The sequence below is a fragment of the Salarias fasciatus genome, chromosome 19, assembly GCF_902148845.1.
Source record: "Salarias fasciatus chromosome 19, fSalaFa1.1, whole genome shotgun sequence".
NCBI classification, from domain to species: Eukaryota; Metazoa; Chordata; class Actinopteri; order Blenniiformes; family Blenniidae; genus Salarias; species Salarias fasciatus.
Window position 1 is genome coordinate 2,904,358 of NC_043763.1, and position 70,639 is coordinate 2,974,996.

A 70,639-nucleotide genomic window follows, 5' to 3' on the forward strand; every position below is an offset into this window, starting at 1 on the left:
TTTAATCATTGAGAGTTTGAGTTCATCTGGTCAGTGAACGCACCAGTCTTTTCCGACTGACGTGAACGCAGCACTTCCCAAAACATTGAGGGAAAAACAGGACGGAACAGAAAATATCATAAATTGCTTTTTAAAATGTATTTATTCACTGTTCAAATGAATGCATTAACCTCCTACAGTACGTACTTTGATGATGCATGTAAAAAAAAAAAAATCAACTGGACTCCCCTCCAAAATGCTTGTTGTTTTCTAAAGATATCTGCAGAATCCAGAAAAGATAATCCAGGTAATGAAGTTAGACTCTACTGAGAAGGTTCTAGTCCAGCCTGGGAGTTTGGATGTTCTCGTTGTGCATCTCTTGCTCCTCTAATTTCATCCGAAACATGAATTTGAGGTCAGCTATGGGGCATTTCTAATGATCTGATTTAAATTCTAGGTTTTTCCATTCAGGTCTCCGCTTCTATCTGTATCTGCTTCCAGCACCTACTCAGCTGGACTTTCAAGTAAGCTCAGGAGAACCAAACCTGTTTCTGGAAGGTGACTCTAATTTGTCCAGAAGCCTGATTGTGTGTTTGCTCTGTGATGTACTGGAGGCTCAGACTCAGGCTGTAACCTCCCTTCACCCAATATTACCTTAAATTATGAACCACGAGGATCAATGGAATTTATGGAAACCAGGATAGCAAGGGGGACGAATTGTTTATTTGAATTGACACATTTTAGAATATTGGAAAATTAGTTTCTTGTCTGATCTGTGTACCACTGCCGGTCAATTCTGTAAGCGGCCACACGAGGGCGCCACGCAGTAAGATAAACAGTATGACCTCCTCCAAAACCCTGAAATATCAACGCAGTTTGTCCATTTTCTCACATGTAAGAGTGCACACGCAGTTTCCACTACTTCGCAAAAGCCTCATACTAACATTTCTTTCTCAATTCGAGAAAATTGCGCATCTTCATTGCGCACTTGTGCGAGGCCTCTGGAACCATTGCGCATCGTGTTCCGCCTGTTTGGAGGGAATAAACTAAGTATCGCTTAAATGTGGAGAAAAATTAAACATCTCGACGTGTTTGAGGCTGAAATAAAACCTCCCTGATCTGCTCCTCCATCCGTCCACCCAGCCCAGACAGGAGCCGCACTGTTGAGTGTGTGTATGTGTGTGCGTGTGTGTGTGTGTGTGTCAAGAGAGAGAGAGAGAGATCGTGTGTGCGCGTCTGTGTCACACATCCTCTCGCGCGCACGGTGCTCATTTCCAGCGCTGCGCCGGCACAGAAGAGGAGGAGGAGGAGGAAGAGGAAGCAGGAGAAGAAGCAGAAGAAGAGCCCCCCGGTAGCTTTTTGGTCCATCTTCTGTCCGACCGACATCAGCACGCACAGCATGTCCGCGCAGCCCGGTGACGAGCTCGGCTCGGAGGCGGGGAAGTGGTTCGGGGACGACTACGAGAGGAACGGCCTGTTTGGAAGTACTCCGACCCGCTTCGACGAGCTGAAGCCGAGAGGCGGCGACGCATCGGGCGACCTGGATCAACACATCCATCCTTTCCAGGACGACGGGAAAAGGCCCCCGGTTGCTATGGAAACTGCTTCTACAGGTAAAAGTCACACTCGTCTAATCCCGATGTGCACTTTGCAACAACATTTGGTTTGATTCCCCTGATTAATGAGCGCGTAAAACATTGTATTTGAGGTGTAAGTCCGGCGCGCGACTGCCCGCTCTGTTTATCAGATTTATGGTTACGACAGACGGCCTGTCTGTGTGTGCGTGTGTGTGTGTGCGTGCGTGTGTCTGTCTGCACAGTGCAAACTTATCTGCTTCAAAACACAAAAACAAAGCTGCCAAACATAAAGTTCCTCAGGAGGATGGTTCAAACTGAATCAGTCCATATATTAACTGAACAAACTACATGTTAAATGAAGTCATGATTATAATAATAATAATGAAGTGACTCAGAAGAAACGATTTCCCCCAAGTCAGGATGTGCATCAGACATTTAAATCAGATACTGACAAAATTGCATACTGCAAAGTTATTATGGTCACATCAATATGTTGGTAAAGACTGGCGGTCTGTCCATGCACGGTGCATTAATGTCAGTGTATGGGGTCAGTCAGATGAAGCCCTAATGCAGCAGGCTGTGCTGACAGTGGCTCCTGTTACACTTGATTATTTCAACATTACATCATACCGGATGGCAACAGGCCAGAAGTCAGAGGAGACAGCACAAAAGCACAAAACACGGGGAGAAATGACGGAAAACATCAACGTTAACAATGTGCTCCACTCCTGAAACACTGTGAACCAAAAAGAAAAACAGAAAGGCTCCAGTTGTGTCTGGGTAAAACTGCTTCCAACAAGAGAAAAAGCACTGCTACTATTTATTGAATAAGTCATGTAATACTGGACAAAATAAGCTCGATTGTTTATGCTGCACAACATACAGCAGCAACAGCTTACAGAGGGCAGAGCAGCGGCAGCTCGTCCCAGGTGGAGGCAGCGGTGACGGAGCGTCCAGGAACACAGCGTTAACGTGGATCTGGAAGGCGGAGCACTCCAGGAGTCCATACACAGAACGCTAACAGTACACAGATGGAGCTGCACAAGCCCATCAATGGAGCCTCTGAGAGCTTTAATAGTCATCTATTAATGGACCGGCTGAGAAATGTTTGTGTTTATCGCGCAGAATAACAATGACTGGGAATTTCCTGGAGCCCAGTAAACATTCAGCCTCTAGTTATGAAGCGTCCAGCTGCTTTCCTCGTCCAGTTGTTTGCTGATGAGAATTCAATTTACAGGAAGGCTTCAGATATAATATATGCTGCATTAATAAATAGCCCGTTGAACTTTATACGACCCGCGAACGTCCTCTGATTTAAAGGCTTTACCAGCTCCCACACGTCGGACCATAAGTGGAGTAAAAACCTGCCTCATGCCACAGTGGGAGTGGCGGGATGACAAACAGATTAGAGGCTGAAGCACTCCCGGCTATGTGTTTTTTTGGTTTGTTGTTTTGAGGGGGGATAATTCAGACCTTACAGTCCTGAGCCCGTCACTTTCTTCAGCACGGCTCTGCTCACGCTGCTATTTTTAATCCGCAAGAAACAGGACTCACTATTCGCTTGGTGAGCAAAACTAGAGCCCTGCACTTTATTCACCAACTCACTGAAAAATTCATGAGATTAAGCTTTAGAAAAAAAAAATCTGCCCGGTTGCCTCTCTGTGCTGCTCGGGCCTCTCATGTCGGCGGCTCCTTCACATCAACAGCACCCGATTTTAAACTTTTACATTTCAGAACCGATCCTCACGCAGAAAGTCTTCATGCGCCCTGGAGCCGTGAGCAGGAAGTCAGAGCTGAGCGTCGCAGTAAACAGAGCACATGCTCTCCTCTCGCAGTGCCAGACACGCTCGGATGTGTGTGTAGGTGCACGCAGACAAACACACTTTGTCTGCTTCCTTAAAAAAAAAAAAAAAAAAAAAGAATAGCTGTCTGTTACGGCCGCGCCGGAGAAATAATCCGCTCTGTCACTCCTGTTCTTGGTGGGAACAGTGCGGATCTCATCACTCGGAGCAGGGCCGAGCGGACGCTTCCCTCCCAACCACACATGATACAGTCCCTTCTGATCTTTGTCAAGCGCGCTCGGGCCGCCAGCGCCTGCTTCCGCAACACTTCACTCACACTTTCCTCCACTGTTTGGTATCGCAAAGTTAACATCGTCACCATGTCAACATTTTACAATTAATATATCAGAAGACTGAGCTGCAATAAATGTTTCTAAGCACTGTGGCCAATCAGGAGTCCCACTGCACTGATTAAAATTGGCTCCAAAAAGAGAAAGAGCACTGTTATTTTTGAGTACGAAATCCTAAAACTGAAATAAATTGACAACATAGCCAATCAGGAAACACCCTGAACAGATCTGCAGCCCATCACTGGACAAACACACACCGAGGGCCACTTTAGAGTCAGTTTGGACCCCGTTTGCATGTTTTTGGGCTGTGGGAGGAAACTGCAGTACCCAGAGGAACCCAGGCTGCATGTAGAGAAGTTAATTCTGTTTGACTGAGGCCTGAAAAGCGTTTGGTGTTGGTCGGACTGAAGTGTGAAACTGTATCTCCTCAAGATGTCTGGAGTTGCCTCTGTTGGTAATCGATCCACGCCTGTTCTAAATCTTGTTCTCTCCACCGATCTGCCCTCAGGGCCCCAATAACGCTGATCTCAGCCCTATTAAGTTACCACCGGCCTGAACTTTATCTGGATATCGCAGTACAGTATCGCTTCTCAGAAGTTTCCCGTCCTGTGAAAGTGGCTGTGGAGGGAGAGAGGGAGAGCGGTGGAGATCCAGTGGAGAGTCTGTCTTCAGCAGATGGCGTGTGATCGCTCTCCTCCTGCTCTCGCTCTGCCAAAGACGAAAACAACTCGGTGCATATTGTACACAATCAGAGAGGCCGCGTCTTCGGCATCCCAGCTTCCTTTTTATAGCTCCCGCCGGTGAATCACGCCGCGCACTCCGACAACCTGCATCATCATGAGAAACCTTCTCGCACAATCTACTGGCTGATAGCTGGATTAGAGCGCAGGCCCGCTCTCCCTCCGTTTATCATCCGTGACGGGGATGAGACAGCATATGTCTGGCTGGGCCGCTTCCATATCCTTCAGATAGAGAAGGCACTTAGCGGGCTGCACCGGACGACGTCAGGCGGCACAGTGCATTTCTGCCTTTGGCAGGGCAGCGCTGTGTTCCTGCCCCCCCACCCCCCACCCCCTACCCAGCGGCCCCCGGGGGGATGCAAACAGTGCGAGGTCCTTTCAGACTGGATGATAAAGATGTGAGATAATTCAGGGGGTGGGAGGAGGAGGAGGAGGAGGAGAGGAGCTTAATGGCGAGCCAGGCGAGGCTGTGATGAGAGGGCCGACAGTTCAAATGGCCAAACTGTCAGGGAAAAAACCTGCAGCGCCAACAAATCGCACTTTCTGTCAGAGATATAATTTAGTATTTTCCTCTGACTGAAGCACTCGGCGGTCGGCAGCTTCCCGCTGTGTGTCGGCGTCTGCATGTCAAACAGGCGAGCTGGTCTGTGACAGGTTTATCATCTCATCCATCTTCATCACCAATTATCTAATGCTCCGGCGTGGAGCTCAGACAGACGCGACGGGCCCAGACCAGAGAGCTCCGCACCGTGGGACAGTATCCAAACATCACCGCCACTCTCTTATCGACAAATCCTCCTTTCTGAATGCGTTTTGATCCCATGTACGCAGGAAGCAGTCAGAAGCCGGCAGGAGAAACATGATGCCACGTTGGCCGCCGCACCGCCTGCACTTTGCATGCACACACTAATCTCTGCACTTCAAACTACCCGAGGGATCAGGGCGGTGGTGCCAAACATACGGCCTGTGGGCTTCAACTGGCCCACGAGAGACAAGGTCCAGGACCGCGGCCTGCAGGAGAAATGCAAAGTGGAAAAATCACACAAATGAAACATTAACTTAATGAAGCGACTTAGCTCCAATGATTTAATAATACCTGATACAGAAGCATAATAATCTGCTCCACTCCTGCAAAAACTTTTCATTCTGTGTGTGTGTGTGTGTGTGTATGTGTGTGTGTGTGTGTGTGTGTGTGTGTGTGTGTGTGTTATCCTTCCTGCACCCTTTGATGCCACGTTTGCTCGTCACAGCATATCGGCGAACTGGCAGTTCAAAGTCACATTAAAGCGACAGCTCTGGCCCGGCGCGGTCAGCTCGCAGACACTCAGTCTGCATCCTCCCACATCCCCTCCATTCATCCATAAAGCTTTCCCGAGGCGGGGGAAAATACAATCAATACAGTCGCAGTCAGGTACTGTACGCAGCTCTGCTGCCGTCAGTGAATGGGGACAGGCCGGCTTCCATTCAAACTGGGTTTGTGTTTCCAGCACTCCTGGAACAATAACATTTGTCCTGTGTGGCCTTCACTCGCTCTTTTATTTCTTTTTTAAAGAATTGGGAGATTCTCCAGTATTTGGAGCGGTAATTGCGCGTCCTCGTTGTCCCGGATCAATGCAGCAGAGCACTTGAATCCTCCAGCTGTTGTGCTATCGACCCCTTCCCTCACTTCCTGATGCGGCCCGTCTCGCTGTAGCACCTGTCTTTGTGGCTTTCTTTCCATTGTCCTCTCCTTTACCGACATTCAATAGTAAGTGACTGGCATCGATGCATTTGTTCACGATGATCAATATGCTAAAAGCACAGATGTCATAACCCAAGCCTTTAAAGGCCGGAACGCCGAAGCATCAGACGAGTTCAGACCTGTCGTCCACATCTGATAGAACTGAACATTCCCTGTTAAAATGTAATTATTTAGGGATTTGGGTGTCAGTTTGCGTTTTCGCTCATCACAATGAGAGAAGTCTGTGGTTCCCGTAAAAAGAGCGATCTGATGTATATTCTTTGACTGTAGATGTGCAGATGGCTCTGAAAGAAGAGCTTTGCGGGGTCACGTAGCGAGAAAGGAAACACCGCCGGTGAGGGGTCACGGTCAGACTAATGGATTGGTCTCAGATGCTCCGAGGAGAAGCCTAATGAGGGTGTGTGACGGACGTACAGCGCTCCTGAGACGTGAACTCATGGTTGGTGAGGAGAAGGATGACTTTCTCCCTGCGTCTCCTCAGCCAGCCTTTAGTCTCTCTGTATTATTCATGGCTTCCTGACTTTATTCCACATCGAGTCCCAGCAGCGGGACAGTCTCCTCAAGGAGAAGAGCCCTGCCGAGCCAGCTGCTCAGGAAACCTTCCCCCCCCCCCACCCCAGACCTAATGTATTCATTTTGCAACTGCGGCCGTTCTGATATGATCTGTGCGCGCATGTTTTCGTCCGTTGCCCGATAATTAGGAGCCCATGCCTCGGCGTGGCACAGACCGTCAGGCCGCATTAGGCTCAGAGCTGCACCGGCTGCACAGAGGACAACAAAAGGACTGCCCCTTCACAACACATGCACCAGGACGGCACCACCCTTTCACTGACACGATCGCGTTCTGTGAGAATTTCTTCCATTTGTCACGTCCAATCCCGTCGGACTGCGGCGCGGCGCTCGTTTCCGCCTCGTGGGGCTTTAGTTTCTCCCGGCGTCTGGGCGCTGAGCGTCTATCAGCAGACTCACAAATTGCCCTCAATCTCCACCACGTTGGCCAAGCAGCTGCTCAGAGCGCTCGCCCCTCCACCACCCTCCACGGGCATCCAGCCTTCCTGACGGCTGCAGATGCCTTATGCAACCGCTGGTGTGCTCCTGCGAGCCGGGAGGAGGAGGAGGAGGGTCGACAGGATTACTGGCGGCTCGCAGCGCCACACATCACCTCTCCTCACGGTCCGTGGCGGCCCTGAGTGCTTCCCACGGCACAGTATTTATGTGTCCGGTGAATCAGTGAGCGTTAGATTACCACGGCGTTGCCGGGGCGATGGCGGCCGACGGGACCTACACCACGGTAGAGCACTAAGAGGATTACACATTCACTTTAGCAGCACATCAAGGGCATTCATGTCAGAGAGCGGCGGCTCAGCGGCCGTCGCTCGCACAGATCCGGGTCAGTCCAGATATCGATCGACCTGCGGAGGCGCCACACTTTGACTTTCAAAAACAACTCTACGACATGTTTATTCAAAGTATTCCTCTTCTGCATGGACAGAAAAATCAGTTATATAGCAAAATGTTATCTCTTAATCACTAAAGACACAAATTCAGATCAGCTTCTCACAAGTTCCCCAACATCCTGAAATAAACTGTTCTACAAAAATTAGAAAAAGCCTACAATGAAATATTTTACACTACTTATACTTATGTTAAGTATAACTCAAATTCAACTTCAATGTAAAACCGGAGCTTCACAAAGAGAAAATATCTAGACTTTAATCAGTAGATGACTAAAAACCAGCTCTCACACTCCAGGTTGTTGTGGGTGGAAAAGACGCGATGCTGTTCTGACGTTTATATTTATTTTATATGATCCCAGAATATCTGAGTGTAATAAAGCTGCCAGCAAAGACAGAGATTAAAGATGACTTCAAATGCAACCAAATACCACAGTATTATCTAAAAAACATCCGTTACTTTAATGATGAAATGAATGAAAACATAACAGCCTTCTGCTTAGGTCTGATCGAACAAATGTGTGAAGAAGTTTACCGTAACGGCTGTTTCTCAGCAGGTCCGACCCTTCTGAGCTGCTTTAAGGTGGTATGGCCAAAGATGAGGATTAAAATGACCACAGAGCTCCTTACACATCTGTATTTTAAGCTCCTTTTGAGGAATTCATTGATTACTCTAAGTTCTCATGAAGAAATACTTGATAGATTGTTCAATAGACTTCCATTTACCACATTTGAAATGTTCTAAAAATTGAGCTTCAACTACCGGCATTTCTTACACTTGTTTTGTTTTTCTATTATTTTTTTCATTTCATTGACAAAAGAAAAGAAACATAAATCACTTCGAAACAACATGAAAAAACAAATTCCCAAAGTTATGAATGAAAAGGAGCAGAGGGAAGTATATTTATATAATCTGACACTTTTATCCCACAATTCACATACATCAGACAAACAATGATATATTCTTGTATTCCTACCATGACCACACGATGCACCGATTGCTTTATTTTTCTTTTATTTGACCAACATGCTCTCATGTGAATTTGCTTGTTTTGACGCCTAAATTGTTCCATAATGTGACCCTGTTTGAGAACAATACTGATAACCCAGCAGCCTCGCATTGTCTAAAGAGATGAGAGATGAGTGTTTTACAGGCCGTCACACGGCAGCGGTCACTCAGGTCATTCTCTACAGTAATAGAGTATTCTGGGCTCTCTGGGACATTCCAGGTTCTGCATGATAAACGGGGCAGTGTCTCCTGAACGTCTCGGTCTGCGTTGCCGTTCTTCTGTCGGGTCACCGACCACGCCCCTTCTCACATGGGCGTGGAGCCTCCATGTCACCGTACTGCGGTATGATGTATTGTTAATGACCGAGGAAGGCGGACAGGAGGGAGGGAAGGGCGGCCAGGCTTTTGGGAGGAAGCGGAGGGCGGGACGGGACGGGACGGGACGGGACGCCGCGTCCTGACCTGCAGGGTCTCCCGTCCGTCCGTCGGCCCGCATCCTCCAGAGCCGGCCCTCGGGCTGCTGTTTGAAACCGGCTCCGTCCCCTTCATCCAGCCCAGCAGCTGGACTCTATTTATAGCCGCACCGCTGCCCTGAGAGCAGCGGGAGGAGGAGCTCGTGTCGTACACAGCACAACAGGAAGCAGCACTAATCCCAGCCAGTGTTTGTGTTCCAACGCGGTGATAATCTCTCTTTATTTGTGTTCATTTATGAACACAACGCAGAAGCCGAAAATACCGTCAACAAACATAAATACTTAACGTGACCTTGACTACTATCTGGATGTGTATCCAGCTATCATCACACTCTGTGGTTTGAATGAAAGATGTGCATTTTAAACATTTTTCCTCAGCACAGTGACAAATAATTCAGTGGGATGTTGTGTGAAATCTCACAGCCTGTGTGAACCCGAATCTGACGGCTGCAGGTATTAAACCTGTCCGGTGTGAGCGACGTGTGGGTTTTATGTGGATTAGTGATGCAGGGATGGAACTGCAGGCGGCTCCCTGCTCGCAGGATTCAGAACAGACCCTGGTTGTGGCTCTGCATTTTCTGTGGGTCTGAACAATCCCCCTTTGTCCCCCGGCGGATACAAGTACCCTCTGTTGCTGCATCCCCGCTGATCGGCACAGCCTCGGCCCCTCTCTGGCAGCGCTGACTCGCTGGATGTTTCCATTCATCACAGACGGGCAGGTTGGACGGCGCCGTGTGACTGGCACGCAGCGCCGCCATGTTTTCTTCTCCACCGTCTGACGTCCCTCTTCTTTTTCTGTAGATGATGCCATATCGGGCATGTTCAGGAAGCCGATGAACGACGACGGCGACGTCTACACGTCCCTGCTGTCCAATCAGAGCTTCGCCTCGGGCCGGGAAGCCTCGTACCTGTCAGACGACCTGAAGCCCTCAAACTACTCCTCCGGCTCCTCCGGCCTGGATCACTTCTCCAGCGACTCGTACAGCTTCAGCTCCAGCGCCAAGATGACTTCTAACTTCGCCGACGACATGCCCAAGTCTCTGCTGGGCTCCGATAAGACAGAATCCTATAACTACATGGATATCAGCCACGGGGATGAGAAGCAGGGGCCTCTCCACAGCCTGCTGGACAAAGGCTCGGCGCTGGGCAGCTACATCGACAAGACCCCAGGAAGACACGATGAAGAGGAGGAGGAGGAGGAGGAGGAGGAGGAGGAGAACCTGGGCCCGGCGCTCGGGTCCCACTCCTTCCCGTACGTGGAGGAGCCGTCTGACGAGGAGCTGACGGACTACCGGTCCTACCGGAACCTGGGCGGCACCCCGCAGACCGCCAGCCCGGTGAAGATCACCCTGACCGAGTCCAAGCCCGCCGCCGCCCCGGCCGGACCGCCGCCGCCGCCGCAGCAGCAGCAGATGTCTCCGGGCTCCGGTTCGGAGCGCGAGAACGTCCTGAGCGTGGGCCTGCAGGGCGTCCCCACGGTGACGCTGTCGGAGCCGGAGGACGAGAGCCCAGCGTCCACGCCCAACGCTTCGCCAACACGTAAGAAACTCACACACTCTCAGACAGCACACACACATCCGCCCCTCCCTCCCTCCCTCCACAGATAAACAGTACAGTGTCATCATATTGTGATCTAGAAACATTTTAATCCCTCAGATAAAGAGTGTTTTTTATCTAAAACTGGAACTCTTCATGTCTCCCTGCGCAGGAAAAGATTTCTCTTCACACGACATATTCAAGGCTGAGCCGGTTCAGACCACGGCTTCCAAAAGCAAGGCGGGCGCCAAGGCCGGCGGCAGGGAGCACGACGGCAGCAGCGCAGAGTCCGGAGACTCTGAGATCGAGCTGGTGTCAGAGGAGCCCAGCAAGGCCGGCAGCAACCCGTTCGCCCCGCCGCCGAAAAGCAAGGGCACCGTCAGCCAGCCCAACAACCCCTTTGACAATCCCCCGGCGGCGAAGGGCGGTTTTGGCCTCGCCGGCGGCCACGCCCCCCCCACAGCCTACAGCATCCTGAGAGAGGAGAGGGAGGCCGAGCTCGACAGCGACCTCTTCATCGAGTCTGCGTCTGAAGAAAGCCCCAAGAGAGAGCAGGGCTTCGGCGGCCCCAAGCAGGGAGTCAGCCCGCCGTCCCCCCTGCTTCCCAGCACCGCCCCTCCCCGAGCCGCCCCCGCAGTGGCGCCGGTCCAGCCGCTGATCCCAGAGAAGGTCAAGGAGCCGGTGAAAACGGAGGAGGATCGGCCCAGCAAGCCCAAGCCCCCGACCGCCGCCGTCCCTCCCGAGGTGCGGGCGGAGAAAAGCCCACAGGACGACGTGCTCAAGTTCAGCAGCGACGGCAAGCGAGACCCGGGGAAACCCCCGGCGTCCATGTTCCTGGAGGGCTTCGATAAGCAAAAAGGTTGGTCTGAGTGTTAGTTACAAGATTGTTATGGGTGCTGAAGGATTTACAAAACAGAGAAAATGATTAACAAAAAAAAGTAAAAGGTTCATTGCAATAAAATCTGTCTAAATTGTACCTATTCATACTTTATATATTCAGGCTCAGTTTTTGTACGAGTAGCTGTTTTGCATGTCTTCATTTAACTTAATCTCAGATAATTAACATGTTTTGCGGTTCCAGACAAACTCTATGAAGTGGTAAATCCTGGAAACGAGTCTTTTGGTCATAAAGGTTGCAGTCAGATCCCGGTGACTGATGAGCTGTTAGAGTTCACTTTCTGGTTGGTCAGAGCTTCCTCTCCGGTGTTGCACAGGTTTTACAGCCACAGCTTTAACACATGAAAAGACAAACTGTGGTGAATCTGTGCTAATTGATCATCAGCAGCGTGGAACTAATCTGCAGCTCGTTTGCTTGTTTGTGATGAGTGTTTACCTCCCGTCAGCCGGCTGCACGCTGCGCCTCAGCGAGGCTTTGTTGACAAGGCCGGGAACCAAGAAAAGCATTGCTGAGAAAGAAGGGATGTTCCTGTGCTGGGGGAGTGGGTGGGACGAGTTGGTTGCTGTGCTAGCCTCAGATCTACTTCCCCCTGGTGGTTTGTTTGAGGAAAGAAAACAGAGCGGAGACGAACCCATTCACGTTCACAGCATGTCTGTCAGCTCTGGAGTCTCACCTGCTAACATGAGAATGTGGAAGCAAAGGGCTGTAAACACTGAGAGTCTTTATCCTGCGTCATTCTCCACATTCAGACATCACATCGATCAGACCATCACAGTTAATACTGTCTAAGCTGCTGTACTTATTTTCACCGTTCGCTCTGTTTACATAATCCTATGCTGCCAAAAGTGGGACAAGCTGCTATTTCAGAGCTTTTCAGCCTTTTGTTATGAAGGACATCCCTCCTAAATGTATACGTGTTTGTGTTTGCTCCTCTGTGGTTCTCGCTCACATTTCTCAAAGCCAGTTGTGTAACCGTGACGCTCAGGCGGAACCGGGCGTGTAGGTACACACTGAAATGTAAATCGACATGACCGTATGCCTTGTTCTGTTTACTCAGACTGGGAGAAGGTTCTGGAAATGCTGTGAGAGAGAAAAAAAAACAAAAAAAAAAACAGGTCACATGCAGTTTTCTCTCCACCACTAGAGGTCGCAGTGCACCTGCTGTGCTGAGGAGGAGCTCATATTGTTTTCATGATGCACTTCTACAGCAGTTGCCATAGCAACAGTGATGGGGGAGCATATTCAGCCCGGTTCAGAGGGAGCGTTTTCCTCCCCTCTTCAGCGGGGATGGCATGGGAGGGAGGGGCGCAGCAGAAGGTGTCTGCAGGGGGGAGGACAGGAAAATGTCCTGAGCTCAGACCGTCGGGGGGGGTGACTGTGCTTCCCCCCCCCACCGCTCCATCTGCATCATCAATGTGTTGAGAGGAGGGAATCATAAGGAACAAGCAGGGGGCGAGTGTACCGTCTCCCTCCCCATCAATTATTGACGACAGGCACTTTGCCTCTTCGATCAGCGGCGAGTCGCAGCGGAAGCCGCCGCTTCGGTCTCGGGGGGGGGGCGACGACGCGAAGCGGCTTTACCTGCAGAGCACAAACCACAGAGCCCAGCGCCGCATTAACGTGTGGACGGCGTGCAGCATGACATCAGACTATAAATCAAACCGCTTGTGGCTGCGCTCAATATTTATAGCACATATCACAACACTGTATATAAAAAAAACAACAGCAGCCAATGAGAGAAGTGAGTGTGACTTGCTGGAAACCACATGACGGTGCATCCATCTTCAGCCGATGAGGGCTCGCCCTGCCTTCACTCGGACCCCGACTCTGAAAACAACCCTCCTCCGTCAGTGCAGACGGCCACCTAGCCCCGAACCCCCCCCCCCCCCCCCCAGGGCTCTGAGTGGCTGCACGGTCGGTTTGTTGCAGCACAAACTGCGATGTGGTGTTTACAACGCGCCCCCCCGCCCTGCGCTGCCCCCTCCCCCAGCACGCACACACATACGCACTTTCCCCGCTCGCTGCTTCTATTCCAGCCAGCCTCGCTCCGCGGCATCAGTCTTTGTGCTCCGCGCGCCGGCAGCACCTTGGAAACCTTCTCCTCCCTCCCTCTCCTCCTTCTCCTCCCTCTCCGTCATCTCAGCCTCTCTCCCGCATCCTCTCTCTTTTTTTTTTTCCTTCTTCTTCTTCCTCCTGACCATTCATGCCTTTCTGGGATGAGTGAGTGAGTCGGTGCTCACCGAAGAGGCAGACAAAAGAAGAAAACGGAGCGTGCACAGAAGGAGAAAGAGAGAGAGAGCAAGAACAGGGACGATCACTGATCACCAGCATGCAGGCCACGGCAGACGTGAGCAAGAAGGAGAGCTCCTGGAGCAGCTGGAAGGGCCAGGGTACCGACGCCTTTACTCGCACGTCCTCATCCATCCTCCGTGTGTGTGTGTGTATGTGTGTGTGTGTGTGTGTGTGTTTGGTGGCTGTGAGCGATGTTATTCCTGCTGCATGTAGCTCAAATATTCATGACAGCGTCGGCGTTCGGTCCGGAGCGGGTGAATGTGCACGCTTTGTTTTCGGAAAACATTTCTGTTCATGTGTGTGCTTTCATTTGGACACACCCTTACCGCCGAGGCTCTGTGCTTCGTGTGTGTGTGTGTGTGTGTGTGTGTGTGTGTGTGTGTATGAGGTAGGAGGAAAAAGAAGAAAAAAAAAAAAAGATGGAGAGGAGGGATGAGAGGCTGGTGGGTGTTCTGGAAAATAAGTCTGTCCACAGCAGCATGCTGGGAGCCATCTGTTTGGGTGCATGATAATATAGACAGCAGCGTTACGGACCGAGGCGTGTCACTGTTATCACATCCCCACCCCAACCTGCCCGCCCACACACACACACACACACACACACACACACACACACACACACACATTTAGGTGCTTTTAGATGTCGTATGTGTTTTTTTTTGGTGTGTGTAACGAGGCAGTCGGTCATCAAACGGACGGCACCGACGGACCGTCTCCATGGTAACCAGGGCACACCCATCCCCATTACATCAGCTCCATCTCCTCGGCTGCCATGGCACCTTGCGGAGGCCGGGCCAGAGAGCAGCGCCCTCCGGCACTCTGCTTCTCGGGGACGGGGGGCCGGCGGAGAAAATGGCGCCGCTTCCTCCTCCACTTCCGCGGGTCTACCGTCACGCGAGGATCAGGCCGAGAAGAACCGTCTGTTCTCGGTATCACAACAGACAGCAGGGCTGCAGCTGAAGCTCGCCGCGCACGCCGAGGACCCAGCATCCTGTTCGCCGGGATTCTGCTGAGTCACTGCCGATCGAATTCGACCCGTAACGACGTTTGAGACGCTGCAATGCGATCGGCCGGCGCGGGAACACGTGGAACGAAGCGGACGCAGTCAGAAACTGAGCTGCTGAGCTCCTGAAACTGGAGGCAGATTTGTTTAGTCATTGTCATTATTGCATTTCTGACTCACTGTCACTAAACTACCCTGAAAACGTGACGCACACTTCAGTCACGATTGCATAATTTACTTAAAAGAAACTTACAGGATGACACACGAGTGAGTTAGTTTTTTCTTCTTTAAACTCCAAAAGTAGAAATGTTTCTTTCCTCCCGAGGACACATCAAAATCTATTATTCAGGCCGTCATTGGAGCCGATGGCAGCAAGGCTCTACCCAACGACACACAGAGGAAAATGTTGGCGTCGCCATCAGAAAAGTAGCTGCTTTTTGCAAACTGAAGTCCAGATGAGCAGCACATCTGCGTGCAATGCCCCGTGGTGAAGCCGCTCCACCTCAGGGGAGCTCCGGGTCCATTTGGGAGTCCAGCAGGAAGCCGCCAAACACAACAGTATCCGACGGCTGCGGCCGAGCAGCCCTTCACAGTCCCAGTACAGGATACAGGTCGGCCACGATGGAACCAACAAGCCACGTTTGTCTCAGTACTGTTTATAGTTTTGTTTTATCGCTTGGTAAACTTGTCACATCGAACATTAACAGGCGCGGACTGTTGGATCCAAACAGTCCCACCGTCTCGTTTCACACAAACCAAAGCGCGAGTGTCATCAGTGTGTGGCTGGAGTCACGGTGACCGGCACAGCCTGGACGGGCGATGCTCCGGAGTGCAACAGATGGACGCCTTAGTCCAACCTATGTCAGAGCAGTTCGCTCCACGAGAGAGCAACATGAGGCTTTGCTTCGGAAACACTTCACAGGAGAGACTGAAGTTGAATAGTGTTCGACTAAAATCAAGATTCAGTGGCGTCGGAGTTGATTTTCTCACTTGACATCTGTCCACGATTCCCTCAGGTCATTTTCGTGAAGATATATGTGGTGCAGTGGTTGGCCCTCTGGTCTCACACTGAGAAAACCTCGGATCCATTTCTGGGTTTTGGGGTTTAATGTTTAGTTTAACATCTCAGCTCTCCTTCTGATACGGCGCTGTGCTGAAGTCAGACCCAGATATGAAGTTTGCGTCCTGAACTTTGCGTGTCGGGCTCGGCCAGCTGAACGTGTCCCGACTGTGAGCGACTGCTGGCAGCTCGTGTCTCTTTGCATGTCTCCTCAGTCTGGCTCTTGGCTGGTTTCAGGCCACAAGGATGTCTTCAGTGATTTAATGAGGTCAGGCTAAACTAGTTCCACAACTGAAAAGGGGGATGGGGAATCATATTATTGTCGCTCGTGTTAATCATTTGCTCTTCTTCTTCTTTTTTTTCTGCACTGTTGGTGTGCTGAATACCAGAGGAGAGACTTGCTCTTTCTCGTCCTCTGCACTGATTCATCGTCCAGCCTTCACATTTCAGTCCCGCAGGCTGAAGAAAAGGCCTCGTCTGTGTTGCTGACTTTCTGTGTTGTCAACACTTGCCGTCTGTCCGGTCTTGAATATGAATACTTGGCTGGATGTAAGATTACGTAATGAGGAGAATTGAAATGCCCCTCCACCAATCAGGAGCAAGCTGCGAAGCCAGTCTTATTCTCACCAGTTACATTTCAGTCTGTTTCTAACGTGACTGTTAAATGACTGTAGGGGCATTTCCTTTGTTTTTGTGGCAGCTTTGAGGTGTGGCGGGCCTCGTGTTGAGCCCACTGTTATCCCTTTGTGCTGCACAATGAAGGGAGTGGCTGCCTTCGTGTTTCGGGGTCCAGACACACATTATGTGCCGCCGATTCCCCAGATTGAAATCTCTCCCTGCTCCCAGAGGAGCCGTCTCTCGCCTCCCGGCGCCTCCCATCCTCTCAGCGAGCGGTGGGGAGAAAATGGAGCATGGTAACTATGGTAACTGCATCAGGCAGGTGCTCCGCAGATCATTTTTAACGGCGCCGTCCTCGCGGTTTATTAGCCGTCTACACCGGGCTCCGAGTCAGACCGCGCAGCCTTTATATCCTCAGTGCCGGGTTTTTCTACCCCCCCCCCCCCCCCCCTTCTGACTGCTATTTATGTTTTCTGGCTCACGTGGGCCGTTTCTTAAAGCCGGAGCATAAAAGAGCTCAGACAGAGAGAGAGTGTTCACATGTGTGTTACAGTGTGTGTGCACTGGATTGCAATGTGGCTCTTTGGCAACCGCACCCGTACACGTCCCGGCGCCCCCCCCCTCCCTCCCTCCCTCCTCCAGTGCTCAGGGCCTGTGCTGATTTGCTGGTTGTGGCTGAAGCCCCTCCCTTCCCGTACAAAGGAGGTGGGGGGGGGCTCCCCCTTCACTGCTCTCCTTTTGTCCGTGGATAAAGCAGCTGCCTCTTTCCCTGTTCAGCCATGGGAGCCGCAGGTCAGTACACGCTTCTGCCGCAGCCACAGCTTTTCAGTCTACGTGCCGTCTGAGCGCCACATCACGAGGCGCGCTCGCCGCCGCCTGTCAACACCTGTGTCCCAACCTGGGCTGGCCGCCGTTCATGTGTGTGTGTGTGTGTGTGCGCGTGCTGTTCCAGCTGCTGCCTGTCTGTCTGTGCTACCTGTGCCTCTGTGTGTGTGCGTGCGTGTGTGTGTGTGTGTGTGTGTGTGTGTGTGGGCGCGCACACATCTCCATTGAAAAGAGCAGCCACATGCAGAGCTCGTCAGTGCTTCCAGTAACAATGGCTTCTGCGTGCACAGCAGCTGTGGCACATGGTTCCTGCTCACACTGGCGCTTTGACTTGACGCTGGCGGGAAGGCGGGTGCTGTCAGTCAGCGCTGACGGCCGAGAAGAGCCAACAGATGACACACGTGGCGACGTGCGGCCCGGGAGGTCTCGGTGTGGGACAGCCACTGTGTCACGACGGCCGCTGGGGCGCCATCCAGGTTCAGCCCGCTCCGGTGGCATCCACGGATGCCTCTGAGTGGAGAGTAAAGATGGCCGTCATCACTATGCTGCTCACAGCTCCACAGCTAAAATTAGAGCAGGCAGGCAGGCGGACAGCTCGGAGAAAGATACCCAGGAGACCTCGGCAGCAGTCCTTTCCTCCTCGCTGGAACAAAACTTTACGTCAACGCGCCGCACAGCTCGCCCGTGTGCGCGACAGCAGGGACTTCCTGCCGCTGGCGTAAACAGACGCGCGGCAAACTCTTTGCTGCGGTGGCCGGTTCAGCAGAGGTGAACTGGAGCCGCCAAAACACTGGTGGTGGAAACGGGCGCAGAGTTTCCAGGCGAGGAGGCCCGCGTCGCCCGCCGCAGCTGTAATGCTACACTGATCTAATCCTCAGTTATCACTTCTTCTGAGTCTGAGTCAGGGGCTTTAAATTACAGGCCCCAGCGGCCAAAGAAGTCTCAAGAATGTGAGGAAGCTGGGATAAGCGAGCAGCAGGATGTACGGGGGCGAGGATCTGATGCGTCGTCATCCTTCCTCGCTGACCGGTAGCGGCCCTCCTGGCCGGGTCACATTGAACCGCTATCTGTAAACTGCTGATAGCGCTTCTATTTCTGCTGCTGCTTCTTTCACACAGCTTCAAGTCAATCATTGATCCCGGCGGCGCAGGTGTACGTCCGACGCTATGTACCTGTTTGTATACGTTTGAGAACAGGAGCAGGTGGGCCCTGATGATAAGCGAGTCTGCAGCTGGAGAGTCGGCCATTATCTGCTATAAAGGTCACTCTGTAACCGACGGGAAGAAAGCGAGTCCTCCAGGTCCACAGCTCCCTCTAACCTAATGAGAGCTGGGTTAGGAAGCTGGGTTAACGCAGGATCACGTGACAGCGGGAGCTCTCTGAGGACGCCGCGTTGTGAACAGCTTCCAGTGATCTGACCCAAATGTGTGGTGTGTAGCTCGCAGCAGCCTGATCTAGTTTGGAACCCGGGACGGCTCGGCGGAGCGAGGCCGCCGTTCGGAGGTCCCAGGTCCTTAACCCGCCCTCTTCTGTCCCCCGCAGCGATCGACCTGCTCTACTGGAGGAATGTGAAGCAGTCGGGAGCCGTGTTCAGCAGCGTGCTCCTGCTCCTCTTCTCCCTGACCCAGTTCAGCGTGGTCAGCGTCGGCGCCTACTTGGCCCTGGCAGCCCTCTCCGCCACCATCAGCTTCAGGATCTACAAGTCTGTGCTGCAGGCTGTGCAGAAGACCGATGAGGGCCATCCTTTCAAGTGAGTCCAGCACACCCGGCGGCTTTCACGGAGACGTGGACAGCCGTCGCTCAGTGGCGTGCGCTTCTTTGTTCCTTTGTTCCCAGGTCCTACCTGGAGATGGAAATCGCTCTGTCTCAGGACCAGATTAGCAAATATGCCGACAAAATCCTGCTCTACTCCAACACCTGCATGAAGGAGCTGCGCAGGCTCTTCCTCGTACAAGACCTGGTGGACTCCTTGAAGGTAGGTCTCCTGGTGTAAACGCCGGCGCTCTCCCTCCATCGCTGCCTCACGCCTCGGCCTCTCTCTGTTGCAGTTTGCTGTTCTGATGTGGCTCCTGACCTACGTGGGCGCCCTCTTCAACGGCCTGACTCTGCTCATCCTAGGTGAGGCCGCCCTCAACCAGACACGCCATTTACCTCCTTCCAGTCGCTAAAAAGCATCGCACCACACATCAGAGCTTCAAGAACCCGCATGTGGCATTAACCACACGTACAGCGCGTGCTGAAAAAAGTTCTCACTGTACAGCGACTGTTTACTCGTCCAGTTTATCTTAGATAAGAGCCGTGCTCCTGTTTCAACCGGCTTTCCCTCTCTCTCCGTCTCCAGCCGTGGTCTCCATGTTCACCATGCCCGTGGTCTACGAGAAACACCAGGTGAGCCTCGCCACAACTCAGCGCTGGCAAACACACACACACACACACACACACCCTCCTCCAGCTTCTAAAACGTCTCTTCTTGTGTTTCCAGGCACAGATTGATCAGTACGTGGGACTAATACGGACCCAGGTCAACTCGGTGGTGGGGAAGTGAGTGATTTAATGTTTGTGTTACCGGCGGCGTCGCTCGGCTTGTTTTTCCATATTCGTTCAGTAGAAACATCCGAAAATGTCGAGAGAGGCACACGTGCGCCTTTTGTGGAGCTGCTCACTGATCTGCAAATAAAAGTGCACCTGTGAGCAAGAAGAGCAGCGAGGCTCTGGAAAAGGCGATTCAGCATTAATGTGAAGGCAGATTTAAAGAAGAAAGGGCTAAAAGGAGGAAGGAAGAAACAAAGGCGACAAGACGATCCAGACGTTCTGAAGCAGCAGGTCTTTGCTTTGACTAGTAACCATGGCAACGCCGCAGCATGCCCGCCTCTCTTCCTGTCCAATTATGGCAAGATGATCAAAAATACCTCCGTATGAAAGGAGAGGCAGTGCAATTGACTGAGGCTAACTCAAGATTCATTATTCAGAAAATTCAAGAGCAGCTGGCTCACGTTGCTTTTTTTAATCCAGCCGATACTACGAGCCGCTTCAAATCCCCGCCAGTTTGCCAATTTTAGCAAAACCCACACCAGGTCCGTGAAGAGCCATAAAAAGACACAATCGCTGAACGTCGTGGAGCGGAACTAAATGCAGAGTGAATCTCCGGACGGCGGCATTACCGTGTGTTTTCTCTGTCCAGGATCCAGGCGAAGATCCCCGGGGCCAAGAGGAAGGAGGAGTAGAGGCGCGTCTCCCTGGGAGGCTGACAGTCCAGTCCAGTCCAGCTCGGAGTCGGGCTCGCTGTGCGGGAGCCTGGCGGTCATCTGTGGGCCGTAGTGCTACGTCATCTTGGTGTTCTCTAAAAAGCATCCACTGGAGAAGCCTTCACCTTGTCTATAGCAGTCTAAACACTAACACACACACACAGTCACACGTGCGTAAATAATCCCGTTTCTAGGTAGACAAGTTCACAACTCCAAGACAAAAAAAGAAACTTGACTTTTTTTGTGTTGCTTATGATAAAAGTGCATGAAGTCGAGCCTTGGGTAAATGATATTTGATATTTTTGTGCAGTTTTGAAGAATCACGCTACGTTTCTTTTTTTTTTTTTTTTTTTGCTTTGCAGTGCTTACCACAAACTGTACGGTTTGGCACAAAAAGGCTAAATGCCCACAGACGTGCTCTGCTGCCAATGTTAAATACTGCTTCATGTTTCTGAGTTAGCAGATGGGGCTTCTCTCGGTATATGTCAATATATATAAATACCCAAAATGATTTCCTTTGGTGTTTTCAAGCACAAAATAATTTAACAATATGCGTCTTAGATGTGGTAATCGTAGGGTTTTTGCTTTTGTATAACCGTGAGGAACAATACACACGCTCATGTTTTAGGTACTGTTGTACAACTACTATGACGACAAGGAGTATCTGGTGATATTTAGCTTGTTTGAATAACTGTCCAACTTTGTACTATGTTCAACTATACTCTGTAGTTCTTTAGACCCTGGACTCTTTCACTATTTGCACTTACAGTATGTATTTAATTACAAGGGTAAGAAAAAAAAATAAATGTACCTTGATGTAAAACACTTCCTCGGCCACTTTCCTCGTGAGTTGACTTGTGGATGACACTGCAGCCGAGCGTGAGGCGATAACACTTTGGATGGGACACTTGGAATGGGGGAGCTATAAATACGAGCCAATGTATTTTAGCACTGACACACACACACACGGCTATCACAAATTTAACTTGACTCCTGGGTCACAATGAGACCATGAAGAAGACAGACGAGCCTCATCTGTTGCAGACAACTATTTTTAATGAAGAACTAGTCCACACAGGAAACTTCCATGAACTTTGATCTGTTTTCCAAACAGCTACGAAACGCAAGAAAGCAGCTTCTGAGTAACTTATGAGCTGGAGATTCACCTTCCAGCGGAAATATGAGGAAAAAACCTAATTAAACACTTCCCTGAACACAAACAGATGATTAATACAGCTGCTCATTGTGGAGTCCCTTCAGTTGTTGAGCAGCGTGACGGCGTGGAGCATGAAGGGCGCCCCTCTGCTCTGTCGGGTTCCTGGTTCCTTCGGCTCCATCTTCAGACTCACACCAGGATCCACCTGCAGGACCGAGACACACATCAACACAGGGAGCCCAAAATGTGCTTCCAGACGGTCAGAGATCTGACCAATAGTCCCGTAAACGTGTCGGCGCCACACCTGATTCCACTTCTCCACATTCGGATAGTACACCGGCGTGACGGCTTCCCTGGGAGGAAACTTAGTGAACAATCTGCACAGTGAAGCGAGCGAGAGCGGTCGATCAGGTCCAGCTCTGCTGACTCAGGTTAGTGTGTGTGTGTGTGTGTGTGTGACCTGAGGAGGCGGTCCTGGCAGTCGCTCTGCAGGGTGCTGATCCTGTCGGCGTGCAGACGAAGGGTCCCTCTGGGCCCTTCGCACACCAGGCCGTTCATGGCCATCCGCAGGGCGTTGATCTGAAAGGAGGGGACGGGCGCAGAGCGCCGTCGGGTCAAACTGGAGCTCAGACTACTGCTCATCATTTCCACTCCCTTCTTATAGAGCTCATGACTGGCTGGTGTGGTTGCACAGCCGTTTCACCTTTACAGCCACTTCATGATTATACTTGTGCAATCTGATCACAGCTCTGCCTTTACAAAGCTGCTAACAATCAGATCAGGTGACTCAGGCTGCAAAATATGGACAAAACTACACTAAATTGTGTTTCCATGCAGCGTGCATTTGTTTTCTGGATGTCAACATGCACGGCAAATCAGCTGGAGTCCTACTGACCCAGATTATCTTCAGAACAGATCGCACAAATCTAGGAAAAACAACACAACCTCAATCGCAACGGCAGGTTTACCCAACTCCGAGCTCTACTGGAAACACTCCTTTGAGGCCAGAGCTGTATTTACTCTCATCAAGCTTTACTCAAACCACACAGAAGTCGGTCTGTAAACATAACCGAGTTCTGACACAGCAGCCGAGCTGCAATTCGTCTGAATCAGACTGAATATATCAAGTGTGAACGCAACCAGATGACAGCAAAACCATCAGTGTTTTTAAAGACAGAATCGGTGAGAAAAGGGAACACGAGGAGCTGCAGCTCGTTTCCATCTCCGTGAAGCGTCTCACCTCAGTGATGTCCTCCACGTCAAACTTGACGTCAAAGGTCAGCTCGAGGTCGTGCTCGGGTAGAACGGCCTCCTGTGTCTTGCCCCCCCAGCCCAAGCCACAGAGCACCCCGGTGTAGAGCGTCCTCTCCGGGTCGGTGCTGCATCATTAAAAACAGACAACGATCAGCCTGAAGCATCGGCGACCAGAAAACATGACCAAGACGACCTACTGAGGCCGAGCAAACACGCTCCGACACGGCGCTCTCTCTCTCTCTTACCGTAGCTCCATGACGGGGCTGAAGAGCATGGCGATGAGAGCAGGCAGTCCGGGGATGTGCGGCATGAGGGTGGTGTCTCGCAGCAGAATGTTTGAACCTGCAACAGGAGGTGCACAGTGAGAGCAGGTGAGGCTGAACCACAGTCCGACCTCTCCGTCATTCCAAACGCTCGTCTCCGATTTGCTGATTTCTGCCAGCAGTTGTTTGGGCATGCCTGTGTATTTTCTACCTGAGGGACTGACGGACACATCCCCAGCCACCAGCATCCTCTGGTGTTTGTAGTGAGGGTTTTCGTTCAGCGCCAGCGAGTTGATGCTGACCTTGTCGATGATCACATTCCTGCCGGAGGAGAGCGAGATGCATGGGTAAAGAGCGGCCCAGACCTCAGGGCGCTCCTGACGTGTGTTTTCCTTACTTGCACTGCGTCTTGTGGCTCAGGCTGTAGAAGGCTGCCTTGTAGGGGCTGAACGGCCCGTGCAGACGGACCTGTGGTGTTGGAGGGAGCAGTGATCAGACATGAAGCTCTCACTGGTTACTGTGATCCTGGCTGTGGTTCTGGGTGAAGACTAACACACACAGACAGCAGCAGAAATGGCTCCACCTGCTGGCGTTAATTATAATGATCTTAACCCATAGTAACGAGGAAAAAATGAAGTAATGAACTTAATCTGGTTTTAATTACGTAATCCCAGTCAGTGTTGCTGAATACTAGATTCATTCTCAGTTTGACCTTTGTCCTGGACAAGCTGTTGCTCTTTGAGAATCGGGCGAGCAGGCTGTCGATGATCTCCTTCGCTTCGGCCGTGCGGGCCTTGGCGGAGTTGCTGGCCGTGTTGGGGACGTACGAACCATCCTCCAAGTCCTTGTACAGGGACATCAGCATCTCATGGTTATTCTGTCAGGGCACAGAGAGACCGGGACACAGAAGCTGAGAGAAACTCAGCGAGGCAGTGGATCATTCAAGAGGAGCATCAGTTCGGCTAAATGTGGGACAGCCGCAGCTCCCTGCCGTCTCACCTGGGAATCAAAGCTCTCCTCGGCCTTCACCGCATGCCCCTCCTCCATCAGCAGGTCCACCACGCTGATGTTTTGCGTCCCGGTGGTGATGAACAGCTCCACGCGCATGACCCCGAAGAGGATGGAGTAGAGCGACACGAGCAGCAACTGGCCCTTCACCAGGCTGTTGAAGCGGTGCCGGGCGCGGCTGCTCCACGGGTTCCCCAGGATGATGGACTTGGCTGAGGGACACATCCCCGTGACCTGGAACTCCTGAGCCTGAAACGGCGAGCAGCACACCTCTGCGAGACTGGCCGGCGAAGCAGACACCGTTACACAGAACGACCGTTACCTGAAGAGGGTACAACAGCAGGTCGGCTGGAAGCTCTCTGAGGCTGCTGCAGGAAACCGCCACCGTGTTTCCGAAGTCCAAAAAGAAGACCTGGAGAGCCGCAGTGGAGGAAACACTCTCTCAAGAGAGGATTTCTCATAAAGTCCATTAAAATTCAGTAGGGCCGAAACGATTCCATTAAATCGAATAATTCGATTATAAAAAAGCTTCGAATTCAATTCTGTTGCTTCGAGGATTCGTTTAATTGTGTACAGTGAAACTACAGGGAAACCGCTAGCGTGTAGCGCCCGGAACTAAAGCGCAGCCTGTTTCCGCACGGGAGTGTAAGTCGCACGGACGTGTCGGAGCAAGCAGATGGAGCACAGCGCGGTCAAACGACGCGAGAAATGGATAAAGAGCAGAATGAAGAAAATGCTGGCGAAAAGGAGGACGGACAACAAAGAAAACGCCAGAAAATGTCAAACATTTGGGACAACTTTACATGAAAAAAAAAAAGGGAGAGGTCAGTGAAATGCTTGCACTGCCAGGCGGAGCTGGCGTATTGTAACAGCACCACGTCGATGCTAAAAAAAAAAAAAAAAAAAAAGGGACTGTATTCTGAAATTGTTGTTTTGCACTCCTTTGAATGCACTTTAAAATTTTAGGGCATCTGTTGGTTTATAAAGGTAAATGTGCTGTTTTGGACTCAGCCTGAGTATTATTATTTTTGGTTGCTTTTTGCACAAGACCCATGGCAAATTAATATCAATAGGAACTGTTTGATCATACTGAACATTGCCTGCCGTACTTGAAGTGTTCTTTAATAATCAGCTTTCATGTGCATTTTTTTTATAACGAAGGTAAGGCCTTAGCCCTCCCTCAGGTATTTTATTTATTTTTTATTTAAATAATTTGTGAATTAAAAGTGCAATGTTCATCCTAGCAATGAGTGTTCCTGTGCAGTTTAATAAACATTACTGCCAGCATCAATAGTAGTTCATTATTTTATCTGTGGTGAGTTTTATACTTCTCAAAATAAAATAAAAACAAATGTAAAAAAAACCAAACATATATTATCCGATTAATGGATTAATCGACCAAATTAATTGATAGATTAATCAATTACTAAACCAATCGATAGCTGCAGCCCTAAAATTCAGCGACACTTCACTGTTGCTGTGCGAGCGTGAGCAGCACTCACCTCCACCATGTCGCCGCGCACATGCAGGATCTTGGCGCGGTTGTAAACCACCTTCATATTTTTGGAGTACGGCGCCAGGCACAGCAGGTTGGGGTAGAGCGACACGGCCACCGGGTGCAGCGTGCGCCCGTTAATCTCCGCCGTCAGATGGCGCTGCTTTTTCAAGCTGGCGTCGTCGGCTTGGTAGCCCCAGAAATGACCCACCTCCAGCACCTGGAGAGGAGAAACAGTCTGAATGCTCTGCGCCGTTACTGCGAAGTGGAAATCCGTCAGACAAGGCTCGACACGGAGAGCTGACCTCGGTGACGTTCACCACAAAGAAGCGCTTGGACGGGATCTTGTCGGGAGTGAGAGCTCCGCTCATGACCCCCACTGGGCTGACCGTCTGGCGCTCGAAGTCCACGTTCACCCTGAACACCAACATCACACAGGAGTGGGATTTATTGCTTTTCACGTGTCAAGTATCAAACCGCTCAATTAATCCCGTTTAAAATCTGGTAAAATAGTTTATAATTATTAAGAAAAAAAAAAAAAAAACTCCTGAACGCGAACTGGACTCAGCCTCTTCTCATCGGGAGCAAGTTAAATGTAAAAAGTCAATCCTGGAGACTGCAGGACGTCGGAAAGCCCTGGAGTTGCTGCAGCTCGGCGGCGTTACCTCGAGTATTTGAGGCCAGTTATCGGTTTGTTCCCGGTGCAGAGTTCGATCTGCTCAGTGGGGAAGACGGACAGCTCCAGCTGGGGCCTCTGGCGGAGCTGAAGGAGGGACAGGGACACTTCGGGCAGCACCGCAAAGTCCTGGATCGTCCTGAAGAACTCCACATAAGCCCTGACGACACACACAGACACAGATACAAACACAGACAAACTGAAGTGAGACAATTTGATGCTCTGATGCTCTGCTGAACGTTCTCATACCTGGAACTCTCGAAGGAAATGGCTTTGACTTGTCCATACAGGCGGAAGAGTGACTGCAGCTGCTTGTAGTACAGGAAGCTGTACGGCGGAAGGTTCCTCAGCTGGAAAACAACACAACTGTGTCAGGAAATCAAAAGCATCAAACACAAACTCATCGTATTAGAGAGAGTCATGTCAACAATACCAGGCCAGAGTAGAATTATTGCTCTTAAAAAACATTTGGCACTGGAGATACCATCACTGTTGTTCGGGGGTCGAAGCCACTCAAGTCCCTGGAAGCCAAACTGTCAGCGATGTCGCCCTGGAAAAAGTAGTTGGGGTAGTAGGCGCCAGCGATGACCACCTGAAACATGGACGGGCGAGACGATGAGTCAACACACGCTTCGCCCACAGTCTGCGGAGAGGACGTGCTGCGGCGCCACCTGGATGATGAACTTCTGCCTGTGAGAGCTGGTGGTGCTGGAGGACTGCGAGCCCTCCTGGACCTCCATGTTGAACTGAGCCACGCGCCTCTTCAGCTCCTCGTACAGCTCCGCCACCTGAACAGAGTCAGTCCAGCTGCATGGGAGACGCTCACACAGCAGCGCAGGCTGACGTCCAGTTTAGTGAGACTGAAGGCCCGTCCATGCTTCACATGTACGCGTTTCCGCATCCGCTTTGGAAGGTCCGCGCACCACCGATGCGGACGCGCTTTCTCCCATGCTACATTTTGAGCTCAGCTGTGCGCGTCCCATGCTGGCGCGGTGATCCACGCAGCCTCGAGAAGCTTTTCCGGCACTACAGACTGTTTATCTGCTCCTTTATTACGGATTATTTAGAGAAAATTAAGCACATACATTGTCAGTACATTATCTTTAAGTATTAAAGTTTATGTAGCCTTTTTTTTCTGTTCCTGAATCGCGGGGGCGGCGCCGGAGCGATTACTTTTTCACTTCTTTCTGCAGACCTTCTCCTCCCTCCAGACAGTCTCTCTCTCTTTCCACGAGTTTTTCACTCTTTCGGTGTCTTTAAGTGGAGCCATCAGGCTGGAGCTCCGTCTACTTTCACTTTTACCGTCATGTTTTGTTTGCTATGGCGCTCTGGCGCATGCGTACACTTCCGCGACCTGCGCGCAATGCGCAACGCGGTCTCAATTTCTGGCTGCTGCGCGGACGTCTGCGGATCGGTCCGCGCGGACCCTAGCGGACAGGAATTCGTGACGATTTTTACGTCACGCGGACCAACGCGCACCCACGCTCACCCACGTGGACATGTGAAGCATGGACGGGCCTTGAGACCACGAAGGGAAGCAGCAGAGAGACTGGAGGCTGAAAGCTGCACAGTCTTAAAAGTGACTGTAGTTATCCTGGCTTATATGGTCACAAAACATGATGAAATATGACTGGATTCTTATTGCATTGCTGCAGTTGGACTTGAATTATCCTCGAATCCTGAGAAATGTGTGGAAGTGTTCTGACCCGGTGCTCAGCAGCCTCTGTACCTCTTTGATCCTCTTGATTTGAATGAAGTTCTCTTTTCCCCAGGCATTCTCATCCTAAAGAGGAAAACAATAAGGATCTCTACATTACCTGGAGAAAAACTAACAATAGGACACAATTCTTCTTTTAATCGTCTATTACATTCACACAATCAACAATTCCAGGCTCTTCAAACTCCTAAACATCTGTATAGGTATGAACAGCTCGGGATTGGTCTCAGTATCTGCTACAGAGTGTGAACTGATGCCCCCTTGTGGTTTTTACCTTGGGATGTCTCAGCAGTCCTTTCTTTTTGGCTGAGTGCCATGACTGATATAGAGAAACAGCAAGCTTTAATCAAACCGCAATACATGTAAAAACTGAAAAAAAGAGGATTATTGATGCAGTTCTACCTGGAAGGCGTTCATGATAGCGATGGCATCACTCGGTATGCCTTGGGCGTAAGACAGCTTGCTCCTGGAACGACAAGAGCTGCTCAGTACAGCAGCAGAAAGTGCCGTAGGCGCTGACAGCAGCCAGCAGGTGAAGCCATGACAACAATCTGAGAAGAGGCTCACGCACAGATGTAAACAAGCAGAGGACAACACAGAGAGCTTCAACATCCATACGATTTGATCTGCATACAGCTTTTAACTTCCTGTTCATCGATTTATCCACCAGTCAGTGAACGGAAAGCATCCCAAACAAACCTGTGGCCTGCGAGCTGCTGTATGAGCGGGATGGCGAAGAAACACTTGAGCGAGCGAGCGGCGGCTGAGGATGAGAGAGAGAGAGGGAGAGAGAAACATGCTGCTGTCAACAGGCGCTCAGGATTTGCTGTGTCCCACAGTCGGGCATGCGTCCAGACGCACCGATGATGAGACACTCGTCCAGGCACCCGAAGACGTGGCCCAGGACGATCAGCTTTCCCAGGTACAGGTCCACGGGCAGCTGGGCCAGCACCCGGCCCAGGAAGGTCAGCTGGCCGTCTGAGTTCCCGCCTCCTCCGTCACTCCTCACAGACAGCGCGCCCATCTGCGGAGAGAAGCGTCCAGGTTACAGCTTTCATTATAACGTCAAAAAACATTGATTTAAGAGGTTTTCATAGGAATAGTTCTCGTTTACTCCTTTAAACAGGGCTAATAAAGAGAGAGACTAAGGTATAATGCTGAGTGACAGCGCTGAGTGGTCAGCTGTCTGCCAAAAATCATCTTCATCATCATCATAACAGGCTCCCTACACTCGGCGTGAACGGCTCTTCTTCCTGACCTCTTTGAGCTGCAGCACACTCTTCACGATGTCGCCATACTTGGGGGGCGAGAGCGCGGCGGAGAGGAGGGACGGGGGGTCGCCCATGTCCAGCAGCTTCACCTTCAGCACGATGCTGCCCAAGGGAGCCAGCTGACGGGGCGGGCAAATCAGAGCGCAGACACGGTCAAAGGTTCAATCTAAACACCGACGAAGGGAAACAAAGAGAGAGAGAGAGAGAGAAAAAAAAAGGTGTGTTGGGCGTCCTCACCAGCATCTCAGGAATCATGTATTCTGTGACCTCTTTCTGCCAGAAGTGTTTGGTAATCAGACGATAGCAGTAGCCCTTGGACACTCGGCCAGCCCTCCCTGACAGGAGAGAGAGGGATGAAGTGTGAGAACACTGCTCACACTTCACAGTCACGCCTCGGAGCTGCGGTCTCGTACCTCTGCGCTGGTTGCAGCTGGTTTTGGAGGCCCAGGTGAGACACAGCGACTGGTAATTCGTCTCGGGGTCACACATCAAGCGGCGGGCCAGGCAGAAGTCGATCACTAGGAGGGGGCAAAAGCAGAATACAATTTTTTTTTTTAAACAACACAAAATAACACAAAGTAAGTTTGATAAGAAAACTTGCAGATCTTGCATTTTTGAAATAATGTAAAAACAACCAAGAGGGGACTTCCGGTGAATCCATGTGCGAGGCAGACGTGTAATTTTTTGCTCTGTCTCAATCGGCTTAAAATCGTTCCCAAATTCAGAATTTTAACTCGCTAATTCACGCAGCATTAAAATGAGTGGGAGCAAGCCACAGAGAGGTCAGAAGAGCTCTAAAAATATATCGATAAGTCAAACTACAACGAAGAAAGACCAAATGGATGCCTCCATCAATGAGGTTAGCACCGAGCTAACTAGCAAAGAAGCTAAGGAACCAGGAGACGAAATGCTTCGCGAAATCTACTCCATCTCCAAAGATCTCCGTGAGTTCAAAAACGACATACACGCAGCTATCTCCGAACTCAAGGGAGATATAAAGAAGGACCTGAAAGATGAGATGACTGCGCTAAAAGAAGAGCTTAGCCACAAGCTAGCAGAAATGGGGACGGCGCTGCAAGACCAAGCTCAAGCTATCTCAGAGGCAGAGGAGCGCATTTCCGATGTCGAAGCTAGCGGCTCTGTTACCAAAGAGGCTCTGCTCTGTCTGCTAAAAGAACAACGCAAACTGCAGCAAAAGGTGACCGATTTGGAAAGCAGGTCTCGAAGAAACAATATCCGGATATATGGTGTGCCTGAGGAAGCTGAAGGAGACTCCATGATAAAGTTTATTGACAGTCTCCTGACCACAGAGCTTCCCTTACCTGAAGGGATGCCACTCAAGATACAGCGTGCTCACAGGGCTTTGGTCCAGAAGCCGGGACCCGATGCTACTCCACGGTCTGTTGTCGTAAACTTCCTCCAGTTCGATGTTAAAGAAACTGTCCTCAAATTAGCTTGGAAAAAGAAGGTCCTCGTTAACAACAAGCAGGTGTTTTTCGACCATGATTACGCCTCCGAGGTCATGGAGAAACGCAGAGCTTACGGAGGAATCAAAAAAGCACTCAAACAACAAGGCATTCGCTTCCAAACGCCGTTCACGAGGATCCGCATTCATTGGAACACCGGCCCGCGGACCTACGAGGACGCACAGACAGCTGCGCTGGAGCTGAAGGCGCGGGGGATTCCTGTAAACACCGCTGGAGGGGAGCCGGGTTCCAGTATGGAGAAGCGTGTACTCGAAGCGTTTCCATGGCAACAGACCGACGCGGGAAGCGGAGCGAGAGGAATGGAGACACGAGTGAGAGATAAGCTCCAGGAGTTCAAGAGGGCTGACAAACAATAAAAATTGGTGTCCATGTGGTAAAATAACTGAATTCACAGGTTGCAATCAGGACACTGTGAGTATTACTCTTCCCTCTTATTTAAAGTAATGTAAGGTGTCGATTGAGCAGGCAATTGCCGTGACTTTTTTGTTGGACTCATCTAGAGGGTGTGGAATGTACATGCTGGACAGACATTTCGCCACTAGGGAGGGCCCCAACCATTCGGAGGGTCATAACCCTCCACCTTCCAACAGGGACCTTAGAGGGACAACGCCCCCTCTAAACCAGGAAGTCCACGTTTTTGTTCTGATGTTGTTGAAGTTATGTTACTGTTTTATGTTACAAGCAGGGGAGTTTTATTTTTCTATTTTTATTGTGAGTGATCTGTGCTTCAAAAGTTCACTATTACAGGCATGCAATGCTGTGCTCAAACTCTGTTTGGTGACTGACATTGAATGATCAAGTTTATTTCGTTAAATGTTAATGGGCTTCTCAGTCCAGTCAAGCAATTCAAACTTCTCAGAAAATTAAAGAGAGAAAATATAGACATTGCATTCTTGCAAGAAACTCATATGACGGGAAAAGAACATGAAAAACTTAAAAGACAGGGATTTAAATATATGTTTGCTTCTTCGAATGGATCAAAACATACAAGAGGTGTTGCTATATTGATCTCTGCGAGAGTAATATACGAACATATATGTACAACTAGTGACAAAGAAGGCAGATTTATATTGATAAAGGGAAGAGTTAATGGGAATTTATTTACCTTCTACAATGTATATATTCCCCCAGGATCAGAATCTGATTTTTATATACAAATACTGGATAAGACTGCAACAGAAACTCAAGGGACTCTCATATGTGGAGGAGATTTTAATGTCACTCTGAACCCTCGTCTCGATTCTTCAGGAACAAGAACATCCCAAGCCCAGAAAATAACTAAGAAAATAAACTCAATGATGTCAGAAATAGGACTAATTGATGTCTGGAGACAGCTGAATCCATCTACTAGGGACTACACATTCTTCTCATCTCCACATTCAACATATTCGAGAATTGATTACTTCCTACTGTTTGGCACAGATTTCAGCAAAGTACAACACTGTAGTATTGGAACAAGGGATTTTTCTGATCACTGTTCATTATATTTATCCCTAACAGCTACATATAGACAGAAATTTACTCACTGGAGGTTTAACAGTAGTATATTGAATAAATGTAGAATTGAACAGTTTGCAAAAGACATATCAGATTACTTAGAATACAATGATAATGGTGAGGTGACACCACCAGTAGTCTGGGATGCCTGTAAAGCAGTAATGAGGGGTAAAGTGATTGCTGTAACATCTTTTCTCAAGAATCAAAGAATGAAAAGACTCATCTGCCTGCAACATGATTTGGAAAGACTGGAATCCAAACATAAAGATTCCAGGGATCCAAAAATTAATATAGAAATGACAGGAATAAGAAACCAGATTGAGGAGATAAATAGGCAAGAAATTCAGAAGAATCTAATTTTTATCAAACAAAATTACTATGAAGCCGGTAGCAAACATGCAAAATTACTGTCTTATAAATTACGTAAACAACAGGCAGATAATACAATATACAAGATAAGAAACTCTGAAACTAAAGAAATCTACCATCAAATGGAGGACATTAAAGAATGCTTTAGGAACTATTATAAGAAATTATATTCACAACCTCGCACTGACAATGACCACAAAATGGAGATGCTATTTGAGTCATTAAAATTACCAAGTCTTACTGAAGACCAAAATAAAAGACTAACTTCACAAATAACAAAAGAGGAAATTTATTCAGCCATAGCCAAATTAAAAAATAAGTCCCCTGGAGCAGATGGATTTACATCAGAGTGGTACAAAAACCTAAAAGAAGCTCTGTTACCTATTTTACTTAAAACATTCAATTGGGTTTTGTTAAAAGGAGAAATTCCGGATTCATGGAATGAGGCAATTATCTCAGTAATCCCTAAAGGGGAGAAAGACAAACTTGATTGTTCAAATTACCGACCAATTAGTGTTCTGAACCTTGACTACAAATTATTTACTTCAATTATTGCTGAAAGATTTGGAAAAATTATAGCTGGTTTAATCAATTTGGACCAAACAGGATTTATTTCATCCCGTCAGACACATGATAACATTCGAAGATCTCTACATATCATTAGACACATAAAGCAAAATAAAATACAGGCCATGATGTTAAGCTTAGATGCTAAAAAAGCCTTTGACTCTGTTCGATGGAAATTCTTATTTAAAGCAATGGAAAATTTTGGTTTTGATAAAGTCATTATCAATACAATAAAAGCTTTATATAAAAAACCGTCAGCAAAATTGAAAATCAATGGTGAGTTAACTGACTCTTTTGGGCTTGGGAGATCTTCAAGACAGGGCTGCCCATTAAGTCCGCTTTTATTTGCAATCTTTATTGAGCCACTGGCACAGTGGATAAGGCAGAACAATACGATTAAAGGCATAAAAATGGCAGCAGGGGAGCAGAAGCTGGCCTTGTTTGCGGATGATGTCCTTGTGTATCTCTCGAGCCCAACAGATTCACTGCCTGAGCTGATGTCAATACTGGAGGAATATGGGTCATATTCAGGATACAACCTTAACGAACAAAAAACCCAGGTTCTTAACATACACTACAACCCCCCTCAGTATCTTCTTTCAAAGTACCAACTGGACTGGGATAAGAAATACATAAAATATCTGGGAATAGTCTTACCTACCGATTTATCTAAATTAGAAGAAATGAATTATGGCCCTTTGAAAAAACAAATTATTTCGGACATTAACAGATGGAATTTAATTCCTTATCTAAACATAAGTTCACGTATTGAATCAATTAGGATGAACGTCTTACCAAGACTTTTATATTTATTTCAATCTGTGCCGATCGAAAAACCGGAGCAGTACTTCTCAGAGTGGGATAAAACCATCTCACGATTTATCTGGGCTGGGAAAAAACCAAGAGTAAGATACAAATTTTTGCAACTGCCAAAGGAGAAAGGAGGATTGTCCCTGCCATGTCTGTTTGACTATTATAGATCTGCTCAATTACGGCCACTGATTGGTTGGTGCAAACCCACTTACAGATCAAGATGGAAAGAGATAGAGAGCACAATGGGGAGAGGACTGCCAATCAACACATTAATAGGAGACCCTTCTTTAATCAGTCATTTGTCAGACTCTGATAATCCATATGTAACTAGCTCATTAAAGACGTGGAAGGGAATAATTAAAAAGTACCAATTGGGAGGGAGGGCTACAATCTTGAAATGGTTTGCTTATGATCCAGAGTTCTTGCCCAGTAAACATGACACAAGATTCAAAGAGTGGTCTGCAAAGGGGCTGACAACTTACTCCTCACTTCTAAAAAAAGGTATTTTATTAAGCTTCCAGGACCTCAGGGATAATTATAATCTGCAAAATCATGACCATTTTAGGTATTTACAAATTAGGGACTTTATTAAGAAGAAAAAATTTGAAACTAACATGACAAATGGAATTGAAATTCTGGATATTTTTCAAAAAGCCTGCAATGATGGCACCTACAAAAAAATAATTTCTAGACTATACCGTGCTCTCCAGAATTTAAAGGGAGATCATACTCTTGAGATTAAAACAAGATGGGAAGTAGAGGGCAATATCACCATAACAGTAGAGGAATGGGACAGAACCTGCAGACAGCAACGGTTAACAACAAGCTCTCCTTCCTGGCGGGAATACAGTTGGAAGAACCTGATTCGTTTCTTTTGTACTCCAGCACAGAAAATTAAGTACTGTAATCAAACTGCTTGTTGGAGGTCCTGTGGAAATACGAAGGCAAACCATTTTCACATTTTTTGGGATTGTCCCTCTGTGGCTCCATTTTGGAAACATGTCCATGGCGTCCTGGAGGCAGTTTTTAAGTTTAAAATAAGTTTCACCTTCAAAATCATGTACCTTAACGACTTAGAAGATCTTGTATGTAGAAAGGGAGACAAATCTTTATTACGATTTTTATTAGTAGCAAGCAAAAAAGCCCTGACAAGAAAATGGTTGAAAAAAGTCATACCTACTATAAATGATTGGATTGATGTTGTCTACACTATATACATTATGGAGAGAATCACATTTAAACTGAGATGTAAAATGGATATTTTTGATGACATTTGGTCAAAGTGGCTCACGTATGCTTGCACAGTAAGGCCTGATTTTGTATAGTAACAACTGGTGTAAAGGTTGCTGAAGTAATGAAACTTCCCCCTGCTGTTTGTTCTACTATTGTTTTGTAATTGTGTTGTTTTTTTTTTTCTTCTTCTTGAAACAACAATAAAAAGTAAATTAAAAAAAAAAAAAAAAAAAAAAAAACAACCAAGAGAACTCACCGTATTTGACGTCTGGCACAGTCACTGAACTTTCGGCGATGTTGGTGGAAAGTATAACCTGCAAAATCAAGAAAATCCTCTATCAAACACGTATGGCGCGGCGTACACGGCGGCTTTCGATCGGTGGGTTCGTACCTTCCTGTATCCAGGGACAGGAGACAGGAACACGACGTTCTGCTCCTCCAGAGTCACCGTGGAGTGCAGGGGATAAACCTGCAGTCTGGAAGGCAGCAGTTCAACCTCAAGATTCGTTTGACATGCGTGGAGCGTCTGCTGGCTTTAAGGAAGTGCTCCCATCGCCATGAAGGAACATTCAACGCGCTCACCTTTTGTGAACCAGCTTGGCCAAAGCTTCCTGCATGTAGTAGATTTCATTCAGACCCGGGAGGAAGACCAGAACGCTGCCTCTCTCTGATGAAGCCGTGGCTCCGTCTTTGGCTGCAGCACTACACACAGGACAACTCAAGTCAATGACGAGTGTGTGAGGCGTGTGTTGACTTGTATGAGCGGTCCCGACAGCCTCACCTGGTGTCCTTCCCCTCCATTTCGTCAAAGCTCTGGATCAGATTGATGGCTAAATTGTACATCTCCTCTGAGATGAACGGCTCATCTGGGTGAGTTTTGTCAACCTGTTAAAGAAACGACATTCACACAACAACTCGGCTCCGGTGAAGGAAACATGAGCAACACCGACTCTTTGATGTTTTTTTTTTTACCATGTTAGGAAACATTTTGAGAAGGTCATCCAGGTAAAACTGCTCGATGGCGAAGGGCGCCCCCTCCAGTTCAAACACATAGGCTGGCTTCATTCTGCCGTGAACGGGCATGGCGAAGTAATCAGCAAACTCCTTGCAGTTAATGGTGGCCGACATGAGGATTATCTGAGAAAAACAGAACAGCGCAGGGTCCTGGGTGTCAAGCGTGAAAAGGGAGACATGAGGACAGAAAAGATTTCCTTCAATCCAACACTTACTTTGACATGATGGGAGTTGGAATGGAGGAGCTTCCTCAAGACCAGCAGGAGGAAATCCATCTCCTCTGTTCGCTCGTGAACCTGGAAGGAGTGATTCATTAAACCAGAAATGATCTAGAACGACTGAAAACCACAACACAGGCAGCAACTGCAGGAAAATATTTGCATCTGATTTAACAGGCAGTGAAATCAAATTTTAAAAAAAATTGTCAACCAAAACCATAAAAACAGTGATTTATGAAAAAAAAAAGAAAAAAAAAAGTGTTTTTTTTTTGTTTGTTTGTTTTTTCTACCTCATCCAGAAAAATGTGAGTGTACTCTGCAAGGCATTTGGATGAAACCACTTTTTGGAGCAGCACCCCGGTCGTCATGTAGATCAGTCGCGTGTGCACAGTCGCCACTCTTTCCAGGCCAATCTAAAACAACACAAACCAATCAGTTAAATTCAGTTTCTGTTCTTCATTCTGAAGGTTCGATAAGTTCTGAGGCTCTAAAAGAGGCTCGTTTTGGTGGGAAATGGGGGAAAAGACTATTGTAAATGTGCAGCGCTCTGTACACCTGGATGTTCTGGGTTAGCTTCATTCATTCATTTCTTTCCTGGCAGCCTATTGAAAATGTCATGCAGGATGACATTCCTGCGTGCGGACAGAAGTCGTAGCGGCTGCCACGTCTGATTGGGTGGAGGTTGAAATCCTGCAGTCAAACTGTCATTTCTACGTAGCACAGAGTAGCGTGAAAGTCTTCAAAGCTGCTGTCTTCACATGACTGTCTGTGTTGACACAAGTACGGACAGTTTCATTACTTCTGTTTGATCTCAATCATTTTATCTGGTTTATCAATTTACTCTAACAAAAACCTAACATGATCAGGATGTGTGCAGAAAGCCCTCCTCCAGAACAGAGAGGGTGTGTTACGTAATTTTTTTTCTCCCTCAAACCAATATTTACTGTTTATTATTGCTCATCCTAAAACCACAAAGGTCTGCACCGAGCGGAGGAGACAGCAGTTATTATTAGACACACAGTTACAGAGCTCTGCATAACACAAGCAGTCATCTCAGCGACAAAAGCACACACATCAACACAAACACCGGCTTTAAGTTGAGAAACAAAATGCACTCAGTGCTACTTGACAGAAATTAGCACAGTCACTGAAGTCTTGCATCGAATGTGCAAATCCAGTTCTGTATCTGCAGGTTGAAGAGCTGCACCCACCTGATAACCCACCAGACTACCCAGGGTACACTTCCGCTGTGCAGCAACCCAGCGAGCAATGCTGCTGGCTCCAATCTTGCGTGGTTGGGTGACCACGATGTTGCACGCTTGCTTTTTCTCATTGCAGTGGTCCAGAATGTACTGTGGCAGCTGGGTGGTCTTGCCACTGCCTGTGGACCCTCGGATGATCACGACAGAGTTCTGCTCGATCAGGGAAATCAGCTGGAAGCGTGCACACACACAGAACACGCACACATTAAGTTTTAAATTACAGCTCAAGACAGATGTGTTGAGGACAGATTGACAGTGAATTGTGACTTTTCAACGTGCATTCTGAAACCACGGCTTGAACCCAGATCCTCTTACATCCCGTTTGGCATTTCATGCTAACAAAAACAGACGGGCTTATGTAAAGTTAGACACTGTCCTGCAGCATCCAATAACTTTGTGCTCATCTTGAAGGAACAGTGAACGCTAAAGTGCTCCAGTCTCCCGAGGACATGACAGTTTCAGCTAAAAGATAAAAGGACCCAAAGTAAAGAAAGAAAAAGAAAGAAAAGGAGGATGAGAGAGCATCAGACCATCAGACACTGGCTGATTGAACGGACTCTGCGTCGTACCTTCTCTCTGTCCTTAGTTATGGGGAATGTTGGGTATGTGTGGCCGCCCAGAGGAGGAGGATCAAGATGAGGATGAAGAGGAGGAGGAAGAGGAGCAGCACCTACAAACACAACATTGGAAGACAAGAGAAATCGTTTTTTCAACCAAACAACAGCATTATTATTTTGCTCATCTATGTGACCGTGGTTGATGTAGACGTAGTGAAAGGCAGGTGAAACACCAACGCTCAAGTTCTGCTGCCTCTGGGTTTTGGACTCTTTCTCCATCTGGGGTCACGTTTCCCAGGATGTCCTCTTCAAAGACCTCCGGTGAACTGAAACAGAATTATCAACAGCTTGCTAAAGATGAACAAAATCACGATGGTCGACTGTAATGTTACACTGGTTAACTGACAAAAAACATGCATTAGTAGGTTTATTCTTTGCAATAATGCATGAGGGACAAACATGGATGTGTGAAGTGAGTTTCATCCAAATCACAGTTAAGAGTTTTAGTTTCTAATGAAACACAAGCTAACAAATCATTTCCAATACTTCACCATCTCTCTGTTACGAAAAAATATCCAATGACACAGAAGTCATGTAGGATTGGTTCATTACTGGATCTGGTGATCCTGCTGCAGGATCCTGGTCTTATAATTACATGAACATCAAATGGCTTTGAATCCCAGCGTCTCACTGCTTGATTTCCAGTTCTAAGTTGACTCAGTAAGTGTGTCCTCTCGACTTTCCTCCTGGTCAGCTGGAGCAGGCCCGCAGCTCCGTCACCGCAGGAGCCTTCCCAGCTGTGTGTGCAGGATTTCACCACAACAGCAGACACACACCCTGACAGTACGGAGAGGAGCTGGAGCACAACACACACCCACGGCTTGAGCGCACACATGCACTGCCGTCCTTCCCTCTTTCTCTCCAATGCACACATTTCACGCGAGCTGGGAAGCAGCTGACCTTACAAAGCTGCACAGTGCGCAGGGGAGAGTGGGGTGAAAGGAGAAGAGAGGTGACAGCTCTTAGTTAGCATAGTGTGACTAACTCTCCTGGAAAAAAAAGAGTGCGTGACAGGAGCAGGAGGAGGACAAAGCCAAGAACCACGGCAAGACTAAAAGAAACGCTTCCTACGAGCAGGACGAGGACGGCTGCAGCCGACATTTGACACAAAGGGACGTGGTCAAACAGAGCGCTGGAGTTAAGATTACACAGACTCATCCATGGAGACGAGAAGCTGCAGGCTGCACTCGGTGAAAAGCTCATCTTCAGCCCATTTCTAAACTGCTCAGAGAACAGGCAGCGGTGCAGTTTCCACAGCTGTGAGTACTCATCTCTTTCTCTCACGTAGTCTTCAGTGTAATAACTGATTTCTGGACATAATGAAGAGCTGCAGTTTAGTCATTTAACTGAAAAGAAGCAACTTGAAAAGTTCTGCTTTGAAACACGGTACAGTCTGTGAGCTCTGAATCTTCAGAGATTTAATTCACCTGGTCTATGATGGATCATCAGTTTAAAAAAAAAAAAAAAAAAAAAAAAAAAAGCCAAACACACACAAAGCTGTTCATCAGCTCGTTTCACTGAAGTCATTGCCATCAGGCCAGAGTTCAGACAGTGTGTTAAACTGATCTCTCACTGTACTGAAAAGCTACAGCGATTCTGTGGAGGTGACGCTATCCTGACGGAGTTGTTGTTCTCCAGTCTTCAGGGAGCGTGTGCTGAGGGGACCATGCCTCTGTTCAGCTGGATGAAATGGCCTCACGAGACACCGAGACCGGCTCAGACCGGGACGCCGTCTCCCAGGGGCTCCGGGGTCGCTCCGAGCCGCATGCTGATCACGGAGCTCCTCTGGCACGTGGAGGAACGGGAGCGGCTGGCCAGGGAGGTGGAGCGGGAGCACAGGCTGGCCCACGACGCCCCGAGTCTCCACTGGTTCCAGAAGTACCCCAGGTTACGGACACTCATCCCCTCCTCCGAGCTGCGCCAGCTGGAGTTCCTGTGCGCCCAGATCCCGCCGGTCCACGCGGCCGCCGTCCTCTCCAGGTGTGTGGCGGCCGCGATATCTGGGCTTCACGTTAGTGCGCCGTCAACAGTGGCTAGCTGCTACAGCGTCGACACGAGGCCCGACAGGAGGCACAGTGTAGAGGAGCGACAGGGAGAAGGAGGCAGGGGGGAGCTGCCAGGGCAGCCATCACGTGTTACCATCACACACACACAGACGGCGTCGGGTGTTAACATGTGAAGGACACACTGGGAGGCTGACTGAGGTCTGGCTGCGGCACTTTAGACTCAACATCTGTTAGTCAGGAGGATGGAAGAAAGGTAAATGAGCTGTTAGACATGGTAGAGCACTGTGACCTACTTAATCATTTCCTATAAAAATCACTAGTAGGTCACTCCTGTGAGTTTATATAACCAGATAACTGAAGAACAGAATATTCGTGACACTTGTTTGCCAGAGCTGCAGGAGTAAATGTGCATCCCTAATCATTGCATTTTTAACTGAAACACTTTGTTTAAATTATTTTTCATTAATTTCCACAGTATTGATTCCTCTTTGACCTCATGTCATCTGATCCATCACCTAGAAATACTGCTGCCCTCTACTGCCTTCGTCTCAAACTGCACCTGTTAAATACACAAACTATCAAAGTCATCATTTTTTGTCAACTAACTGCAGTCTGCATCGCGCTGATAGAAATCTCACTCCTCCACAGGTTTCGTGAGGTGCTTGCCTCAAACAACATCCGGCCCTGGGAACTGTCGTCCGTCTTCAAGCAGGTGCTGAGAGACTTCCTGAGCCAGGAGGAGCCCCTCGAGCCGGACGACCTCCCGCTGCAGCGCGAAAACTCTACACCGATGCAGACCTGGACCAGCCGCTACAAGATGAAGCAGGGCTTCGTCACGCCCACCGTCCCACACTGTGGAGACCACCCCAGGGAGGAGATCCCAACGGTCTCTGGGTACGTGGACCGGGCCATGAGGAACTCCAGTTCGTTCGCAGGCCACAAAGACTGGGACCTTCCATACTATTATCCAACGCCCCACAGGCCGAGAGAGACGCACAGCACTACGCTGTGACCAGACTCACTCCTGACCGTGTGTGTTTCCACACACAACATCACTGGCAGGATTCTTCTGTGTTTTGTAGACATGGCAGTTCATATGTTTATATTTTCAGACATGTTTAACTCAATAAAATAGCAAATTTTAGTTTTTAACTGTTAGTTTTTGTCATTTTACTTCTGCTTCTTTTCATTAAGAGTCCTTTTTAATGACATTGTTTTTCAGCATGTAACGTACATAAACAGTAATTTTATTGGGTAAAAAACTGAATAAAGAAGCCTAATGACAATACATTTGCCAATGACATAAGCCTATCTAGCCAGAAAATAGGGGTTTAGAGTTTGACACCAGCAGAGTTTTATTTCTTTTTTTGTGTTGTAATCATCCTGTGATTCATCGTCTTCTAGGATGTTGTAAGTGTACAAAACTTCAACTGTGTGACTATTTAGTTGAATCATTTTAATTTTATGGGCATAAATTGCAAAAATAAAAATCTACAACTTCCTAGTAACGCAACATTTTTTTAATATATTTTTATGTTTGTTAAATACAGATTTAAAAAATGTTACAAAAACAAACTCAAGTGAAACATCACTCTCTAGCTTTAAAGCATGGGAGAACAAGCTTCTTCAGAGATTCAACTGCAGGCATTATTATCTGCTGTTAATGGGATCCACAAGAGAAAAAGAACCCATTTTCTGCAAGTTAGATGTTCTCAATATTTACACTGTCTGCAAATATTGCGTTCAAAGTATTTTACCACTTTAATTGCCTGCATCACATTATAAATGAATTCTGCAGTCAAAATACACGTGCTCATAATATATTAACCTGTTTTGCTTTTTGACTTATTCGTTATGGTTTCCTTGAAGAATTACAATAGGTGTCCCCTATTCTGCTGAGAGGGGAAAGAACCCCCTGAAGCATCTGAACCGGTGCATCCTGTCTGCAGTACAGCAAGGAAGAAATGGAAAAGCATCAGACGAAAAACAGGCGAGTCCCTCAACAAGATAAAAAAGGGAGTTCTGAGACTGTCATACAGAAAATGGCTTCACAGAAGTAAAGCACAAAATCAGAGCTGAATTCACCTTTTGTGGTGAAAAACAGGAGAATGAAAGTTTGAAACCGATTTAAGAAGATTGTGTGTGTGAACCCTAACAGAAAAAGACCTCAAATATCATACAACAGTGTATGTTGGAGTGACTTCACTGAAATTCACCATGTTTGTCATATTGTGTTTTTGCAGAGTTAAAAATTGATTTATATCCCCATTCGTTCATTTCCATATCCTCACCATCCAGCAGAGGGCGCTGCACCACAGTTACTCTCTTAACCTCATGGTGCAGATATTTTATTACAAAACTTTATATCTACAAAAACTGAATATGCCACAATATAAAAAAAAACAACCTTAATGCGTTAGCTAAACTCGGAAATATTTAGGCATTTGAAGGCACAAAGAAGGCCTTCTTGGGCGGAAATAGGAAATACGATTTCTTTATCAAGGCCACTTGTACAACGTTTGAAAAATTATGATATCTAAATGTATGTAGTGTCAATAAAGTAGAACACACAAAGACACAAAAGTAAAGACACATTTAGTGGTGAACCATAAACTGAACTATGTCTTAGCCGCCCTGTCACTTTGGTGCGCCTGGTGACTTAGCATGCTAACGAGCGAGCTAGCATCTTCATACCTGCTCCTTTTCGACGAGACTGCGTCCGATTTGGTTTCGGGAGCTTCTTCTGAAAGGCTAACGTTGGCAAACGTGGTCCCCGACGTGAACCAGCATGATATCTGCTCCGCAGTGAAGGCTTTCTTCATTTTTCGAGGTTTTAATAATTAAGATGATTTCTCCAACGTGCTTCAGAAGCGCCGAGTTGGGGGTGGTGTGGGGGGGTGGGGGTGGGTGAGAGGTGTGCTGTGCTGCCTCCAGTGGAGACCGGAAGTCAAACAAGTGAAGTGAACGGTTCCCGCTTGTGGCCACGAGGTGTCAGTGTGACGCTGAACGCTATTTGTGATCCTCCAGTAAAGCGAGTGAAGAAGAAAAGCCAAAGTAAGGAGTATAATTAGGAAAGTTAAAAAGGAGCATTGGCAGAGTTATTGTAGCACCATAGGGAGGCAAACCTCTATAAACGATGTATGGAGAGTTGTTAAAAAAATGGGTGGGGTGCAAAAGTCTTGGAACTATCCTGTTTTGAAGAATGGAGAAAATGTAGCAGTAAGCGATGGCGATAAAGCGGCGCTGATGGTCAGAGCTTTTGCCAAGGTCCATAGTAGTGCTAATTTAACCCATGAGGAAAACTTGGGGAGAGAGGTGACAAGGAATCATTATCAGCATCTTTTGGAAAATGTAGAGAGTATAGATGACAGTATGAATGCAATGTTTTCGCTCAGAGAGCTAAAAAAGGCTATAAATAAGGCAAAAGTTACAGCTCCAGGGAAAGACAGGATAAGTTATGCTATGCTAAAACATCTCAGTAATTCAGCGCTTAACATTCTGTTAGAGTTATTTAATAAGTCATGGGAGCAGGGGACAATCCCTAGAAGCTGGAAGCTAGCTGTTATCATTCCAATTAGGAAGCCAGGAAAGGACCCTACAGTGGCATCAAATTATAGACCAATTGCATTAACATCGCACCTTGGCAAGATTATGGAGAGAATGGTTGTCGAAAGAATAAATTTCTATGTAGAGTCTCGAAATCTGCTGGCTCCATTTCAAAGTGGGTTTAGGAAAGGACGGTCGACAATGGACTCAGTAATCAAGTTGGAGAATGACATAAGAAGAGCCCAAGCATGCAAAGAGGTGGTTGCTGCTGTCTTTTTTGATGTAGAAAAGGCGTATGATATGCTTTGGAAAGATGGTATATTAATCAAAATTCGCATGCTTGGGCTAGGTGGGAAAATTTACAATTGGATTAAAGATTTCCTTAGAAATAGAGAAATCCAAGTTAGAGTTAATGGTAGTCTGTCAGGGAGTGTCTTTGTAGAAAACGGTGTGCCTCAGGGTAGTGTTATTTCTCCCATTTTATTTTTAATTATGATAAATGATGTATATGATTCATTGGATTATACTATAGGTAAGTCATTGTTTGCAGATGATGGAGCTCTCTGGAAAAGGGGACGGAATGTTCAGTTCACAGTTAAAAGTTTGCAAAAAGCTATTGACACTGTTGAAGTATGGGCTGGGAAGTGGGGATTTAGGGTCTCAGTGGAAAAAACTAAGGTGGTGTTCTTCTCATTTAAGAAAGTTGATGAAAATTTTAAGTTTAAAATGTATGGCCGAGAGCTGGAGAGAGTAAACTGTATGAGATTTCTAGGGATGCAGTTTGATTCTAAACTTACTTGGCGCAGCCATATTGAAAAGGTGGTGGGGAAATGTAAAAAAGTTATTAATATAATCAGGTGCTTGTGCAGCAAGGAATGGGGAGCAAATGTGACTTCAATGAAAAGGTTATATGACGGATTAATAAGGTCTGTTATTGATTATGGGTGTCTGGCATATGGATCTGCAGCGAAGTCTGAGCTAAAGAAGCTAGAGGTTATTCAGGGTACTGCGCTTAGACTTTGTTCAGGGGCAATAAGATCTTCCCCAGTATGTGCACTTCAGGTAGAAGTTGGTGAAATGCCTGTAGAGCTGAGGCGATTAAAACTGTCATTGTTATATTATGTTCATTTGAAGGGACATAAAGAAGATCACCCAACAAAAAGTGTCCTCACACCAACATGGAGTCAGGAAAAGAGTAAAAGAGAGTCCTTTGGCGTCAGTGTGCAAAGGAAAGCACAGGAAGCTGGGGTTGGAAATATTGATTTTAGCCCATCAATAGTCCTTCCTCCGCACCCACCATGGCTGCTACCAGTTCCAGAAATTGATATAACTTTACATGAAAAGATGAAGACTTATAAAGGAAACAGCGGTCAGTTGGCCTTGATGTATGTCGATAATTATTATGGATACGTACAAATTTTTACTGATGGGTCAAAGCAGCCAGACACAGGGAGGGTGTCAGTAGCATATGTGATCCCTGAATTTAATATTAAGTTTTCTGCAAGAGTTACCGATCAGTTATCAGTGTTCTCAGCGGAGCTTATAGCCATTATAATGGCATTACAATGGGTGGATGAAATTAGACCATTAAGAATTATAATATGCTCAGACTCACTCTCGGCACTAGAGAATCTCAAATCAGGTAATGCAAGTGAAAGGTACGATCTTGTATGTGAAATTCTGGTTCTGCTACAGAGCATCCAAAATGCAGGGTCACATGTTAAATTTGTTTGGGTACCAGCTCATGTCGGTCTGCCTGGAAATGAACAAGTGGATAAAGTAGCTAAACGGGCTTTAAATTCAAGAGATATTTCTGTTCAGTGTAATATTGCAAAATCGGAGGCAAAGTCAATAATAAGGAACAAAGTTAAAGCACTGTGGCAAGTGAAATGGAACATGGGTGTAAAGGCCCGTCCATGCTTCACATGTCTGCATGGGTGCGCGTTGCGCGTTGGTCCGCGTGACGTAAAAATCGTCATGAATTCCTGTCCGCTAGGGTCCGCGCGGACCGATCCGCGGACATCCGCGCAGCAGCCAGAATTTGAGACCGCGTTGCGCAGTGCGCGCAGGTCGCGGAAGAGTGCGCCTGCGCCAGAGCGCCATAGCAAACAAAACATGACGGTAAACGTGAAAGTAGACGGAGCTCCAGCCTGATGGCTCCACTTAAAGACACCGAAAGAGTGAAAAACTCGTGGAAAGAGAGAGCAGACTGTCTGGAGGGAGGAGAAGGTCTGCAGACAGAAGTGAAAAAGTAACTAATCGCTCCGGCGCTGCCCCGCGATTCAGAAACAGAAAAAAAAGGCTAAATAAACTTTAATACTTAAAGATAATGTACTGACAATGTATGTGCTTAATTTTCTCTAAATAATCCGTAATAAAGGAGCAGATAAACAGTCTGTAGAGCCGGAAAAGCTTGTCGAGGCTGCGTGGATCACCGCGCCTGCATGAGACGCGCACAGCTGAGCTCAAAATGTAGCATGGGAGAAAGCGCGTCCGCATCGGTGGTGCGCGGACCTTCCAAAGCGGACGCGGAAACGCGTACATGTGAAGCATGGACGGGCCTATAAGGGGAGTTGTCATCAAACTGATGACGAGTGGGCTGGGGTCCAATCCCCTGCCTGTATGAAACAGAGAGGTGGGCCAGGTAGCCGCGGTGAGTTGCTCTCGAGCAGCTCACGCGGCTACCTCTGTGACCGATCTCGTTTGGGTCTCGCGAGTTTTCGATGCCCTACGTAGGTCCTACGTATCAGTGAGGCCGGGCCACATCTGGGCGGGGCGGCTCAAAAGTCTTAAAGGTCTGCCTCTGGCTTTCCCACGTCGAACGCACCTAATTCTGGCTGCTGCGCGGACCAACGTGCAACGCGCACCGACGCGGACATGTGAAGCATGGACGGGCCTTTAGTCCTCAGGTTGGATCAGGTCACCAAGGTAGTAGATGCCGGAAGGAAGAGGTTATGCTTTCAAGGATTCGAATAGGGCACACAGGTTTAAATAAAACGTTACATTTATTAGGAAAGCATAATACTGGGAAATGTGACGCTTGTAATGTATATGAAACAGTTGAACATGTATTAATGAGTTGTGCAAAATATAATGATGAGCGACTCCTTACCAAAAGGAAAATTGAGGACTCTGGAGAGGTTTTTAGTCTGAGAAACATTTTGGCAAAAACATCAGATCACAAAGCTATAAAGTATTTGCTACAGTTCTTAAAAAATACAGGACTTGACAAGAGAATATGAGTTTTTTTTTTTTTTGTTTTTTTTTTTAAGCTTGTATGCTGCACCCCTTTTCAAAAGATGTAAGCTGTAATGGCAATCGTTCACTATTAATTTGGAGGGTGGCGGTAGTGCGCTAGTCAGTCCGCATCCGCCGTTAAACCCAAAAGAAGAAGAAGAAGAAGAGTGAAGAAGAAGTTTGAGTCCGTCGCCTCACTGGTTTGTTTGCAGCGGGTTGGTCTTGGCTGCGTCTCATCCAGGGAATCGTTCAACTCCTGCATCTTCACCGTGTTTGAGCAAACCGTCGTCCAGTACCAGGAGGAGATTTACCGTCAGCAGACTGCTGGAAACCATCATGAAATCGCACACCAAGTTACACAGAACAGGTATGGGAAAGTCTGAATGAACACATGAATCTGGCTTGTGGAGAATCTTTGCTGTTATGACTGTGTTTGGTTTATTCATCGCAGGTGGTTGAAGCTGGATTTGTGTTTATAGTGTGTTTATGCTTACTCCTAATCCAGGGGTCTGCCAACTCTACTCAGAACAATGGACTTTGCTAAATCTTTATGCTCCAAACTATGATAATGTTTCTTTTATCCAGGGCATTTTTCTGAAGGTTTCAGGAGGTCATAAACATATTAGGAGACATATTAGGAGACTTCAACTTCTGTTTGGATCTCCAACCTCAATTTCCAAAACAAATTCAGATTTAATTACTTTGGCATTTATGAATTATTTAAATCTAGCAGATGTCTGGAGGCAGATGCACCCCCAAATCATAGACTACTCATATTATTCTGACCATCATAATTCACATACAAGAATAGATCTTTTCTTACTGTCAACACAGTTGAGTTACAGAGCATTGGAGTCTGAATATGTACCAAGGATACTCACTGATCATTCCCCCCTTGTTCTGTCTTTAGAAATGTCAGAAAAAGAGCCAAGTTTATACAGGTGGTGTTTGAATCCAACCCTCCTAAAGAAAACTGACTTATGTAATTTTATCAGGGAACAAATAAAACTATTTTGTGAAACAAATTGTGCCTCCTTACCCAATAGTTTCATATTATGGGATACATTAAAAGCTTATTTAAGAGGACAGATCATTTCCTATACAAATAGACTTAAAAAATCTTATACAGCAGAATTGGAAATTTTGGAGAGTGAAAACCTGAGCCTGGAGACAAATTTTCAACATCATAAAGATAAAAAGACTTACAATTTATTGGTCAATAAAAAACTTAGGTATAATACATAAAGTCCTTATAGAGCTGAGAAGAATAGTTTGAGAACAAAACAAAGGCACTATGAACTGGGGGGAAAAGCTCAAAGTCCTGCTTGGCTGTTGAAAAGGGAGGAGAGCTCAAAAACAATTAACCAAATCAAAAATGAATGTGGATGTATTACACAAAACCCAAAGGAAATAAATGAAGCCTTCAAAAACTTTTATGTTAGTCTATATGAGTCGGAATCACCGGAAGATCTGTCTGCAGTAGATACATTTTTATCTAATATTGAGTTACCCACACCGAGTCAGGAGGACAAGAGGGATCTAGATCTCCCATTTACTTCAAAAGAAAATCAAAGGAGGCTTTATCTTCATTACAGTTCAAATCCAAATCACCAGGGGAAGATGGGTTCCCTCCTGAATTTAAGGATTTGCTTATGCCTCTTCTTATGGATGTGCTAAACCTAGCATCCAGAACACAAAGCCTTCCTGACTCCTTTTTTTTTTTTACTATAATTACAGTGATCCCTAAAAAAAAAGACCCCTAAGCTCTAGCAAATAGGCTGAGTAAATATTTACCAAAAGTGCTACACCCAGACCAGCTGGGTTTTATTCTGAAGAGATCCTCTGCCAATAATTTGTGCAGGTTGTTTAATATTATTCATGACTAGGGCTGGGTACCGTTTAACGGTACCTCAGTGGTACCGACCGAAAAACTTCGGTATATACTGGTACTGAACAAGAGACGTGCAGTTTCGGTTCTTAAAGTGGCTGTGCGGTCAATAAACATGTGCAGAAACGATCGTTCGGTTCTTCTCTTTTACTGAAAAAATGGTGCATCGCATCATTGAACATATTACCACATCTTGCCGGCTCACACTCTTTCTAACAACGTGCAGAGAGAGCCTCAGAGCCTGCAGCGGCTGCGGCGTCATTCTTCCTCTGTGGTGTCTGTGTAAGATAAGGTTGAACATGCAAACAGCACACCTTCGTGAAGCATTCCTGCCTGCATGCCTGCATGAAGTGCAAATGCAGTCATGGCGTCGTCTGTGTGCTGTGAATACAGGTACCGAAAAAAGTACCGTTCAGGAACTGGTACCGTTCAGGAACCGGTACCGTACGTGAGGTATCGAAAAAGTACTTGTACCCAAAAAATATGTAACGGTACCCAGCCCTATTCATGAGGCAACATCCAGTGCTGAACCCAGTGTAGCTGTCACTGTAGACGCTGAAAAAGCCTTTGACAGGCTTGAGTGGCCTTATTTATTCAAGGTGTTATCTAAATTTGGGTTTGGTTCTTATTTCATTAATTGGATTAGTACACTTTATAGAAAGCCACAAGCTAAAATTATTACTAATGGACAAATGTCCACTCTTTCCCCCCTGAACAGGTCTAGCCGACAAAGTTGTCCTTTAGCCTCTGGCCTTTTTGTTATCGCCGTCGAGCCTTTGGCTGAGTTACTGAGGCCAGACCCAGAGGTAAAGGGAGTAAAAGTGAGTCAGATGACACATAAAGTTAATCTTCTGGCAGATGATATTATTCTGTTTTTAATAAGTCCGTTCAATTCTCTTGCTGAATTACAATCAATTTAACATAATTTTGGGTTTGTTTCGGGATATAAAGTGAATTATGAAAAAAGTGAAATTCTTCCCCTCTCAGATTTTGTTTATGTGGAATATCAACAGAGGAGCCCATTTAAATGGCCCCCAGATGGGATACCTTGGAATAATAGTGGATAATAATTTGAAGAATTTGCACAAACTTAATTATGTGACAGTAATTAGTCAAATAACAGAGGATTTGCAAAAAATGATTAATCTACCTGTTACCTTGATTGGCCGGATATATTACCTAGACTGCAGTACCTTTTTCAGTTCCTACCAATTCCATTATCACTCAATGTTTTTTTGTTTTGTTTTGTTTTTTTTTTTTTTTAACAAAAGCTTTATTTGTATTTCAAGCTCACATTCTTCACTCATACACATTCTGTTTCAGTTTAAAGAGAAAGCTTCAAGAACAGCTTCAATATAGCGCATACGGTAAAATAAAAACAAATATAACAATAAATAATGAACAGTTCGGCAAATTAGAAAAGTCATTAAAATCTGTTCACAAATAGCACTTTGTTAATGTTAATATGCATATTATGGCACCGAGTTCAACCTAAAGTCTCATTACTTATAATCCTCATACTAAATTTAAATGTTTTATCAGCGGATTCCATCTCTTCTTGAATAGTTCAATATTCAAATTCAACTGTGCAGTTACTTTTTCCATCAAATATACCTTTGTAATCCTCTCTTCCCATTGATTCACTGTAGGGGGAGATAGTTTGCACCATGAAACGGTTATCATTTTTTTGCCACCAGAACCATTATATTTAGAAGATAATTTTAATCCTTATTTAAAACCTTTACAGGGTGTATTCCGAACATAAAGATCAGTGGGTCGAGCTCGATATAAATTTGAAATAATTTTAAAATTTCCCCCCTGATTTCCTCCCAAAATGTTTTCAGTTTTGGACAGTCCCAAAAAATCAGTGTATGATCCTCAATAAGTGCACATTGCCTCCAGCACAAATTTGTTTGTGTCTTGTCAAACTTAGAAATTTCAAAAGGTGTTTTAAAGTATCTCGCGTTCATTTTCCCACAAAATTCTTTCCAAGACAGACTGTTGGTCAGTTTGTGACCAATTTCACAGACCTTTTTCCAATTTTCATCATCTAATCACATAATTAATTTCTAATTCCCACTTTTCTTTTGTCTCCAGAGCACTCCCTGAAATAGTAGATTGTGACCACTTATAAAGGTATGATACAGTCTTGTCACTTTTCCTCTCTTTCATAACCTTGATAAAAAAAACCTTTCCAGGTCTGTGGGTTGTGCTTGCAGTTGTGACCATTCTTTGTGACATTAAGTGACTTCTCAACTGTAGAAATCGATTGAAGTCAGTCCAAATTTCTCCCACAATTGGTTAAATGAATTGAAAGTGTCCCCTTCAAATAAATCGTCTATAAAAACAAGACTGTTGTTTTTCCATCCCTGAAATCTTCAATCCATTTGACCTGGTAAAAAATCTATAGTATCACAATTTTTTGGAGCTCTGGAAATTAGTTGAGGTGCATTTATCTTTTTCTTAATTGTTGCGAGAACTTTTTGAGTACACTTCATCCATGTATTTTAAATTTTGTGCTTTTTCTATACTCCTTTAGAGTAATATAAGAGCTTGCAGTGAGAGTCCAGCGCATTAAGTTTTCTCCAGACTTAACCGTATTGTTTCTTCACTTTGTTTTGCCCACTCCACTGCACCTTGTAATTGATCTGCCCAGTAGTATAATTTTAAATTTGGTCAGTTCAGACCTCCATTTGCTTTACTTCTGGTCAGCTGCATAAATTTAATTCTTGGTTTTCTTCATTGCCAAACAAAAGTTGAAATCATTTTTTCTATCTTTTTAAATTTAAATTATAAGTTCGGTTTAAACAGTTTTCATGTTGTTTACAGAATGAAGTAGAGCAATATACTCACCCAGAAGGCTTTTCTGATCCGAACAGTGCTCCGGGGGAAATGTAGATCCAAAATCGAGCGGCGCACATCCCTATACTGTTAGCAGACGGGACATATGTATAGCCGCTCCTAAAACGGCTTTAATCATCCAAAAACTCATTAGTTTCACCAATATTTTATCATGGTCCGCTCACGCCTCTCCTCCACGACAGCCCGGCGTCGCCAGATGTATGTCATACATGCAGATATATGTTAGACTTGAATTTACTACTTGGCGTCCACGTGTCTCTAGACACCTACATCTAGATACCTATGTATGTGTGACGTAAGCGGAAGCTTCGGAAGCCGCAGTGTTGTTGTGTGTGTTTTTTCGAAATGTCGTGTGGGTCAGGATGAGATCAGAGCAGAGGCAGAGGACGATCGGCGGGTCAAGAGGGTGGCTATGTACCAACAAGGTGCCTTGACAAGGTGAGAGCACCCCGAAGAAGGAAAAATCACCTGACCAGAGCTCTGGAGACTTGAACCCCAGCACATTACGTTCCTGATTCAATCAGTAAACTAGAATTTGGCACTCAGAGAGCGCAGACCTCCGCCACAGCTCAAACCAGTCACCAACACCAATAACAATAAGAACACCATATATGATGGGAGCGGAGCGCTGCGGCATGCGGAGCGCGGAGCGGTGCGGCACGGTGCCTGTATGCAGTGTTGGACCGGGGGGGTGGGGAGGCGCGGAGCGGTGCGGAGCGGTGCGGAGCCTGCGTGCTGCGTCGGGAGCAGTGAGTGGGCTGCTGGATGGGCCCCCCCACTTTTAATTCTGCCCCACCCCCAACCCTGGGCCCGGGACAACAGAGCCGTTTGTCCCCCCCTGTCGGCGGCCGTGCCCAACTATGTCAAGGACTGTCCTATCTCTCAATGATAAAGAATCCTTTAAAAACATCCTGGATCCAGACAGTGATCCGGATCATCACCAAAATTTAATGGATTCTAAGTTAGCCCAAGACCCACCTTTCCACAAAGTTTCATTGCAATCTGTCCATAACTTTTTCCATAATGTTGCTAACAGCCCAACCAACTAACCAACAAACCGACGTGATTACATAACCTCCTTGGCGGAGGTAATGATCTTCTCTCAAGCCCAACCAATTTGCCATGCCATCTGTGCCAGAAGAGAGCCACCCTAGAGAACATCCTCAGTTGCTGCTTGAAGGCCTTGGGGGAAAGACGGTACCGCTGGCGTCATGACCAGGTCCTTAGGGCTCTGGCAGACACGCTCAGCACAGCAATTACCAACTGCAGGTACCAGCACACCCCCAAGCAGTCCATCACCTTGGTCAGAGCTGGCGATAAGGCACAACATCAGCCACAATGGCTGGAAAGCCCGCTACGAACCAGTTGAGGTCGAGGTCTGGTGTCGGGCTTTTGCTGGCCAGTCACTACCCCGAACCTTTAAACTCCTTGGAGTAAAAGGGCAGCTGTATCGAAGAGCCATCAAAAACATCATTGAGGCTGTGGAAAAAGCCTCAAGATTTGTTATGGATCCGGAGGGGGGGATCCGTGGAATAGTTGTGATGTGTTCAAGTAGCACCTAGAGGTGTAATCAAGAACAGAATGTGTATGTATGAACACGCACCGTTTTTACGTTTTTGTTTCAGAACAGTTTTGTACGGTGGCCGACAGGTGCAAACGCGCTGCAAACACAGAAAACACATGCAAGAAAGAAACGCTGCAAGAAAAAAATGCTGCAAGAGAAAAAAACGCTGCAAACACAGAAAACACTTGCAAGAGAAAAATGCTGCAAATTCAATCCACAACGGAAGTGCGCCAGGTCGCTCCAAGAAGAAGAAGAAGAAAAAAGTACGGAAGCCCTACAAGGACATGGTTAAATACTTTTTTTTTTATTTCCTCCGCTTTGCAGTGATAACGAGTTAATTTCAGTGGTTTATCGAGAAGTCGACTTAGTTTTCCACGTTGTGTACGACAATACGGTGAACCGGAAATCCCAGTCTTTCACCAGACAGGACGCTCCGCTCCACGGACCACAGACAGAGGTGAGTTCAGCCTGTTTATGAGTTTTTTGTACTGTTACTCATTTCTAAATAAGTTATATGATGCACGCAAATCAAACAACTGTCTGTCCAGCATCTACACAGTGGAACTGCGATATTTAGCCTCCTAATGCAGGACCTGTGTGTTTTCTAGTGTCTGACCCAGACTGTGTCTGTTCTGGAGCAGCTCAGAGAACTGCAACACCGTCACCAAATTCACCAGGTCAGCTTTCTGTACTTATGTAATAATCAAAAACTGCTGTTTCCCTGCTTCCCATCCTGACAACCGTACTGTTTTGGTGTTTTTTCAGTTATATACATATAGCAGAACAGCCACTTTGGCTATAGCCGTATGTTCATTACAGAAAAAAAGTCGTTTCAAATGAGTCGATGTTGACAGAATCATCAGTCACAGGTAATGTTAAGTTACAAGAGCCAGGTGGCTGTAACTTGCTTGATAAACTTTAGATGTATTTGGAAGTCTCAAACATCCAAATAAAATAGAATACATTTACTAATGTTTTGTCTGAATTCATAGTGAAGCAAAAACGGCAAACTTTTTTTTTTTGTTTTTTCACAAAATTAAATTAAAATGAATCAATTATGGGACAGTAAATTAGAAATTGGGACTTGAAATGAACCAGAGTGAAATTTAAGTTTTTCCTGAATTGGGGAAAAAAAAAACGTATTGGACTGGATGCTGACTGCAGGAAGGTTCTGCTTTGTTCCAGCTTTAACAGGCGTTATCCTATTGATGACAAGTAATGCAGCCAAGAATGCTTCCTGATTATATATGTTTTTTTCTTTTGTAACTTCAGTTTTTGTTTTTACTGTGGCAGGTGGACAAAGATGCTGGTGGGATGAAGGATGAGGAAACCCTGTCAAAGTCTATTCCTCCTCCTGGAGCCGTGTGGAGGCCAACTTTACACTTTCTGCTCTTGCTCAGTTTCATGCAGTTTTATTTTCATGACAAAATCTTGTCAGATCCTGAATAATTTTATTGTAGAATATCATTGTCAACAAGGATTCTATTTTTGTATTAAACTGTTTGAAATTCAATCCAGTTTTTGTAATGTCTTCGAGTCAAATTGTTTTGGTTCCTATTTATGATTTTATGAATCACAGCTGTGCTCCTGAGCCCACATGAGTGTCATGCATGAGGACATTGTCACAAATGTTTGAGTACATCAGCCTCCATTTGAGGGTATAAATGCATATATATAGAACAATTAAACAGTCTTTTCTGGACAGTTTCATCTTTATAAAGAGATACTCTTCATAAAAACTGACTGACTCAACAAATCAGTCAAAACAAGAGATTCAATTCACACAAATTTATAGATCTTAACTGAAATGTGGCCGTGGTGTAGATTTGGCTGTACCATAAACTGAAATGCCAGGTTTTAGGTTTGAAGTTAACCATTTGTTCCGTCACACTGTTGTCACACAGGTGTAAGATTCAGATCAACCAGCTGACATCAAGCTTTATCAGGCTACATGTCGACATCTTGGTTGCTTTGATGTGTAAATAAAAATATCTACAAACATGATAAACATTGAAGCATTTTTTGAGACTGTCCTATAAAATTAAATTATTTAACATGACCTAATGATGGTCTGACCTTTCAAAATAAACAAGCACACATGGATCTCGAGTGTTACTTCAGTATTAAAGAATGCCACAGCTGAGCCCAGCAGTGTAAGTTTAGCATATACAATGGATTGTTTCTTTAAGAAAATGGATATTTGTGAAGCACAGTTGGACTTAGAGGACATGCAAACAGCCCACATTAAAACTGAACACATTTATTTGTTTCAGTGCATCCATGATATGTTTCATACAAACTAACACTGTAAAAAAAGAAAAAAAAAAAAAATCAGAAAACAGGTGTGTATAAAACACTAGAAATGGAAGTGTGCTCAAAGCGGTAGGCTAAAGTTTTTAACATTGGCTGTTGTGGCAACAGTTTTGGTAGGTGGGGGTTAATCTGACTGACAGCTGTTCTCATTAAGTCTTCAGCTGTCTGTACAGTCTGGTTGCCTCAGCAGCATCATGACCTGCCTCAAGATTCAGTTTATTTATGACCACAAGGCAGAGTTGGTGAAGAGCTGGATCACAGACAAAGTCAGTTTTCCAAAGACAGATGTCCTCTTGAAGACAATGTTCCCTCTGTCCACTGGCTGGTGGTCGTCCTGTGCTCGGTAAAGTTCTGGTACATGATACAGAGGAAAGGTTTTCCATGGAATGGATCGTATCTTTTAGTGCCTGGCTGGATCCCGGTGTTCCACATTGTCATCACGACGTCCAGCTCCTTCTGTAAAATAAAAAGATACAAGACATCGGTCAGTAAAAGTGAATATGTGAGTAAATGAAAGTGAGTTAGTGAGCGTGTGAGTGAGTGAATGAAAGGAGATGTTACAGCAGAACTGGACACGACATTCAAACTACTACTATTTTCTTTCTCGCCATTATCAGTGTTCTGTGCATGCCACTTGGTTTTTTGTGTGTGTGTCTGTGTGTGTGTGTGTGTGTACATGTATGTGCATATATGAGTCATTTGGTGCAGGTCTACCAGGTGTGAATGGGTGTGTTTGTGTTTTGAGCTGTTCTTATGCTGTCTTTTGTTTATCTTTCACTATAAAACTTGAAAATCAATAAAAGTATTGTGGGAAAAAATGAAACAAAGCAGAACTGAATGAGACCCTTATCAACCACGTCCCCACTTAAGTTTTACACTGATTAGAACTCCTGCAACAGGTTTCTCCAGCAGTCTGCTTGCTGTCTTTGATTTTGTCGCCATCCACTTTTAACTCACTGCTCCACTATTTTTCTTACAAGTCACATGTCTGTCTGCATGAAGCAGCATGGAAAAGCTGACCTGGTGAATTTGATGAGGTTGTTGCAGTTCTCTGAGCTGCTCCAGAACAGACACAGTCTGGGTCAGACACTAGAAAACACACAGGTCCTGCATCAGGAGGCTGAATATCGCAGTTCCACTGTGTAGATGCTGGACAGACAGTTGTTTGATTTGCGTGCATCACATAAGTTATTTAGAAATGAGTAACAGTACAAAAAACTCATAAACAGGCTGAACTCACCTCTGTCTGTGGTCCGTGGAGCGGAGCGGCGCTGTCTGGTGAAAGACTGGGATTTCCGGTTCACCGTATTGTCGTACACAACGTGGAAAAATAAGTCGACTTCTCGATAAACCACTGAAATTAACTCGTTATCACTGCAAAGCGGAGGAAATAAAAAAAAAGTATTTAACCATGTCCTTGTAGGGCTTCCGTACTTTTTTCTTCTTCTTCTTCTTGGAGCGACCTGGCGCACTTCCGTTGTGGATTGAATTTGCAGCATTTTTCTCTTGCAAGTGTTTTTTTTTTTCTCGCATGTGTTTTTTTTCTCGCATGTGTTTTCTGTGATTGCAGCATTTTTCTCTTGCAGGTGTTTTCTGTGTTTGCGGCGTTTTTTTCTTTTGCAGCATTTTTTTCTTGCAGCCTTTCTTTCTTGCATGTGTTTTCTGTGTTTGCAGCGCGTTTGCACCTGTCGGCCACCGTAGTTTTGCATTTCCATGGCAAAATTTTAAAACCAGTGTTCTTTTATATGACAATGGCATCAACCCTGAAAATAATGGGTCATGTTGGGTCATGAACGGGTGCTTTTTTTCTTTGTTTTACTAATGAAAATATGGACATTCCTATGGATTGACGACCAAGTGGGATTCTTGTTCCAATGTCTCAGTTGTAAAACTAGCAAGTTCCAGGAGAAATTGGACCTGGAGTGGTAACACTCTGAAGGCAAACATTGTTATTGTCCATCTGCTCCTGAATGAGCAGAAGCACTCTTTCCTCTGGCCGTGGAGCACATGCGCAGTAGCAGCGTTTCCAGTGTCTCTAGAAGGGTGATGGATTAGGGGTGATCGATAGAATGACTACTAGTTTTTTTCCAACATGGACCGCCAAAACCAATTGTGAACGCTGATTTTTTTTTTTTTTTTTTTTTTTGAGAGAATGCATTACCTGAGAACATTTAAAAAGCAGGATACCTCGTCATTATTCCATGTCAGGTGACGTGGTAAACAGTTAAGAGAATACTGTGTGAATGAGAGAAGTTATATGTACCACAGAGAAAAAGTTAATTGGAAAAGTCATTGTTAATCCACTGGCTGTTCAGCAGGCAAAAGGTGCACATGAAGCAAGAACACAGTCATCCTTTTTTAATGTTGAACACAAGTTTTTCAAGGCATATTCGAGGATTCTCCACTACAAGCTCATTTAAAAGATTAAAAGTGTCTGTCTATCAAGCATCAGAAACAATATTGATTTCTATGAGCAACCGTAGTGCTGCATGGGTAAGGGACGTCTACAATTTACAAGACAGTGAAGACAAATACCACACAAAAAAAGAAAGAAAAAAAAACAGTACAGGGCTTCACTGCAGTGCCACCATCGTGCTGGACAAAATTTCGATAGCAATATATACCGCGGTATATTTTTATTCAATGACAGAGATATGAGTTTTAAACAACATTTCGATATAGTGCATTACATTATGTGTTTCACAATCACTAACTGCTGTTCACGGCGCCGCTGATTCAAGCCGAACAGAAAGCGCCGCCAGAGAGTGATCAGTGCTCGGCAGCACACCACAGCTGGCTGTCCTCGGCTCAGGCTACAAGCTAAGCTCCACCGCGGTAAGTTTGAGCTCCAAAATGAGAACTTGTGATGTAAACGCGACTGAACAAGCTTCCACAAGCTAATTTGTGACCACAAAATAATAAATCGTGCACATGAAATAGTAATTTGTGGCTAAGAATTAGGTATATCATTCACTGAACAGTCCAGTAAAGTTAGCAGCATGTTGACAGATGCGGACTTTCGGTCTCAATAACTCTTTAACAAAACGTCAATAACATACAAAGGGCGCCTCCATCCCATCGTTGTGAGGTGGACTATATGCTACAAACTCATTTTTATTAAAAGTATCTGTCTGTCAAGCATCAGAAACAATATTGATTTATATGAGCAGTCGGTGGTGCTGCGGGGTTAAGGGACCGTCTACAATTTACAAGATGCTGAAACAGTGCAGACAAATAACACATACACACACACACAAAAAAAAAAAAAAAACAGTACAGGGATTCACTGCAGTGTCACCATAATCACTACAACCTTAAGTAATTCTGTACTTAACCTTAGTAATTCTGAGCACTTTTATTTTTCTTCCTGGTTGAAGAACCTTTGTTTGAATTTATAACAATAACATAACTGTTATATAACTAGTTATATTAAAAAAAAGTGAAACTTATGTTTATTCGACAGTGATTTCATATTTCACAAATAAAAGGTAAACATTTAATTTATTATAGTTTTTATTTCTAAATCTTTATACTGGAGGAGCTTCCTGGATAAATAATTTCTAGTTTTACAGGTGGTACATTATGTGCATGATTCTTAACAGTTTTTCTGAGGTTTTTGTATTATTTATATCGATATCGGAATTATATTGTATTGATCGAAATTAAGACCTATATCGTGATAACATTTTTGGCCATATCGTCCAGCCCTAAACTGACTTTTTGTCTTATATTTTTGTCCCTCCAGAGCTCCCCCAGCACCGCGACTGTAGAGGGGAGCAGCTCCTTCAACAGGAAACAAACTGTCAAGAGCAAGGAGAACCAGAGCCTCCACAGATAGAAGAGGAACAACAAGAACCAGGAACTCCACAGTTTAAAGAAGAACAGGAGGAACCAGAACCTCCAGAGATTGAGGAACTTGATACCAGCAAGAAGAGAGAGCAGCTTTTACTGAAGATTGAAAGTGATTCCTTTAGGGTTCCTCCTCTTGAGGAACAAAGTGTCTTGAGTGAACCAGGAGAAGTACCAGACACTGAAAAGTCAATCTCTTATGACTCTGAAGTCCAGGATGTAAAACAACAGACTGACTTAGATTCACTTGTAAAGGCAGAGCTGAAAAAAATCAGCATCTTTCAGAGTGACCATGTGGACAAATTTGCTGTGTCAGATAAGCAGGCTGGATGTGAAAAGCTTCTCTGTGATGAAACACGTGGTGAAGAAGTCATCCGGGGAAAACGTAAATTATGTCAGAACGTAGGAACTGGGACTGATAAGAAGAAAGTAATCTATGAAGTCTGTGGTAAAAGTTACATCCAACAGAGTCTGTTGGTCCACATGAGAATTCATACAGGTGAGAAGCCACATTCTTGTGAAACGTGCGGGAAAGGTTTCAGTCGACGTGATCATTTTTTGAACCACATGAGAACTCACACCGGTGAGAAGCCCTATTCCTGTGGAACATGTGGGAAAAGTTTCACTAAACAGAGTGGTTTGGTGGTCCACATGAGAACTCACACAGGTGAGAAGCCATATACTTGTGAAACATGCGGGAAAAGTTTCAGTCGACGTGATCATTTTTTGAACCACATGAGAACTCACACAGGTGAGAAGCCATATTCTTGTGAAACATGCGGGAAAAGTTTCAGTCGACGTGATCGTTTATTGAACCACATGAGAACTCACACAGGTGAGAAGCCGTATTCCTGTGGAACATGTGGGAAAAGTTTCAGTCAACGTAAGTCATTGCTGAACCACATGAAAGCTCACAGAGAGATGAAGTGATCAAAGTGTCTATGGGGAGATCTAGTTCAGGAAGACAAGCTTCAGACAGAATCATCCAGTTTTAAAGAAACATGACTGATTTATCAACACTGTTGAGACTGTGCTTCAGGATTTTCTTTGTTTCTGGTTATTGTTGAACAACGGTGACAGTTCTGTGTTTGCATGATGAATCTTTTATTTCGAACATGACTGCTTTTTTGTGTTTTTAAAAGTTTTGTGTAAGCAGATATGAATTTTGAAGGAATGGAAGTAAAATGTTTCAAACCAGTTGGCTTTGTTGTTCAGTTTTTAGATAAAACTAAATGAGTGGTGACTTCACTCTTTCATTTTACACTCATTCTTTGCCTCAAAGGAAAAAAAAAACTTTTTGCCGATGTAGTGCATTTTATTTGTCTTATGCTTTACATTTGTGAATCTCAGAGTGTTAGGAAGGTGAAAATAATCTAAACTACTTTAAACTACAATAAAAAAAAATCAAGAACTGGGGAACAAAAAGGATGTTGGCTAGTTGAAGGTCTGGCGTGGTGTGCATGTGGTTTTTTTGTTTGTTTTTGTTTTATTTCGGTAAGCAGTCTGGCGGTTGTGCTCTGCAGGCACTGGAATTTCTGAAGGTCTTTGTGATGCCAAAGAAGACAGAATTGGATTCGTCTGTCCTGGAGGAGACAAAGACACAGGCGAGCTTTTCAGCATTGGGCACGGTACACAATGGACAGATGCTTGTGTTGTATTTGAAGTGCTGAAATAATGTTTGCACAAGATGTTTCATGTGGAAGTCGAACGGTACACAGATTAGTGCCAGCAGAGAAAAGTGAAATGTCCTGATCAGAAAAAGTTCTGCATATTACTGAAGATGACTAAAGCTAAGAGGATGTGCTGATTAACATGCGCCACACCGGGCGACGTCACGGACCTCGATTGTAATATATTCATAAGGGCTGTTGACCTGCCCTTGGTTTGGCCCATCACCCAGGACCTGTTTGTCATTAGAGACCCTACCAGGGGCATAAAGCCCCGGACAACATCGCTCCTGGGATCACGTGGGCACTCAAACTCCCCCACCACTTTAAGGTGGCAGGTCAGGGGGGAGATAGTCGATAGTCCAACCTCGGATTCAGGAGGAACAATGCAGTTTTCGCCCTGGTCGTGGAACAGTGGACCCGCTCTACACCCTCCATAGGGTGCTCGAGGGTTCGAGGGAGTTTGCCCAACCAGTCCACATGTGTTTTATGGACTTGGAGGAGGCGTTCGACCACGTCCCTTGTGGTGTCTTGTGGGGGTGCTCCGGGAATATGGAGTACGGGGCCCCTTGTTAAGGGCCGTCTGGTCTTTGTATGACCAGAGTAGGAGTCTGGTCCGCATTGCCGGCAGTAAGTCGGACCTGTTCCCGGTGCATGTTGGACTCCAGCAGGGCTGCCCTTTGTCACCGGTTCTGTTCATTATTTTTATGGACAGAGTTTCTAGGTGCAGCCAGGGGCCAGAGGGGGTCTGGTTCAGGGACCACAGGATTTCGTCTCTGCTTTTTGCAGATGATGTTGTCCTGTTGGCTTCATCGAACTCAGACCTACAGCATGCACTGGGGCGGTTCACAGCCGAGTGTGAAGCGACAGGAATGAGGATCAGCACCTCCAAATCCGAGGCCATGGTCCTCAACCGGAACAAGGTGGCTTGCCCTCTCCAGGTCGGTGGAGAGACCCTGGCCCAGGTGGAGGAGTTTAAGTATCTTGGGGTCTTGTTCAGGAGTGAGGGACGGATGGAGCGTGAGATTGACTGGCGGATCGATGCAGCGTCTGCAGTGATGCAGTTGTTGTATCGGTCCATTGTGGTGAAGAGGGAGCTGAGCCGAAAGGTGAAGCTCTCAATTTACCGGTCAATCCACGTTCCCCCCCCTCACCTATGGTCATGAGCTTTGGGTCATGACCGAAAGGACAAGATCCCGGATAAAAGCGGCCGAAATGAGCTTCCTCCGTAGGGTGGCTGGGCGCTCCCTTAGAGATAGGGTGGGGAGCTCAGTCACCAGGGAGGAGCTCGGAGTAGAGCCGCTACTCCTCCACATCGAGAGGGACCAGCTGAGGTGGCTCGGGCATCTTTTTAGAATGCCTCCTGGACGCCTCCCTGGGGAGGTGTTCCGGGCATGTCCCACCGGGAGGAGACCCCGGGGAAGACCCAGGACACGCTGGAGAGACTATGTCTCTTGGCTGGCCTGGGAACGCCTTGGGATCCTCCCAGAGGAGCTGGAGGAATTGTCTGGGGACAGGGAAGTCTGGGCATCTCTGCTGAGATTGCTGCCCCCGAGACCCGGCCCCCAGATAAGCGGTTGAAGATGGATGGATGGATAGATGGATCTGTCTTATACTATGGTCTTTAAGTCTTTTAAATGTGAGTTCAGTCCATGTTTTCAGTGTCGTCCTGAATTTTTTCCCACTTTGCTGCTCATCATGCATTGCGCTCCACATCACTTCCTCTCCCTGCAGCTGCTGGAAAGTCCGCTTGCAGGAGAGCAAAGCTCTACGGTTTCAAGGGGACCAGCGTTCACTTGTTTGACCTAGATCTGAGTTCAGGGGGGCTTTCACACATGCCCAAACAAAGCGAACTTTCCCAGAAAGTCCCTGAACTGGTCTCAGCCCTGAGAGCGCTCACACACCAGCCCTGTATGAATCGGACCTGACAGAAGACTTCAGACTGTTATTCACTGAACATTCTGCATTCTTTATATGTTTGGTCATATTTTGTTGTGTTGTGTGAGTGTCTGAGGCAATGCAGCTTGATCAAAAGAAAGTGATACGGATGATACGTGATATTTGGTGTGGAGAACACAATGTCACTTGCATTTAACTTTATGAATCTGGTACAATGTAAAAATGCATTAATTATGTTCAAGGTGAGAATAATAGTAATTTCCGAGCAACCAACCAAATAAATTCTTAAAAACAATACATCCCTACTCCTTAAAAATAATCTGTTTTATTATGTGAGGTTGATCAGGTCGTGAATTGACATACAACTTTAAAAAGTCCACAAGGCCCTGACATGTATTGTTGAACGGAAATGGTTTTGTATGTATACTTCTACGTCATGATATGCTTAGCCCGCCGACTGGCTTCGCTATTGGTACTCCTCTTGGCGCCAGCCAATCCACTGAGACAAAAACTGAAACAGCACCACGCCCCTCCCAGAGGGTATATTACCAACAGTTTGACGGCGAGATCTCCCTTCTTCTGACTCAGCCCTTGAGACTTACAGAAGCCTTGAAGACCTTCGTGATTAAGACCTTCAAGATTAAGATGGACAAGACGGCCCGCAACGGATCGTCATCGGGTGTCGGGCCTTTCACCTGCCGCTCTTCAACCACCACTCTTCAAGAAAACGATCACCATGGGCACTGCTTCATCTGCCTCAGCTGGCAGCATGACCATCAGCGGTCTTCCTGCCCTGCCTGCCTCGCTCTGCTGCGAGAGGAATCACATCGGCGAGCGGCCTTCATGGACGTCGCGTCCCCGGCTTCCGGGAATGACACCGCCGCCGAAGATGTTCCTTACCCTGCCCCGTACGACTGGGCCGAGGCCGGAAGCATCAGCAGCAGCAGCATCTCGGTGTCGGAGAGATCGACTCAGCAGGACTCCCTCTCTACCTTCTCCCGAGCCAGCCGCCAGAGCGTCCCCCGCGAGCCGGTGGAACACCTCGCGGGGCTCTTCACGTCTGCAGCTGAGCGCACCGGCCTCACGCTGCTGCCACAGCCTCCGAAGCTGGTTCAGTGCGACTTTGCACTCGGCTGGCAACCCAGTCCCGAACTCGGTCCCGAACTGCGGTGCTTTGTCCCGCCATGCCATCTTTCCAAGCGAACGTGCAGCAGAATTGGGGTACGCCGCTCACCGCCAAGGGGGCGGTGCAAGGCTACCGCGAATATTGTTGCGTGGACAGCTGGCAGCCGGTCACCGGAGCACCTGCAATAGAGGACTCCATGAGACTGTGCCTCCTGCCGAAGCCTGGCCCGGCGGGAAGCCCATGCTGCCGTCAGAGAGGGACAGGCGCATGGCGGGCTTCCTGGACAGAGCTTATGCTAGAGGCAATCAATTGTTTGCCCAAGTGAATAACATGACGTTTCTACTGGGCTCAATCGACAAGATCTGCCACAAGAAGTCCCAGTTACCCTCCGAAGACATCGAGGAGATCCAGAACGCGGCCGAGGTCCTGATGCGGATGTGCCGCGCCTCCGCCATCAAAGGGGGCCGCGTCATGGCCAATGCACAGCTTGCCAGGAGGCCCCTGTGGCTTGGTCTCTCATCACCGTCAGAGCAGGACCAGCGGGGAGTCCTGGGACTCCCCCTGTCCACCACTTCTCTCTTCGGTCCAGACATCCAGGTTATCATCAAGCGCCTGGAGGTGGCAGCATGAGGCTCCCAGCAGCTCGCGCCTCACCTGCAGCCCCGCCATGATCCCCCACAGCGACGGCATCCAACGGAGCAGCACAGACCAGCCCCCTGGAGTTCCCCGGCGTCCGGCCAGACCAGATCGTCGACCCGCCAACCCTCCCGGGGCGTCGACCAGCGGAGACAGTCCCACGCACCATCCAGAGTGCCAAGGCCCCCTCCACTGTCAAGGCCTACAGGTCTCTGTGGCTGCTCTTCACCACATGGTGCTTGGAGAGGGGTTTGGACCCGGTCCCCTGCGCTGTCGGTGGAGTTTTGGAGTTGCTCCAGGTCCTGCTGGACAGCGGTCGCGCTGCATCCACCCTGGCGGTGTTTGCATCGGCCATTGCAGCGGGTCATGGTGGCTTCGGCCGCTTCTCTGGGTGCAGTCACCCACTGGTGAAGCAGTTTCTGCGCGGGGTGTGTCGGCTACAGCCACCCCCCAGACTTGTGGTTTCCCTGTGCGACCTCCACACTGTGTTGGAGGGTCTTAAGGGACCCCCCTTCAGGCCTTTGGAGCAGGCAGTAGACCACTTTTTCTCCTCTAAGGCTGCCATCTTGTTAGCGCTGGCGTCTGCCAAGAGAGTTGGGAATCTTTGCGCTCTGTCGGTCCACCCATCCTGCATGGTGTTCAGCCCGGATGGGGGTCTCGTGCACCTTTGGCCTAATCCGGTTTTTCATTCCAAGGTGATCACCTCGGACTTACGGTTGCGTTTGATCCGGATCAGGACGCTTTGCTCCCTGCCTGGTTCGTCCGGTGACGACCCGTGGCTGCGACTGCTTTGCTTGGTCAGGGCTCTGCATTGTTATGTTGAGCACACAGCTGGTTTTCACACTATGGACCAGCTGTTTGTGTGATACGGAGCCAGGGGGCATGGAGCCCCGCTGTCCTCCCAGCGTCTCGCCCACTGGGTGGGGGGCGCTATTACAGCTGCATATGAGGCGCAGCATCTCCCGCCAACCGGGGGTGATTCGTGCTCATTGCACACAGAGTATGGCTGCTTCTGCGGCCCTGTGCAGAGGTGTCACGGTGGGTGACATCTGACAGGCTGCCTCCTGGGCGTCCGCATCCACCTTTGTGTGTTCTTATCTGATGGACACTGTGGCCATGTCGGTTCTCGACGAGAACAGAAGTTCTGTCGCCTGACCGTGTTGGTCTTCGTGGCCCGGCTGCTGCGCCCTGTGGGGGTCGCGGGCCAGGGTTTTCCTCGCCTGCTGTTGTGGCTTCGCCCTGGTCAGCGTGTGTGTGTCGCTTGGCGATGCTAATGCACTTTGGGCAGCGCTTCGGTCAGGCTGCTTGCCCCATTTTCTCCTGGAAGTTATTTCGGCCGTTCTGACACACGGTTTGTTTACTTCCGCATTCTTCCGCACCAGTCCTGTCAGCATGCCAGCTGAGAGTACATTCATCCCCTACGGCCTCCACCTTGGTTTGTACCAATAGCGAAGCCCGTAGGCGAGCTAAGCATATCACTACGTAGAATTAGTAGTTACTAAACTTAACTCCAGTTCTACGAGTGTATGCGTGCCCGCCTACCTGCTGGCCCAGCTGTTTGCTTCCTTCTTTGCTGATTCAGAAGAAGGGAGATAGAGCGGTAAGCACCTGGTTTTATACCCTCAGGGAGTGGCGTGGTGCTGTGCCAACACACGGGCAGGATTGGTGCGCAGGTTTCGGTTTTTGTCCCAGTGATTGGCTGGCGCCAAGAGGATTACCAATAGCGAAGCCCGTAGGCGGGCACTCATACACTCGTAGAACTGGAGTTACGTTTAGTAACTATTAATTTTGCGCTAATCGGTACTCAGGAGTACCCATATGCCCAGCCATACTCTGAATACACTTTTGATTATGTGAGTGATTGCCTCCACGAGAGTTTGCATATGTTCATTCTTTCAGTTAAAAAAAAAAATCTCCGAATACATTCACTCTACTTCACAACTTCACCTCAGAAACACAGTGCCACCACTACTGTAGAAGGTGGCATAAATCATCCTTTTATTAATGTTGAATGAAAATTTTCAGTTTCACTGCTTATGTCCCAGTTTTTTTGGCTGTAGAAGTGATGTAACTAACTTTTTATGTTGTATTTTTTGTCCCTCCAGAGCTCCCACAGCACCAGGACTGCAGAGAGGAGCAGCTCCTTCAGCAGGAAACAAACTGTCTAGAGCAGGGAGAACCAGAACCTCCACAGAAGGAAAAGAAATAAACTTGACTGATTTAAACACAGTTGAGAATTTGCTGCTTTTTTTTGTTTGTTTTTGTTTCTGGTTTTTCACAGAATGTTGAACTACAGAGGCTGCTGTTGTCTGGTTGCATGACAAATCTTGGAGAAGCACATTCAATTTTTACCTCTTAAATGACTGCTTTTTTGTTGTTGTTGTTTTTTAAATCGTTATATGAGCAGATGTGCACTTTGAAGGAATGTAAATTAAATTTTGACTCATGTGTGCGTTTGAAATCTATCCCAGCTTCAACTGTTTACTGTCAATAGTATTCCTCCAAACCAGCTCCTCAAACCACTGTTGTCACGTATTAATACCAAAGTTTGGCCGCTAGATGGCGCACTGAGATCCTGGCACTGTCAGATGAAGAACATTTCAATTTGACCCCTTTGGGTTTGGAATTGTAGAGTCTGGATACGGGTCACAGAGGGAGCAAATGCAATACAAATCAGGAACATGGATGATCTGGTGAAATACAAATAGCTCAAATGAATGGACTTGTGTTTAAACATCATAAAGGACTGGAGAAAGCAATAGACAATCATGGATCATATTCATGAATTAGACAGAAACCTAAATGACCATTTAATCTCAAAGGACTGCGAATACTATACTGAGGACAAATTCAACGTCCAGCACATTGAAGCAGATACCTTGTCAATTATCCATGTTAACAGTCGAAGTCTCTGCAGTAGATTAGCAGAAATGAATGATTACCTGAATAATAATAAAAAAAATTAAGTATCATTGCAGTAATGGAAACATGGTTCAGGGATGATATTATGAGAGAGGTCACACTAAATGGTTATGAGCTTTTTGCAGTGAATGAATTGGTAAAAGAGGAGGGGGTGTGGCTTTATATGAGAGTTCGGATTTGAAATGTAAACCTGTTAATGATATAACATTGATTGAAAATAATGGCATTGAAATTATAACAGTTGAAATTATATCTACAACAGAGAAAAACATTTTGATAAGCTGTGTATATCGCCCACCAGACAATTGTGCACGACAATTTACTGATAGTTTAATGGAACGGTTTGAGAGACATAGAAATAAAAAGCAGATTATATGTGGTGACTTTAACATTAACTTAGGAAACAAGAACGATTATAAAGTAATGGATTTCGTAAGTGCAATGAATAGTATGGGACTTTTTCACCTGATACATAAACCAACAAGAATTACAGCCAAGAGTGCAACAATCACTGATAACATTTTTACTAATATTACTGGAGACATTGTGCTGAGTGGGATCCTGCAGTCTGACATAAGTGACCATTTACCCATATTTGCTGTGTGCAGGTACAAGCATAACATAAAGCAAAACAAGAATATAATAATGTCAAGAAACAGATCAGTGGAAGCACTAAGAGCATTAAATGAAGATCTTATGAAACAAAATTGGGATGCAGTCTATGTTGATGATGCTAATGAAGCCTACAATGCTTTTATTAATACAGTTATTGATTTGTATAACAAAAATTGTGCATTAATAACAACAGAAACAAAAGACATGATAAACCATGGATCGCAAAGGGAATAAAAAATGCTTGCAAAAAGAGAAATTACTTATACAGCAGTTTTTTGAAAGAACAAACAAAAGAAGCCGAAAAAAAGTATAAGAAATATAAAAACAAACTGGTATGGATAATTAGAAATAGGAGGAAAGATCACTACAGTGAACAACTGAATGAAAATAGAAATAATATAAAGTCAACTTGGGGAATATTAAACAAGGTAATAAACACAAAAGAAGAAAAAAACTTCTATTCAAAGTACTTTGCGAAAGAAAATATTGAAATATATGATGAAAAAGAAATTACAAATGAATTTTGTGAATACTTTGCTAATGTGGGACCAAATCTCACAGCGAATATTTCAAAAAATTCTAATATAGATGAAAATTTAATAAATAATCACATAAACAGTATTTTTCTTGAAAAGGCGGAAAAGGAGGAAATCTTAAAAATTGTACAAAACTTTGAAAATAAGAGCTCGACTGATGGTGAGGGGTTGGATATGATCATTGTGAAAAGTATAATCGAATTTGTAATTGAGCCATTCTCTCACATTTGTAATCTATCATTAACCACGGGAGTTTTCCCTGATAAAATGAGACTGGCCAAAGTCATACCCTTGTATAAAAGTGGCGATAAACACAACTTCTCTAACTATCGTCCAATCTCATTACTTCCGCAGTTTTCAAAAATATTGAAGAAGGTATTTTCAACAAGACTTGACAATTTCTTACAGAAACAAAACATTTTGGATAATAGTCAATGTGGTTTTCGGGCTAATCATTCCACAGCACTGGCAATAATGGAATCCACAGAAAAAAATGCAACAGAGATAGATAATAATTATTTTTTAAGTATTTTCATTGATTTACAAAAAGCTTTTGACGTCATCAATCATTCAAAATTACTAAAAAAAATGAGTATGTATGGCATCCGAGGAGTAGCTCACCATTGGCTCTCAAGTTTTTCGAAAACAGAAACCAATATGTACATATTAATGACACTAAATCTGAACTATGGCAAATTAAATGTGGTGTGCCCCAAGGTTCAATACTTGGGCCAAAGCTATTCATTTTGTACATGAATGATTTTGCTAAAGTGTCCAACCTTGGGAAAATTCTATTCCCACATCTATGATTCCACATTATTTCATTCAAGTAAAAGCATACAAGAAGTCACAAAAGTAGTGAATGAAGAATTGAAAGTAATAAAACACTGGTTTGATTTAAACGGATTAATCCTTAATGCCAAAAAACAAATTTTATGTTGTTTAATAATAAAAAGGAAAAAGTGAAAGTAAAACTCGAAATAGATGGAGTTGAAATTCATCATGTAACAGAAACAAAATTCTTAGGAGTGATGATTGATGACGATCTAAATTGGAAATCTCACATTAATTCCACCAAAGGGAAAATTGGGAAAGCCATTTCTGTGTTACATAGAGTCAAGTTTTTTCTGAACAGTTGTGCTTTGTTAACACTGTATAACACTATGATTTTATCTTAACTCATGTATTGTGTTGAAGTGTGGGGTACGACATGTAAAACTTACTTACAGACAATCGTCATTCTACAAAAAAGGGCTATAAGGATAATAACAAATAGTCATTATCAAGAGCCTTGTAACCCATTGTTTATTAAACTGAAAGTTTTGAATTTTCCCGATATTGTTGATTTAAGCATCCTAAAAATAATGTATAAGGCAAAGTGGAATTTATTGCCTGTAAACCTTCAGAATATATTTGAAATAAGAACCAGTATATACAATCTTAAAGGAATAGACGTGTTCAAAAAATCCAGATTC

The 70,639-nt window shown here is 46.3% G+C and overlaps 3 protein-coding genes across 5 annotated transcripts; 2 read left to right on the forward strand and 1 right to left on the reverse strand.

The window, feature by feature from the left end:
* Nucleotides 1-1,272: 1,272 nt before the first annotated feature.
* rtn1a (reticulon 1a) lies at nt 1,273-21,406 on the forward strand. 3 transcript variants are annotated; one of them, XM_030117669.1, is made up of 9 exons: nt 1,273-1,592; nt 9,906-10,643; nt 10,813-11,499; nt 18,879-19,086; nt 19,173-19,311; nt 19,385-19,454; nt 19,678-19,724; nt 19,819-19,877; nt 20,518-21,406. In XM_030117669.1, exons 1-9 carry the CDS (start codon nt 1,379-1,381, stop codon nt 20,558-20,560), a joined length of 2,205 nt encoding a protein of 734 aa, XP_029973529.1. In that variant the 5' UTR covers nt 1,273-1,378; the 3' UTR covers nt 20,561-21,406. The 3 variants fall into 3 exon arrangements, with proteins under 3 accessions (XP_029973529.1, XP_029973530.1, XP_029973531.1); XM_030117670.1 differs by lacking the exons at nt 1,273-1,592; nt 9,906-10,643; nt 10,813-11,499 and adding an exon at nt 13,567-13,928 and having other exon boundaries at nt 20,518-20,905; XM_030117671.1 differs by lacking the exons at nt 1,273-1,592; nt 9,906-10,643; nt 10,813-11,499 and adding an exon at nt 17,215-17,303 and having other exon boundaries at nt 20,518-20,905.
* A 152-nt stretch (nt 21,407-21,558) lies between these two features.
* On the reverse strand, nt 21,559-43,326 carry tdrd9 (tudor domain containing 9). The gene is made up of 35 exons (XM_030117443.1): nt 43,199-43,326; nt 40,221-40,503; nt 38,451-38,504; nt 37,831-38,052; nt 36,910-37,032; nt 36,617-36,697; nt 36,360-36,524; nt 36,169-36,272; nt 35,970-36,089; nt 35,779-35,863; nt 35,644-35,701; nt 29,835-29,939; nt 29,659-29,756; nt 29,409-29,540; nt 29,012-29,174; nt 28,850-28,913; nt 28,553-28,616; nt 28,425-28,469; nt 28,163-28,216; nt 27,105-27,221; nt 26,918-27,025; nt 26,683-26,783; nt 26,423-26,593; nt 26,063-26,174; nt 25,765-25,977; nt 24,585-24,674; nt 24,254-24,511; nt 23,967-24,131; nt 23,652-23,722; nt 23,466-23,575; nt 23,237-23,333; nt 22,978-23,116; nt 22,198-22,316; nt 22,042-22,114; nt 21,559-21,942 (listed from the first exon to the last, which is right to left on the reverse strand). The coding sequence occupies exons 1-35, from the start codon at nt 43,324-43,326 to the stop codon at nt 21,838-21,840; spliced, it is 4,197 nt and encodes a 1,398-aa protein (XP_029973303.1). The 3' UTR covers nt 21,559-21,837.
* rd3l (RD3 like) lies at nt 39,593-41,516 on the forward strand. Its single transcript, XM_030117673.1, has 3 exons — nt 39,593-39,757; nt 40,137-40,478; nt 41,153-41,516. Exons 2-3 carry the CDS (start codon nt 40,165-40,167, stop codon nt 41,514-41,516), a joined length of 678 nt encoding a protein of 225 aa, XP_029973533.1. The 5' UTR covers nt 39,593-39,757; nt 40,137-40,164.
* Nucleotides 43,327-70,639: the final 27,313 nt, after the last annotated feature.

Coding starts and splice junctions, on each gene's coding strand:
- rtn1a (XM_030117669.1), top strand. CDS start 1,379: ATGTCCGCGCAGCCCGGTGACGAGCTCGGCTCGGAGGCGGGGAAGTGG. Junction 11,500..18,878: donor GGGCTTCGATAAGCAAAAAG/GTTGGTCTGAGT, acceptor TGTCCCCCGCAG/CGATCGACCTGCTCTACTGG. Junction 19,725..19,818: donor TGGTCTACGAGAAACACCAG/GTGAGCCTCGCC, acceptor TTGTGTTTCCAG/GCACAGATTGATCAGTACGT.
- rd3l (XM_030117673.1), top strand. CDS start 40,165: ATGCCTCTGTTCAGCTGGATGAAATGGCCTCACGAGACACCGAGACCG. Junction 40,479..41,152: donor GCGGCCGCCGTCCTCTCCAG/GTGTGTGGCGGC, acceptor ACTCCTCCACAG/GTTTCGTGAGGTGCTTGCCT.
- tdrd9 (XM_030117443.1), bottom strand. CDS start 43,326: ATGAAGAAAGCCTTCACTGCGGAGCAGATATCATGCTGGTTCACGTCG. Junction 35,864..35,969: donor GCCAAGCTGGTTCACAAAAG/GTGAGCGCGTTG, acceptor GCTGCCTTCCAG/ACTGCAGGTTTATCCCCTGC. Junction 26,784..26,917: donor ACCCCCGAACAACAGTGATG/GTATCTCCAGTG, acceptor GTTGTTTTCCAG/CTGAGGAACCTTCCGCCGTA.